The sequence below is a fragment of the Protopterus annectens genome, chromosome 9.part0 (genome assembly GCF_019279795.1).
Source record: "Protopterus annectens isolate FY-2018-M chromosome 9.part0, PAN1.0, whole genome shotgun sequence".
Lineage (NCBI taxonomy): Eukaryota > Metazoa > Chordata > Ceratodontiformes > Protopteridae > Protopterus > Protopterus annectens.
The window spans coordinates 851,833,071-851,905,159 of record NC_056743.1 but is presented as its reverse complement, the minus strand read 5'-3'; the positions used below and the strand labels follow the sequence as shown (position 1 = coordinate 851,905,159).

General features: G+C 43.5%; 1 protein-coding gene across 1 annotated transcript; it reads right to left on the bottom strand.

Moving 5' to 3' along the window:
* Positions 1–56,894: 56,894 nt before the first annotated feature.
* On the bottom strand, positions 56,895–65,368 carry ZBTB22 (zinc finger and BTB domain containing 22). The gene is made up of 2 exons (XM_044083554.1): positions 65,086–65,368; positions 56,895–59,851 (listed from the first exon to the last, which is right to left on the bottom strand). Exon 2 carries the CDS (start codon positions 59,831–59,833, stop codon positions 58,331–58,333), a length of 1,503 nt encoding a protein of 500 aa, XP_043939489.1. The 5' UTR covers positions 59,834–59,851; positions 65,086–65,368; the 3' UTR covers positions 56,895–58,330.
* Between the last annotated feature and the right edge of the window lie 6,721 nt (positions 65,369–72,089).

Sequence of the window (72,089 nt, the reverse complement as noted above, 5' to 3'; positions counted from 1 at the left end):
ATTAAGCCCTGCAAGACAGCACTGACAAAACCAGCTCTGGATTTGGAAAAAATAGGCATGTGGTAATGCTTGGTGAAGGTATGTATAAAGGTCCAGGTAGCAGCTTCTAGGATGTCCCTGGTAGGGACTCCTCTGAGAAAGGCTGTAGCGGTAGATGCAGCCCTGGTGGAATGTGATCTTATCCCCTTGTGGGGTAGGTTTTCCGTGGTGCTTATAGCAGAAATTAATGCAATGGGCTATCCATTTAGAAATGGTTTGCTTTGAAATGCCCCCCCCCTGCCCCTGCAGCAAAGCCAACTAGCAGCTGTTCAGACTTTTTGAGAGGCTTAGTCCTGTCCAAATACAATCTAAGTTGTCTGTGCACATCCAAAGCGTGCAGTATTCATTCTCCTTTGTATTGTGGATTCGGGAAGAAGGTAGGCAAATGAATGGACTGATTTAGGGCCACACTAGACACTACCTTGGGCATAAAGGAAGAGTTGGTCCTGAGGGAAACCCTGTCTGCGTGGAAGATAATGAAGGGCTCCATTGCCATGAGGGCCTGTAATTCAGACACTCTTCTTACTGAAGTGATGGCTAGAAGGAAGGCTGTTTTCCAATAAAGGGATTTCAACTCTGTAGTCGCAGCTGGCTCAAAAGGAGGGAGAGTGAGCTTTTCCAATACAAAGATAAGGTCCCAGGCTGGAGTAGGGGCTCTCCTGGGGGGGGGGGTCCTTAAATTTTTGGCCCCTCTGAAGAATTGCTTTAGCAGGGGGTGAGAGAAGAGGGGTTTGTTCCATATTATAATGTGCAGAAATGGCAGAGGCATGAATTTTAATTGATGAGAAGGATTGGCCCTCGTGGAGCAATTCTGTTAAGTACTGAAGTATATGCGGTAAGCTGGGCACCGTTGTGCCCATCAACTGAGTCTGGCTCCAGCAACAGTAAATTTTCCATTTGTCAGCATAGGATTTTCTACTATTGGGCCTCCTTGCCTCCAGAATGACATTGTCACCTGCTTACTGAGGGATACTATTGGAGAGCTCAAGGAATTAGCCAGGCTGCAAGGTTCAGGGTATGAAGCTGAGGGTGCAGAATCTGGCCCTCCTGCTGGGACAGGAGGGAAGGGGTCTGAGGCAGGTGCCATTGTTCTTGCAGTGTCATACTGCCCAAGAGGGGGTACCAGTGCTGGCATGGCCAGTCTGATGCAATCAGTATTGTCCTTGGCTTGTCCTGTTTGATCTTTAGCAGAACCTTCGAGAGGAGAGACAGAGGGGGAAAGGCATAAACCAAGAGGCTTTCCCAGGTAAAGGACAGGGCATCTACTTTCCAAGCTTGACTGTGGGAAATCCTTGTGCAGAATTTGTCCAATTGGTAGTTCTGAGGGGAGGTAAACAGGTCTATCTCTGGAGTCCCCCATTTGTTCCTCAAGAGGTTGAATATTTTTGGTTCCAGTTTCCATTCGTGTGGGTCCATGAGATTTCTGCTTAGGTCTGCCAGAGAATTTAGCTTGCCTGGCAGGAATTGAGCCTGTAAGTGCACTTGGTAGCTCAAGGCTGTGTTCCACACAGCCATGGCTAGTCTGCAGAGAGGGTACGAGTGGGTTCCCCCTGCTTATGTACCACATAACTGTGGTGTTGTCTGTCTAACAATAATTACCCTGGACGAATGTGGTCTTTGAAGGCTGTCAGGGAATTCTGTACAGCTAACATTTCTTTTTGGTTAATATCAGGTGCATCTGTCTCAGGTTCTATTTGCTCTGAATGTACTGGCCTGCCATGTGAGCCCCCCATAAAGTCTAATGCGTCTGTTGTTAGGGTTTGGGCAGAAGGGGGTAAAGTGAAAGGGAGCCCTTTGTTGTGGTAGCAGCCCTCTGCCCACCAATGGAACTCTGTCTTTATACAAGGAATGATAGGAAGCATCGATTCCAGGTCCTGAGAATGTTGAAACCATAGGCTTTTTAGATACCATTGTAGTTTCCTCATATGCAGTCTTGCATATGGAATTAGTAGAATGCAAGAGGCCATGAACTCCAGGGCTTGCAGAATTTTCCTTGTAGATAGCTGGGTCTTTGTGGCCAGTAGTTTGAAGTAGGTTGTCAAACTTGTTTCTCTGGAGTGAGGAAAGCCATCTGGGAAGTTGTGTTTAAGCTTGCTCCCAGGAATATAATCTGTTGGCAGGGTATTAGATGAGATTTCTTTTTGTTTATGGTGTAACCCAGTGAGGTTAGCAGTTTCTTTACAAATGCCAGATGTTTTATTAGCAAGTCCTGGCTTTCTGTCTTAATCAGACAATCGTCCAAGTATGGGTATATCTGAATATTTCTCTGCTTGCAAAATGCAATAGCTGGAGCTAGGTACTTTGTGAATACCCTGGGCGCAAGTAGGTAAGCCAAAGGGAAGTGCAGAGAACTGACAGTCATGGAGCCTGCTCTGAAGCATAGGTATTTCCTGCAAGATTCCCTTATTGGAATGTGCAGGTAAGCTTCCTTTAAGTCTAAGGTTGCCAACCAGGCATCTTTGCCTAGCATAGGAAGCAGCTGTTGGAAGTGTTAGAATTTTGGGATTACCAAAAAGGTGTTTATAGAGTAGAGATCTCCAGGATAGGACACCAGAAGCTGTCTTTTCTGGGCACCAAGAAAAGTCTTGAATAAAAACTTTGTCCCCTTTTCTTCTGCTGGGACAGGTTGAATGACCCTGACACTTAGAAGAGAGAGAACCTGCTGTAGAGCCTCAGCCCATTGAATTGGGGGTAGGTCTGGCCAACCATTTGGGGTTGGTAGGGCGTGGAAGTGGAATCTGTATCCTTGGGAAACTATATTTAAAACCCATTTGTCCTGGGTGATGAGTTCCCAGTTTTTTGCATGCAGGGCGAGCTTTCCTCCTAAGGGAGCAGTCAGTTGAGCAGGGCTTGGAAGGGTTAAGGTTAAGTCATTGTGCCATTTTTCCACAGGGGGTGTCTTATTACTCCCTGCTTTGGAAGTGGGAGCCCCCCACTGCTTAGGCCTGTGCGTAGCCTGACACTGTAACCTAGATGGTCTGCTGTTCCTGGGTTTGGACTGAGAAGGCCTGGAAGAGGCTGGAAAAGACCAATTCTTTGAAGGCCAATGCCTACTATATCTGAGAGGCTGTACTTGCAGGAAATCTTTAACAGTTTGCATAAATTTAGCTTTTTCCTCCATCATTTTGAGGACGACTTCTGCTTTGTTGCCAAACAGGCAGTCTTGGTTTACAGGAGCATCCAGTAACTTAGCTTTAACATGATCTGGCAAGTTTTGCTCCTTAAGCCAAGCATGCCTTCTAAGTACAGACCCAGTGACAGCAGCCCTGCAAGATGCTTCTAAAGAATCAAAACCGCATTGCAAAGTATGTTTACCAACTTGTTCTGCAGAATGCATTACATCCTGTAATTCTTTGTGTTTAGCATTGTCAGGAATAAAAATCATTTTCTGTTTAAGCAGCCTCATAATATGCTACTGGTACTTTAACATATGAAACTGGCAATTTAAAGCCCTAATGGCCAAAGTAGCAGAAGTATATACCTTCTTACCCCATCTGTCCAAGGCTCTAGCATCTCTATCAGAAGGGGTAGGATTTGTGGCAGTAGTAGCCTTAATGCCCTTATGTCCTTGGGAAATCATCTCTGGATCCGCAGTAGGGGTCTTGAAGACGAATTTGTGAGATTCAGGTACTCCAATACCGGTCAGGTTTTCTGAAAGCTGGAAGTAAAGTGCCTGGAGGAATGCTAGATTCCAACAAAGCATCATCTACAATGTCCAGAACAGGAGGGATAGCTAAAAGCCTGTGTCGAGAGAGCAGTAAGAATTCCCTAAGCCTCTTTTTGGAGTCAGAGTAATCCTGGCTTTCCCAACGGAAATGCTCCCTAAGAGTGTGCAAGGTTTCACCAAAAGAAAAATCTTCTGGAGGGGAAGCAGAGGGAATGGAATCCTCTGCATCAGAATTCTCATAGGTAGATGAGGGCAAATCCTGGTAATCAGAAGAAACAGAAATATCAGATTCCTGATCAGAAGAATCAGAAGGAAAATCAGTTCTAGGTCTCTTAGAGCAGGAAAGCTGGCTTCCCCAATTGAGGTAATAAGGCCTTCAGCCATTCTAAGCACTTGTTTTTTAGGCATATGGGCCTGACCAAGCGGTTTGGACATCAGTTTTCTAGAGGTGGGTCGAGTTTTAGGCCTGGATGAAGAAGATGGCTTTGGTTTAAAATGCAAGTCTGTAGGCCTGAATACACCCTCAGAAGCAGATGCCTGCACAGTGGCTCCGGACCCATCCAAGGTAGAGACATCCACAAGTTCCATAGTCGAAGAAGCATCTCACAGCATACTGGACTCCGAATGGGTCTCAGTAGAGGCCTGTGAATATGAGGTAGCAGGTATCAAGGGCTGCGAAAGCACCTGAGTACCGATGAATTTGCGACTAGCTTAGCAGAAGCGTCATCGGCAGTTTTGGAACTATGTGGTCTGTCTCTGTCTTTATCCTTACGTTTTTTTCTGAATATTGGTAGTCGGCTGGCTTACCGAAGCCATTTCTGGATAGTTATACAGAGTACCAAAATAATTTTCTGCAAATATAGCCCGACGGCAAATAGTTTGAGGGTTGAACAAGGCACAAAACCAACAGCGAGGGACGTCATGGTCTGGACCTAAGCAAGGAATGCAGTACAAATGAAAATTTTTATGAGGTATTTGCTTTCCACAGATAAGACAACTGTTAACTTTTACTGACATCGGTTAAGAGCAAGAAAAAGGATCCCCAACGGGGTACTTAGCTTTTTTGAAGACTTCGGTTCTGAAACGGGGGTCGGCCGACTGGCACTTGAACTGCTTCTGCTTCGGGCATGGCGCGGCAAGAAAGACTGATGTAATGGCATCTTTACATGTTTTATACCCCTGAAGACCTGACGTCATGGAAGAAGAGACAGCATCCGAGGCAGGAATCCAAGACTCTGGTATTCAGGCCAGCTGAGGGCTACCTGCAGGCAGATAACCCAAATGTGATGACTGCAACAGTGAAACATGAAGAACATCCACTGTTGCCAAGACCAAAATGGAGTCACTACCACAACTTTTTGAGAGTCCTTCTGGATCTTCAGAAGATCCCTGGATATCGGTGAAAGAGGTGAAAAGGCATATAGGAACATTCCTATCCATGGGAATGAGAAGGCTTGTCTTCCAGATCCGTTGGCAAGGATCCAGGGGCAAAATTTCATTAGTTGACCATCCCGAGAGGAGGCCAACAGATCTACCTGAGGGATCCTCCAAAAGTTGGATCAATTGTTGTAGAGAGCCCAGGATATCTTCTATTTGAGATGGTCTGTTCTTGTCCTGCTTGGCTGTCTGCAGCCATGTGTTACTCTGATGCAATAGAAGCCTGGAGAGTCAAACTTTGCACAGTTTCCATTTCCCAGGCTATCAAAGCAAATCTGCAGGGAAGGCATGACCTGGTACCCCCCCCCCCCCAATTTATGTACCACATCACTGTGGCATCTGTTCTGTGTAAACCTTCAAAGGTCTTGAGGATCAGAGATTATTTCAGGCTTTCACAACACTGATCACTGTCAACAAATATTGACATTTATGTGCTTTGTCTTGAGGGTTCCATAGACCTATCACTGTTACCCCTTTGAAAACCACTTTCCATACCAGGTCTGATGCATTTGTAATGACACACTGACAGGTCAGATGGGAGAATAGGAGACTTGTATTGCAAGATATCTGGTCTACCAGACAATTACAAATACCAAAACAGGACAGAACGCATTAAGATGCTGAGTTATCAATTGATTTCTCATGTGGAGTCTGATCAGTGGAAGCTTGAGAATTATCAATACCATGTACCTCAAAATCCTAAGAAATTCCCTTGCAGATACATGGCTTTGAATGGAGAAATTCAGGAAGAACTGGTAAAACATCTCTACTTTGAAGCAAGAAAGGCTCTTTCAACAGCATAATCTAACAGATACCCCATGAACACAATTCTGTGAGAAGGGATGACAGAAGATTTTGTAAGTTAATTTGAAAACCCAGACCATGGAGATTCTGAACAGCTGATGAAGGCTCAGAAAGATAGAACAGTTGCCCAAATAGGAAAAGCTGAGAATGCCTGACATCTGCAATAAGCAATTACTGGAGCTACATACTTTGTGAATATCCGTAATGCAAAGGAATGTCCAAGGATAAGACAGAGAATTGACAATGTAAGCTAGAAACAAACAGATAACTGCAAGAAAAAATGTGCACTGCTTGGCAATGGCTATGTGATAATGGAGATGAATGGAAAGCATTTTGAAATGTGGAATGTTGATAAAAAAATTAGAAAGGAGAGGTCCAAAAACAGGCCTCCAGGATCCTCCCTTCTTTTCTACCTGAAAAATCCCTGAATAAAACTATTTGCCCATCTGGCAGGTAGGCACTGGTTCTATTACTCCCTGAACAAGCATTAGATACAAAATGGGAGGAAACTTGGTTCACAAGGCAAGGGGGAATTCCTTGGGATGAAGGAAGGGATTCCCATTACCAAGTCTATCCCTGCTGAATTACCTCTAAATCCCATTTGCCTGCCAAAATCTGGCACCATTAAGGGTGACGAAGCCTCAGAGATATGGAGAGGTTGCAAGGGTAAGAAGAGGAGTGTTTGAACAGTCATGCTGACCGGATGGACTGTCTTTAATTTTTAGAGGCTTTTCTTTGGCATCGCCATGCCATTATTTTTTAAACTCCTATTTGACAGCCCCTTGTTGCTTTTAATTTGCTTACTGAAAAATGCAGCTAAAGAAAAAGGGAATTTTCTATTTACTTTAAAACAAGAGAGTTGGAAAATTCTGAGTCACTGTCTAAATCATCTTACCCCTTTCATAACAGTTCTTGAGGAATTCAGCTGCAGAAGGGCTAAATAGAGCTAATTTGTCTGAGGAAGAATTTAAAATTTCAGTTTTACCACTTTCAAGAAGGTGTTGAGAATAAAGCAAAGCCAATCTTCTCATTAAACATCCAGAAGCAGTATGTCTGGAAAAAGAATCAGCAGCATTATAAGCATAATTTAAAACATGCTTAATATTATATGAAATAGATACTAAAGAGGCTGTTTTTTTAAATCTCAGAAAGAAGGGTAGAATTACATTTTCACGTTATCTGAAGATAAAAATAAAAACTAGCATATGAACAGGACAGTTTTATACCCCAAAAAGTTAGAAGTAGCAGAAGAATATATTTTATTCTACAACTTGTCAAAAGCTTAACCCAACTCCCTCTGATGAGAATGAGAATCATAATCAGTAGTAATCTGTTTAGCATCAGTAGTTTTGGGTAGAGAAACTACTGCTGGATCTGCTACAGGGTTAGAAAACAAATACAAGTCCGAGGAACCCTGCATAATCTGGCAAGACTTCCTGGGCCAGGAGGCTGACTGTCAGGCAAACTAGAAGCGGCGAGAAAAACATCCCTACAGTACGCAAAATGGAAGAAAAAGCTGCAGTTAGGCATATACAACCACAACTACTTATATTACCTTTTCTGTACAACAGGAATTTCATTCTGCTCCCTCTGAAAAACCTCTCGTCTTAGATGAAGACTAGGAAAAAAAAATTCAACAGGGAAATCTGAACCATACCTTCATCAGAATCAGAATGTAGAGAATGAGAAGAAATTCCTGAAGTTCAACCATCTCCCTGCAATGCTTGTTCTTTAGACTGAAAGTGGCATGCAAGGAAAAAGGGCAATGAGCCCCTTAGCAAATCTTCCTTGACCATAAAAATACAAAAATGAGAGGGCCAGATTTTCTCACTTTGTTCAATTTTTCTCACTATGCTCACTTTTCTTGGAAACTCTGTGGAAAAAAAGACCAATGACTAGCAGACATACTCATCAGAGATTCAGATTCCCTATCCTGGCTGAGTGAAGTACCTTTACCTGCCCCCTTCCCCTGAGACAGACAAAAATGCCCCCCCCACAGGCATCCCTACAGCCACAGAGAACAAGACTTTCCCCCCTAGTCCTTGGTGGCTGTAGATGCAACATCAGGAGATAAAAAGATGAAATATATGAGAAACCAAGAGTGAACACAGCAGTCTCCCACAAGTGGCTGAAGCACACGAGCAGCCTGCCTGATACCAAAAAAGACTCACTAGCAACTTTCTTCTTGAAGACAGGTGAGAAGAAAACCCCAAAGACAGGTAGCTGCTCCATACGTTAGCAGAGGCTGCCTGGATGAGTCAGTAAAAGGTAAAGTAGATAACAGTTGATGTTGAGGTAAGCAAACCACTGACAAAGTCACCCACAAGCACAATATCCTTGCCCCAAATATGTGCCTATAAAACCTGCAAGAAAATTGTGCAAATTTTTTTGTTGTTTTTAACACACAAAAAGTTTAAACATTTTATATAAAAACTCCAGTAAGAAAATGCAAGGAGTTTCATAAAATACACTGCTTCCTAGCAAGTACAACATTATAGTCAGAAAAAACACCAGTTTTCCTCAAAATAATAAGTAAACTAGATGGTTTCCCCACAGGGGACTTACCTGCCCAGCCTTTACTGACCTCTAGTCAAGAGTTTCATGGGGCCCACAGAAGGAGTGATCTTCGGCAGCAAGAAAAGCTTCAACTAATCTGGCACTTGGTCTTTGTACTGGAGTTCACCCTTGAGCTCCTGACACAGCACATGGACGGTGCCCATCAGCTTTGAAAGCTGATAGATCGCAGGGGCAATACCCAAATAGCTTAGGCTAATATAACACTGATCTAAATGACAGAACATGTCAAGGCTATGCAAAAGGGTTCAAGAAAAAAAATGCATTACACTGAAATGTGTGCGGCCAGCAATTAGGACGAAAGGAAGGAGATAAGAGGTGGATGAGGCACTGTACAGCAAAGGAGCAGAGTGCAGCAAGGGCACAAAAATAGGTAAACAAGGTCAGACAGGGGAACAAAAACTTTTTCTAGGTATAAAGAATTCAGAAGGGAGGAATACATAACCATATGAATAAGGACAGATGGAAATAAAGGAAGAGACAGAAATATACTGTGCCTTGGTCATTACAGTGGAAAGGGAAGGTGCTATTACTGGTGGCACACACAAGCAGACTTGTGATAGCAATGGACACAGTGAGATACAGAGAGAGTAGATAAAGGGAGATATGACTGGTCTGCGGGAGGATTAATAAATAGGGACCAGGCAGACCCTCCCAGGGCCTCAGGAAGCCAGTGTGATGGGTGACCTTTGACTGACATCTTTAACAGATCACTAACATGAGCTGAAATGGTCAAAGAGCAGAATATGGTCAAGAATGGTACCTTGTATGAGAGCGGTGATGCATCAGGTACACTAAACATTGGTGGCAGGGAAAGTAATAGAAACCCGAGGAAAAAATAGTCTGCTTTCCAAGACTACATCAACCAAAATGGGCTCATGGTCAGAAGCACCTGTCAGCTGAACCTGATCCAGCTTTGTGTATGACAAAAGAACTCTGAAAGACATAATCATAGAAGATAATCCATTATTATTAAACCTGGATATACAGTAAATTGTCAATAGTTTGCTTGGGAAGCAACTAAGAACAAAACAAGTTAGCCAGTGAAACCACTGAAAAAACTCCTCTCAATCCTCAAGGAAGGGGGAAGGAGGGAGGGACGCAAGAAGGAAGGCGATATGAAGGACAACTAACATAGAAAGTTATGGTAAGTACATAACTTCTTTATGTTAAGTTGTCCAATCTCGCCTTCATTCTTGCTGGATGGGACAGCGCCCCTAGCACCTCAATCCTGGGTGGCTCATTGGAACAGACTCTTCAGAACAATGGAACCAAAGTAAGTCCTGCCCTGGGAGACCACATCTACTTTGTAATGAGAAATATATATATGAGGATCTTCCCAAGTAGCTGCTGCACAAACTGAATCTATGAGCAATCTAGATTGAAAAGGTACAGAAGTAGCTACTGACCTGGTTGAATGACCTTTGGGTCTTACTGGAAGATATTTTTGTCGTAAATGGTAAGTATAGGCAATGGTGTCTGATAACCACTTTGACAAGGTTACTTTAGAAACTGGAAGGCCTTGTTTGTTGTTCGCAAATGAAAGGAACAACTGATCTGATTTTCTCAGCTCTTTAGTTCTATGGAGACAGAAACATAGTTGTCTATGCACATCCAGTTGGTGCAATCTGTATTCTGCCTTGTTGGAAATGATTAGGGAAAAAGACAGAAGTTCAATGGACTGACTCAAATTGTGGTCTGAACAAACTTTAGGTAGAAAAGATGGGCTGGTTCTCAGAGAAACTCTGCCTTTGTGAAAAAAACAGGTACAGAGGGCGAACACATAGGGCATGGAGTTCTGAAACACGTCTGGCAGAAGTAATAGCAACTAGGAAGAGAGTTTTCCAAGACAGAAATTTCAAAGAACACGATGCTGCTGGTTCAAAGGGTGGCAGTATCAAGGAGGACCGAACCAAACTGAGATCCCAAGGTGGAAGGGGCTCTTTCACTGGGGGTCTAAGTAGAGATGTACCTCTCATGAAGATCTTACAGAGTTTGTGAGACATTAAGCTTGAGTTAAAAACTCTGATGTGAAAATTTGAAATGGCAGCTAGTTGTACTCTGATGGTAGCAGCAGCTGCAACAGATCGAAACAGTTCTGCTAAGAAATCCAAAATTTCGTGTACAGGAGCTGTAAAAGGATCTAAATTCCTGGATTCTGCCAGTAAGAGAATCTTTTCCATTTGCTAGCATAAACTTTCCTTGTAGTTGTCTTATGGGAGGAAACAATATCACGTACTGCTGGGGAAATATTGGGGAGCCTGGCTAAGACTGGAAGTGGAGTAACCAAGCTGTAAGCTTGAGAGATTGGAGAGACTGGTGTAACTCGCCTGACTGATGAATCAAGAGGTACGGCGCTGGGTCCAGAACCCAAGGTTGGGCTAGAAGGTGAGGGTGAAGGAACGGAAACCAAATCTGTCGAGGCCAATAGGGGGCAATGAGGATCATCTTGCAACCCAACGATTTTGCTTTCTGAATGACTTTTGGAATTAGGAGGAAGGGGGAAATGCATAAAGGAGTCCCTGAGGCCAATCGTGGACTAGAGGGTCCCTGGGTGTCTGATCTGGAGGAGGAACAAGGGAGAAGTAGCTGCTGCATTTGTTGGTGAGGGCAGAGGCAAAGAGATCGCGGCAAGGCTGGCCCCATCTGCGGAAAATAAGATCCACAATTTCCTGTTTCAGAGACCACTTGTGCAGCATGAGGATAGCCCTGCTGAGCCTGTCCACTATTACGTTGGATTTCCCATGGATATGTATTGCTGTCAGAAAACATTGGGAGGAAATCGCCCATTGCCACAGTCTGAGGGCCTCTCGGCACAAGGGATAAGATCTGGTTCCGCCCTGTTTGTTGATGTACCAAACCACTGACATGTTGTCCGTCTGTACTGCAATAGTTCTGGCAGGGAGAGAGTCTTGAAGAGCTTGCAATGCTAGGAGCACCGCTCATCTCCAGGACGTTGATGTGCAAGTGGTACACACGTGAGGTTGCCACGTGCCTTGGACTGTCTTCCCTAGATAATGCCCCCCCACCCTATCAGGGAAGCATCCGTGGTCACTGTGGCATCCGGATGGGATTCCATGAAAGGTCTGCCCTGAGTCACTAGAGGGGAGATCATCCACCAGGAAAGGTGTCTTTTGCAGGATTCCGTAATTAGCATCATGTGAGACAAGGGTAATTCCTGGAAGGATCACTGTGTGAAAAGAAGCCAATGAAGGATTCTCATGTAAAAGCGTGCTAAGGAAACTAGAAGAATGGCTGCTGCCATGGACCCTAGAGATTGAAGGACATATTTGACTTGAATGCTTTCACATAATGGAAACTCTTTCCTGAAGTAATTTTACAATCATTTTTCTTGTGTCTAGCTCTGCTCCTATGTATGTAATAGATTGACAGGGCACCAAGGCAGATTTTTCAAAGTTTACTGTGATGCCTAGTTGAGCATAGAATGTTATGGTGTAATCTCGTGCCTCTATAAGTTGTTGCCTGGTGGTAGCAGTGACGAGCCAGTCGTCTAGATAAGAAAACACCTGAAATCCTAGACGTCTCAGGTGAGCCGTAACTACTGCCATGCATTTGGTGAACACCCTGGGGGCTGTGGTGAGACCAAAGGGCAGAGCTCTGAATTGGTAATGACTGGCCCCTAGCCGGAAGCGTAGCAATCTCCTGGACCGCATGTCTATTTTTATATGATAGTACACGTCCTGAAGATCTATGGAGCATATCCAATTGTCCTGATCCAGAAGGGGGAGAATGGACTGCAGTGTTACCATCCGGAACTTTTCTTTTTGTACAGATTTGTTTAATCTGGTGAGATCCAGAATTGGTCTCCAGTCCCCTGTCTTTTTGGGCACTAAAAAGAATCTTGAATAAGTTCCGGATCCTGCTTGGTCTGCGGGGACTTACTGGATGGCTCTTTTTTCTAGCAGTCTTGAAACTTCTGTGACTGCCTGATCCCTTAGATTGGGTGGAACATCTGGGACAGATTTTTTTGAAATAAGAGGGGGTTGATGGAATTGAACTTTGTAACCTCCAGATACAATGGATAGTACCCATTTGTCTTTTGTAATATTTTGCCAGGCGATTGGGTACAATGAAAGTCTTCTCCCGATTGCCTCCAGAGTTGAGCAGGCGGGCATCCCTTCAGGGATGTTGATAGGATTTGGAAAAGAACGTATCTCTGTCACTCTGATTTTGTGGACCCCCCCCCCCACTGCCATGAGGGTGGCGTCTGCCATTGTTACTGTTTCCCCCTCTGCCCTTGGGGGAAAAAATCACCACGTGCGTCAGGCAAGGGTCCCTGGGATTTTCGAAACCGCATCTTTCCACTCTTCTGACCCTTTGGGTATGGTCTGGTAGGAGCGGAAAAACAGACTCCCACATCAGAGAGCATCTTGCCTTCCTGCTGGCACCTGGTAAGCGTGTCTTTCACCTGAGGCCCAAAGAGAGAGGGGCCATCAAAGGGGGTATTGGTGAAGGACGCTCTGAAATGTTCTGCAAACTGACACAGCCGCAGCCAAGCTCCATCGGCTGCGTATGAAATGAGCCTAATGGAGGAGTTGACTACTGAATTTACAGTCGCCAGCTGGGTAGCTACCTTGGCTGAAGCTCCCTCAGCTGTGGGATCTTGTAGGGTATCTCCAAGCTCTTTTAGGAGATCCCTCTGAAGTCTAGTAAAATGGGAAAGAGAGTTCAGGGACCTAAGGGAGAAGGTCGCTGATGAAAACATTTGCTTCCGATATCTGCCTATCATATGAGACTCTGTTCGGTGGATGGACAGATGGGGAGGTTTCAGCTAACTCTCTTTGCGGCTGATGCTACCACCATGGCATCAACTGGGATGCCTTTAGTCCATGAATTGTTTGTCTTGAGGAGCTGTGATAAATATATTAGGTCTCCTCAGGACAGGTTCCATGGAATATGGAGCTGACCAAGCCTTTCGAAACACTACAGACATGAGTGGCTCAAAAGGCGGAGACACTCAGGAGGTGGAAGGTCAGGAACCAAATGCGTCCAGGTATACAGACTCATCTTCAGAGGAGGCTACTAAAGTCCAGCTACACCTCTGCCTAAGAATCTCGAGGATGTCCGAAAAGGAAACAACTTCAGAGGGGGACCTTGGGGACCCCTCCAATTCATCCACGTCTATATCTGAGGTGACAGACTCAGGGGAGTGTTGGTGCTTCCTCTTGCACTTTTTCTTCTGGGAAGCCTGCTCGGAATGCTCTGGGGAGGTTTTGAAGGAAGAAGGTTCACCCAATGGGGTGTCCTGGGGCATAGGTTTCCTACGCTTTGGGGCTGGAGGAGGAGCAGAGGTTGGCACAGGCACCAAAGGGGACAGAGCCGATAGGACCGATAGTGGGGCCAGCACTTTCTGCATGACCTCAAAGGCGTCACAGTCTCGACACAAAGATGGCTCCGGCTCCAGGGATCCCACTTCACACTGAGGGCGACGGCTCCGAGGCCGATGTGGGACCCGAGCTCAACTGAACGACTCTCCGAGAGGGAGAGTGGGGTCGGACAAGGGTCCAATGCCACTTCCCTCCTTGGAGCCGACGAGAGAGCTTCAGCTCCCAGATACCTCAATGGAAGGAAGAACCGAGGTAGTCAAGAGCCAACATCTGAGCCGAAGGAACCACTATCGGAATGTCCATGGACTCTGGCTCCAAACTAAGCATAGTCGGAGGAGGAATCGATATCGAAGCGGATGGATCAGAGGCCTGTTGAGGCGTGCTCAAAAGCATTTTTGCAAGGGCCTGTGACTTCAGCAACCTACTGACCACTCTCTCATCTTCCCACTCCTCTCGTTCCTCAAGTTTATTGGATCAGGATGTGGCAGTAGGGTAAAACTAACCTGTCGTGAGACAGGTTAGTTTTACCCTACTGCCACATCCTGATCCAATAAACTTGAGGATCGAGAGGAGTGGGAAGATGAGCGATGACTGGCTGTGCTCTGAAGTAAGAGTGATTGTGGTACCAAGTGAACCGGCTCCAATGAAGGAGACCTAGCTCATTTGTGGCTTTGAGACGACTCCGAGGCAACGGTTGGAGCAGACAGAGTAGTCTTGTCTGTGCTAGAGGGTACCGACACACTTGGTTTGTCAAGCTCACAGGATGGTTCGAAACATGGAGCTAACGGCTTGACTGATTTCAAAGATTTCACTGGCTGAGATGCTTTAGCCGGAGAATCCTGTTTCAACAATCCACAGAGGATTAGCTTGTTTTTCCGCTCCTGCAGGACCCTTGGACTAAAGGCATGACAAACAGAGCAAGAGTTCTGCAGGTGCAGAGCCCCCAAGCAGTACACACAACTAGTTTGCCCATCTGTCAGAGACATCTTCTGACAACATGAGTCACTTTTTAAACCCTGAGGTTTTAACTTCCTTGGACATTTTGAGAAAAAAGGAAGTACCACAAAAGGACACTACAATAATCAAAAATTATATTAATAAAACCCTCAAAGGAGAGCCTCTAACTTAAATGGCTGTCCTTAAGGGGGAGGAAGAATGTACAGTTGTGTACACTTAACATAAATGTAGATGTTAGAGTGTATTCACTTTTGTAGTCCTTACATTTCGGTAATCCTGCTGGCAGGTTGCCCTCAGTCGGCCTGAATCCCAAAGTCTTGGGTCCTGCGTCAGTTGCTGTCACCCCTTCCCTGACGTCAGGTCGTCAGGTATAAAAGATGCAGCCGATGCCATTTTCTTCAGTTTTTCTTGCCACAGATGTCAGGTGCCCCCTAAAGGGTAGCCAAAATTATATATATTTATATATAAAAACACATGCACCAATATAAACTTTACCTCCATCTACAAGCAAATACACAACATAGGTTGTATAAATCAGAGAAGGAAAGATAAGTTCCAGCAGAAATAAGGGGGGTGGTGGGTAACCTGGCCTGCAACAGTGAATACACTCGAACATCTACATTTAGGGTAAGTGTACACAACTGTACTATGTTCTTCATGTTTCACTGTTGCAGTCATTACATTTGGGTAGAGTCCCAAAGCTAAAGTTGGGAGGCTGGAGCTAAACAGCATTAGGAGCGGCTATGAGGCCCTGCAGAACTGCAGTGGCAAAGCCTGCCCTGGATTTAGAGTAGAGTGGCAGATGATAATGCTTTGTAAAAGTGTGCACTGAACTCAAAGTAGCAGCTTCTAAATGTCTTTGGTTGGTACTCCCCTGAGAAAGGCTGCTGAAGTGGCTGCAGCTCTGGCTGAATGTGGCTTAATGCCCTTAGGCACTGGCTTGCCATGCTATAAATAGCAGCAGCGAATGCAGTGGCTTATCCACTTTGAAACAGTCTGCTTGGAGATAGCCTTTCCTTGTGATCCTGCAGCATATGCCACTAATAATTGCTCTGTCTTCCTGCAAACTTTGGTTCTGTCCAAACAGAATCTAAGCTGTCTGTGTATGTCCAAAGAATGCAGAATTCTCTCCCCCTTGTTCTGTGGATTTGGATATAAAGTTGGCAAATGAATAGTTTGGTTAAGGGCCACACTGGACACCACCTTTGGCATAAATGTTGGGTTTGTCCTCAGAGACACCCTGCCTGGATAAAAAAATGATAAAAGGTTCCACAGCCATGAGTGTCTGTAGCTCTGATACTCGTCTTGCAGAAGTTATTGCTAGGAGCAGAGCTGTTTTCCAAGATAAAAAATTTATATCAGCAGTAGCAGCTGGCTCAAAAGGAGGCAGGGTGAGTTTTTCCAAGACATAGTTGAGGTCCCATGCAGGTATTGGTGATCTCCTTGGAGGCCTTAAGTTTTTGGCTCCTCTGAGGTACTGCCGTAATAAAGGATGAGAAAAAATTGGTGGCTCTGTATTGTAATGAGCCGAAGTGGCAGAGGCATGAATTTTAATTGATGAAAAAGATAGGCCTTTGTCCAGCATCTCAGTTAAGTATTGCAAAATCTGAGGAATATTTGGTATAGCTGTATCAGTTCCTTGTGTCTAGTTCCAAGCACAAAATCTCTTCCATTTTCCAGCATAAGATTTTCTAGTACTAGGCCTTCTGGCTTCCAAAATTACATCCATCACAGCTTTACTGAGAGGTGTGCTTTGTATGCCTACATTATCCGCCATGCTGCCAGGTTTAGAGTCCTGAGTTGGTTGTGCAGGATCTGTTTTGTTGGGACAGTAGATACGGTATTTGAGGTAAGGTCCAGGCTGAGCATTGAGACAAGTTCCTTAGGATAGGATACCAGTAATGGCAGGGCCAGTCTGGGGCAATCAGTATCATCTTTGGCTTCTCCTGTCTGACCTTTAAGAGTACCTTGGGGAGGAGAGCCAGTGGAGGAAAGGCATATATACTGATAGGTTTTTCCAGCTGAAAGATAGGGCGTCCACTTTCCATGTCTGTCTGTGAGAAGTCCTTGTGCAGAATCTTTTTAGTTGGTAGTTGTGAGGGAAGGCAAATCGATCTACGTCTGGGCATCCCAATTTCCATGTTGTTATGCTGAAGACATGTGGATCCAGCTGCCACTTGTGGGGATCCATGAGGTTTCTGCTTAGTTCGTCTGCCAAAGTATTTTCCTTTCCTGGCAGGAATTGTGCCTGCAGATGAACTTGGTAAGTCAATGCTGTGTCCCACAAGGCCATGGCTAATCTGCAAAGGGGGTAAGAATGTATGCCTCACTGCTTGTTTATATACCACATGACCGTGGTGTTGTCTGTCTTTATCAGTAGTTGGCCCGGATGAAGTAGGTCCTTGAAGGCTGTCAGGGCATGTGGGCCCCCCAGGCATAATCTGATGCAGCCGTTGTTAGGTTTTACCTGGCTGGGGATAATGCAAATGGCTGTCCCTTGTTCTGGTGACAAGCCTTCGCCCACCATCGAAACTCCTGTTGCAGGCAGGAAATGAGAGTAATAAGAAGTTATGTACTCACCATAACGTTCCATCTGAGTAGGTGGCTTCATTTGTCTGCAACCTGTGGGTCTTGGATCCAATATCGGATCCGAACCGGCAACTTGTAGCATAGCTATGGATCCGAGTCCCTAGCTCCTCCACTCACCCATAATCCCCTGCCAACCTCCTATGACCTCGGATCAAGTTTGCCCCTCTATGGATACCTGAAAAGGTGTTCCAACAAGCATAATAGCTAGAAAAATATAACAGGACCAAGTTCTGAAGGCCAGGGGGAAGGAGGGGGGATGGTTGCAGACAAATGAAGCCACCTACTCAGATGGAACGTTATGGTGAGTACATAACTTCTTAATCTGGAGTAGGGACTTCATTTGTCAGCAACCTTTGGGACAGAGTCCCCAGCTACCTGAATCTTGGGCGGCCATCATGGAAGGATGTTCCAGAGCACTGCGGAGCCAAAGGATGCTCTCCCTCTAGAAATTACGTCCAGTTTGTAGTGGTTAATAAAGGTATGAGATGAGGCCCAAGTAGCTGCCGAACATATATCGTCCAATGGCACTCTAGATTTAAAAGCAGCAGAAGTAGAGATGGAGCGAGTGGAATGTGCACGGACTCCCTCAGGTGTGGGCCTCCCGGAAGCTTGGTAGGCCAAAAGAATACATTGAGAAATCCAACGTGACAAGGTGACCTTTGAAACGGCTTTACCCAAACTGAATTTAGCAAAGGAGACAAACAGCTGATCAGATTGTCTGTGACTAGCTGTCCTATGAATATAGAAACACAGCTACCTGTGTACATCTAATGAATGCAGCTTGTACTCTCCTTTATTTTGATACTTAGGGAAGAAAACCGGTAAGTTGATGGACTGATTGATATTTACTTCCGATGCCACCTTGGGAAGAAAGGAGGGATTGGTCCTGAGGTACACTCTGTCCGGATGGAAGACCAAGTAAGGAGGCTTTACGGAAAGGGCTTGGAGTTCCGAAACTCTCTTGGCTGAAGTGATGGCTACCAGGAATGCTGTTTTCCAGGACAAATATTTGAGATCGACCGATGCAGATGGTTCAAAGGGAGAAGCGGTCAAGGCTTGAAGGACTAGAGAAAGATCCCAAGGGGGTACGGCTTCTTTGACAGGAGGTCTGAGTAGAAAGGTGCCCTTGAGAAATGTTTTGCACAATTTAGCTGACATCAAAGGACCTGTCTCATGTCCCACATGGTAATGGGAGATGGCTGCCAACTGTACCTTGACCGTCAAACAACTAGCTCCTTGCTGAAAGAGTCCGGTTATAAAATCCAGTACGGACGGTAGAGGGGCAGTGAAGGGATCCAGATTATGATGTTCCGCCCAGACGGAAAAACGTCTCCTTTTACTGCGGTATATTTTTCTGGTGGAAGGCTTATGTGCTGCCACCAGGATGGCTTTGACTGGTGAAGAGATGCCGGGAGTCCTGACTAAGAGTGGAACTGGAGCAACCAAGCTGTCAGCTTCAGGTTGACCAGATTCGGGGTCTGTAATTCCGATGAATGGGAGATTAGATCCGGAGTGGGATCCAGAATCCAAGGAGGATTCACTAGATGAGACCACAGGTAAGGGAACCAAGTTTGCCGAGGCCAGAATGGGGCAATGAGGATCATTCTGCTCCCCAACCACGAGGCTTTCTGTAAGAGCTTTAGCATCAGGGGTAAAGGAGGGTAGGCATAGAGTAGACCGGGCGGCCAAGCATGCACCAGAGTGTCTCTCGGGGCTTCCCCTGGTGGGGGAATCAGAGCGAAGAAGCTGTTGCATTTCGTATTTAAGGGAGAGGCAAAGAGATTGCAGCAGGGTTGCCCCCATTTTGCGAATATCTGCTTTGCTACTAGTGGGTTGAGAGACCACTCGTAAGGGGAAAGAATGGTGCGGCTGTGTTTGTCCACCAGAATGTTGGCCAGCCCCGGAATGTGCGTTGCGATCAGAAAGCGGTTGGTGGGAATCGCCCATTCCCACACTCTCATGGCTTCTCGGCATAAGGGGTAGGATCTGGTTCCCCCCTGTTTGCGGATGTACCAAACAACAGACATGTTGTCTGCCTGAATTGCAATAGTTCCTACAGGGAGGAGATTCTGAAGTGCCTGCAACGCCAACAGCACCGCTCTCATCTCCAGAACGTTGATATGCAAGGAGGGCTCTATCGTTCCACGTGCCTTGGACTGTCCTGCCCGTGTAATGCCCCCCCCCACCCAAGGCGAGAGGCATCCGTGGTCACCGTGGCGAGAGGGGGAGGAATGCAGAAGGGCCGGCCTATATGGAGGTCCGGGGATTGGAGCCACCATAACAGGGCCCTCCTGCAAACCTTGCTGATAGAGATAGGGTGGCAGAGAGGAAGAGATTGGAAGGACCATCGCACTTGAAGGGTCCACTGCAGTACCCTCATATTTAGGCGAGCACATGGAAGAAGCGATATTGCAGCCGCCATGGAGCCCAGCGTCCTCAGGACCAATTCCGCTGGTGGAGCTTCCGATTGTAGGATGGCCCGCACATGCAATCTCAGATTCTGCAGTCGTTCCGAAGTCAGGAAGACTCATAGATCCCTGGTATCTATGAACTCTATTACTTGTGTCGGAGCAAGGGAAGATTTGTCCGCATTGATTGTGATGCCTAACTGGGGGGCTAGGTGGAGTAAGTAATCTCTGGCTGAGCAGAGTAGATGCCTTGTTGGGGCGGTTAGAAGCCAGTCATCCAGGAACGGAAAGACCAGCATTCCCTGGAGTCTCAGGTGGGCCGCTATCACTGCTAAAACTTTGGTGAACACCCTGGGGGCTGTGGTGAGGCCAAAGGGAAGGACCCTGAACTGATAATGACTGGCTCCCCAGCCGGAAGTGGAGAAACCTCCTGGATCGTCTGTCCATTAGAATATGGTAGTACACATCCTTGAGGTCTATAGAGCACATCCAATCGCTCTCCCGTAAGAGGGGGAGAATGGACTGAAGAGTGACCATTCGGAATTTCTCCTTGGTTACCGACAGGTTCAAGAGGGAAAGATCTAGAATTGGTCTCAAGTCCCCCGTCTTTTTTGGCACCAGAAAGAACCTGGAGTAGAACCCTAATCCGAGCTGGTCTTGGGGGACGGGTTGGATGGCTCTTTTTTTTAACAGCTGCTGGATTTCTGTGGCTGCAGCCCCCCTCTGATCGGGTGGAACATTGGGGAGGCTCCTGAGTTTGGGGACATGACACATTGGAATTTTGTAGCCTCTGGATATGATACGAAGCACCCAGCGGTCTGATGAGATGGACTCCCATGCCGCCAAATGCCTCGAGACACGCCCCCCGACTGCCTCCAGAGCAGTCGGGCAACCCTTCAGGGCTGCTGCGTGGGCCGGTCAGAGAAAGATTCTCTGGACCCAAAGTTCTTCGGGGCCCCTCTGCCCCTAGGGCGGCGTCCTCCCTGTCCTCCTCTGCCACGGAAGGACTGGTTGTCCGGAGCAGGTTGGGAATGTTGCGATTACCGGAACCACATCTTCTTCTGTCCCTTTTGGTTCTTTGAGAATGACCTCTGGGGAGCAGAGAAGCAGACTCCGACGGCAGACAACGTCTTCCCGTCCTTCTCGCTCTGGACCAGTGTTTTGCGAATGGTCTTGCCAAACAAGGCAGAACCATCAAGAGGGGCGTTCACAAAGGACGCCTTAAAGGGCTCCACGAAGTCACAGTGCCGGAGCCAGGCCTGACGTCTCATGACTAGGCCCACTCCGCTAGCTCTAGCGGCTCCCTCAGTAGCATGGGACAAAAGCCGCATAGAGGTATTGGAGATAGACATTAGAGTGGCCATTCGAGTGGAGTACAACTGCTTGTCCTCCGCCGACATGGACTCAGGGGGGGAAGCAGCATATTCTTTGATAAGATCCCGCTGCATCCTGATGACATGTGCCATATAGTTCAGAGACCTTACCGAGAAGGTCGCTGAACTAAAAACCCGCTTCCCAAGGCGATCCATCGAGCGGGCCTCCTTGCTCGGTGGATGGACAGAGGGGCTCTCCTGAGCTAGTTCCCTCTTCGTGGCTGCCGCCGTCAACATGGCATCTACGGGGGGACCCTTGCTCCAGTGGGACCGGTCTGTGGGGGGCTCAGTATCCTGTCCGGGCATTTAGGAACTGGCTCCACAGTGTCCGGCTCCTTCCACGCCCTGGTGGTAATAAGGTCCACCAGGGGGTCGGCCGGAGGGGACACCCAAGAGGTAGATGGGCCTGCTTCGAATGCCTCCAGGAACACGGACTCGTCAGAGGAAGCCTTGGGGGCAAACCACCCACCTCTGATCCTAAGCATTTCCATGATGTCTCCAAAGGAGACATCCTCCGGGGGTGACCCTGGGGAGCCTTCCCCTTCATCCAAGTCCGTGTCCTCTGTTAAGGACTTGGGGGAGTCCACGTGCCTCCTCTTAAACTTGTGCTTGCGAGGCACTTCCTCGGGGGGGTTGTCAGAGGAAGTCTCGCCAGCAATGTCTTGTTCCAATGGAACAACCTGGGACATCGAAGCAGGCTGTCCCTGTGGACAGGTGATGGAAGCCTGACCCAGCTGAGAGGGAGTGCAGGGTGGAGCCGAGGCAAGGGCCGGGGTTCTGGATGCTCTCGACACAGCCCTCTCAACTGCATCGAAGGCAGAGGGGGAGCCGCTCTCCCTGGGCTCCGAAAGTCGACTCCCACTCGGATCTGATGAAGGGATCGGAACCGGCACCGAGACCGTCAGATCCAAGGGACCAGTGTGCTCCGACCTGGACGGAGCCGAGGGCACACTGAAACCCTCGGATCAGAAGCTCAGCCCACAGATCCGAGGCCAGATCCGACGATGGAACCGACAAACTCGAGGGCAGGGTTGGATCCAAAGTACCCAGTACTGTCGGCGCCGACCCACCCACGGCTCCGACGCTTCCTGGCTCAGAACCCTCCGAACCCGGAAAGCGGGTTGGAGAAGGAGCAATCGGAGCAAAGAAAGGGGTTGAGCCCCCCCCAAAGGGGGGGGAGGCAAGAGCACTCCCATCTGCAGCTGGGCCTAGATGAACCTTCGCATCATCCGGTCCAAGTCTGCATCTGAAAGGCTGTAAGTAGATCTCAAAGAGGCCACCAAGGCAGGCCTGGAGTGCCGCCTCGACGACCTCAACGGAGACGGGGGTCTCCTCCTCCTCGGGTCCCGGGGAGAAGCAAGGAGATCGGAGTCGAGGAGGAGGAGACCTGGAAGCCGTGGAGGGAGAAGACCGCTTAGCCGGGGGGGCCGAAGCGGAGGCCTCGGCCCGCCGCTTGTGTTACTTCTCCCTCCGTTTCTCCCCGTCCTCCGGCGCTTTAGTGGGAGTTTGAATCCTGGCCGGAAGGGGGGCAGGAGTGGCTACCACCACAAGCTGAGGAGGTGCCATGGGAGGAGCGGAGGCCAAAACCGAATCCGGAGGCAAAAGACCCGCCAGGACAAGCTTTGACCTCCGCTCTTTCAGTGCCCTGGGGTTGAACGCTGCACAAATTGTACATCCTGAAGAGAGATGTTCAACCCCAAGGGACCGAACACACCGAGTGTGGCCATCAGCCGGAGATAGCTTATGGCCACACTCTGTGCATTTAGAAAAAATAGGTGTTGGGGCCTCTGCCATACCCAAAACTAAAGTACACTACACAAGCACACAGGCCCCAAACACACACAGACACACTCTAATGACCAGCAAGGGGAGGGTGAAAACCAAAAAAAAATTAAACTAAATAGGAACTTAACCACTCACACAAATTACAATTACAAAGTTTGACAAGAAAGATGAAGAAATTCACTTATCTGTTGATAAACACTAGGAGCTCTAAAATCTAGCTACACACTCAAGCGTGGCAAACTAGATCTGAGATCATAGGAGGTTGGCAGGGGATTATGGGTGAAGGGAGGAGCTCGGATCCATAGCTATGCTACAAGTTGCCAGCTCGGATCCGATATCGGATCCAAGACCCACAGGTTGCTGACAAATGAAGTCCCTACTCCAGATTCACTGTTTCCAGGCTGTGGCAATGTTGAGTCCAAACACTTTTTAGGTACCATTGAAGTTTCCTCATATGCAGTCTTACATATGGAATTAGTAGGATGCAGGATGCCATGAAGCCCAACGCCTGCAGAATTTTTCTTGTAGATAACTGGGCCTTTGTTGCAAATATTTTGAAATAGGTAGTCAGTTGCCTTTGTTTGTCTGGCGTGAGATAAGCCATCTGGGCAGTTGTATTTAAGCTTGCACCCAGGAATATTATTTCTTGAGAGGGTACTACCTTTGATTTCTTTTCGTTGACTGTGTACCCTAGGCATGTTAGAAGCCTTTTCACAAACGCCAGATGCTGTAGAAGAATGTCCTTGTGCTCTGCTTGAATTAGGCAGTCGTCCAAGTAAGGATATATTTGTATTCCTCTTTGTCTGCAGAATGCAATTACTGGTGCCAGGCACTTTGTAAAGACCCTGGGCGCAGTAGATAAGCCAAAGGGCAGTGCAGAGAATTGGTAATGCATTGAGCCAGCCTTGAATCTGAGGTATCTTCTGCATGATTGCCTGATTGGGACATGCAGGTATGCCTCTTTTAGGTCTAAAGTCACAAGCCAAACCTTCGTGCCCAGCATGGGCAGAAGCTGCTGCAAGGTCAACATTTTGAATTTTGGTATATCTAGGAATGTGTTTAGAATAGATAGGTCAAGTATTGGTCTCCAGGCTTTCTCCTTTCTGGGTACCAAGAACAGTCTTGAGTAAAATCCTTGTCCCTGCTCTTGCTCTGGTACTTGTTGAATGGCCCCCATGTCCATGAGGGATGAGACTTGTTTTTGTGCCTCTGCCCATTGATTTTTTGGCAGATCTGGCCAACCATTTGCCTTTGGCAGGGTATGGAAGTGGAACTTGTAGCCTTGTGACTATGTTTAGAACCCACTTGTCATGGGTTATAATGTGCCAATTTTGAGAAAAAAGTGCTATTTTTCCCCCTAAGGGTGCTGCCAGGAGATAAGTGCTTGGTGCAGGCAGGGGGAAGTCATTGGGACTGTTTCCTGTAGGATTGCGATTTGTCTTCTCCACTTTTGGAGGTAGAAACTTTTAGTTATGTACTCACCATAACTTCAGATGTTTGGGATCCATCTCGCCTACATTCTGACTGATGGGTTCGGAGCCGATCCTCGGCTCCGACTGCACGCTATGCCAAAGAGCAAAGTCTCTTATTGGCTGAGCTTACTATATCCCAGGATGCACCACTACCAGTCCCCCAGATCTAGTTTGTCCGCATACATGCACACACGCATGCACTGCTTATATAACATTGACAGATGATACAAGATAAAAACAGTAGAACTCAAACTGTTCAATCTCTTCTGATCTCCAAGGCAGGGGGAAGGAGGGTGGGTATTAGGAATGTAGGCGAGATGGATCCCAAACATCTGAAGTTATGGTGAGTACATAACTAAAAGATGTTATGTGATCCTATCTCGCCTACATTCTGACTGATGGGACAGCGTCCTAGCACCTAAATCCTGGGTGGCTCACTGGAAAACACTCCTGAGTACCGTGGAACCAAATGATGCTCGTCCTTTAGATGCCACATCCAATTTATAGTGGGAAATGAAAGTGCGGGTTGGACCAAGTAGCCGCAGCACAAATCTCAGAAATAGCGAGCTTGGAATGGAATGCAATAGAGGTAGCCATAGCTCTAGTAGAGTGAGCTTTGACAGATGTTGTAAGTTGTTTATTTGAAGAGGAATAAGCTGGAGTTATGCAATCTCTGATCCATTTGGCAATAGTAGCTTTAGTGATGGTTTTACCCAGTTTATTATCTGAAAAGGACACAAACAATTGATCTGTTTTCCGAATTTGTTGAGTCCTATCTAGATAGAAGCGCAATTGCCTGTGAACATCCAATGTATGGAAGGTGTATTCCGCTTTGTTTGAAAATTTTGGAAAGAAAACTGGTAGCTCTAAAGATTGTTGGAGACAGAGATTAGAGCAAACTTTTGGGACAAAAGATGGATTAGGTCTAAGTGATACTCTATCCTTGTGAAAAATCAAGTACGGTGGTTTGACAGATAGGGCTTGAAGTTCTGAAACTCTTCTTGAGAGGCAATTGCAATTAAGAAGGCAGTTTTCCAAGACAGATATTTCAACTCACACGTAGCAGCCGGTTCAAAGGGCGAAGATGTTAAGGCACGAAGTACCAAATCAAGATCCCACGGAGGCGCAGGATGAAAAACTGGGGGTCTTAAAAGCACAGCACCTTTCATGAAAGTTTTACATAATCTGCTGCTCATCAACGGTGGATCTATGGAATCGTGAAATTTGGAGATAGCTGCTAGTTGGACTTTAATAGTAGAGACTGAAGATCCTTGATTAAACAAGGATGTTAAAAATTTCAAGACCTCTGGTATCGGGGCAGTAATAGGGTCTAAGCCTCCGAGTTGAGCCCAGATAGCAAACCTCTTCCACTTACTGTGATACAATTTCTTAGTGGTGGGTTTGTGGGCTGAAGATAAAATGTGAATAACTTCCGGGTCCAAGGTGTGATTTTTGACTAAAGTCGGAAGTGGAGGAGCCAAGCTGTTAATTTCAAAGTGTGAAGGGACTGGTGCTGTTGTCCCGACTGATGAACCAGAAGGTCCGGAATTAGATCCAAGAACCAAGGACCGTCCAGAGTATATTTCTGTAGGTAGGGTAACCATACCTGACGAGGCCAGTATGGAGCAATTAGAATCATTGTGGACCCCAATTGGGAAGCTTTCTGGATGACTTTGGGAAGGAGTGGAATCGGAGGGAAAGCATAAAGCAGTCCTGTTGGCCAAGGTTGGACTAGAGCATCCGTAGCTGCCTCCCTTGACGGGGTCAAGGAAAAGAACCTTTGCACTTGTGTTTCGTGGTGTTGCAAACAGGTCGCAGTACGGAATCCCCATCTTTGAAAATCTGAGCTGCTACTGTCTCGTTCAGAGACCACTCGTGAGGAGAGAGAATAGTCCTGCTCAGTCTGTCTGCCAATACATTGGATTTGCCTGGAATGTGGGTCGCTACCAGGAAGCGCTTGGTAGCCACTGCCCATTCCCACACCCTCATGGCCTCTCTGCAAAGGGGTAAGATCTGGTCCCTCCTTGTTTGTTTAGATACCAGACCACCGACATGTTGTCTGTGTGGATGGCGATAATGCCTTGAGGGAGAAACTTGTGGAGGGCTTGTAGGGACAGAAGTACAGCCCTCATTTCCAACACATTGATATGGAGAAATGTTTCGGAAGCCAAGAACCCTGAACTGACCTGCCCAGACAATGCCCCCCCCCGTCTGGGAGGCATCCGTTGTCAAGGTGGCCACCGGAGGGGGTATAACAAAGGGTCTTCCCTGATTCAGATTGGATGGCAGAAGCCACCAGCGGAGGTCCCGTTTGCGTTTCTGTAATCAGTATGTGATGATTGAGGGGGAGATCCTGAAAAGACCATTGTGTCGATAACAGCCACTGGAGAATCCTCATGTGCAACCTTGCCAGAGGAACTAGGAGAACCGTGGCAGACATTGAACCTAAAAGTTGCAGGACCATCCTGGCTGGGGCTTTGGATCTTAGAAGCAGGGCTCGGACTTGATCTTGTAATGTTTGTATCCTTTCGTAGGAAGGAAGATTCATTAATTTTGAGTCTATCTCTGCTCCTATGAATCTTATGCGCTGAGAAGGCAGCAAGACAGACTTTGACCAGTTGAATGTAATTCCCAGGGAAGCACCCTGGGAGATGGTGGCTTGTAGGTTCTCTAGTAGTAGATGCCTGGTGGTGGCAGTCAGGAGCCAGTCGTCCAGATAGGGAAACACTTGGAATCCGAGACTCCTCAGGTGAGCAGTCACTACTGCCAAACACTTGGTGAACACCCTGGGGGCTGTGGTGAGACCAAAGGGCAGTGCACAAAATTGGAAATGACTGTCTCCCAGGCTGAAGCGCAGATACCTCCTGGACGCCTGATGTATCGGTATGTGATAATAGGCGTCCTTGAGATCTATGGAGCACATCCAAACATCTTTCTCCAACAATGGGAGACTGGATTGTAAAGTGACCATTCGGAATTTGGACTTCATGACGGACTGGTTTAGTTTGCTGAGATCCAAAATGGGTCTCAGATCACCTGTCTTTTTTGGCACTAAAAAGAACCTTGAGTAATTTCCGGATCCGATCTGGTCTGTGGGGACCGGTTGGATGACTCCTTTTTCTAGCAGCTTTGAAGCTTCTACGGCTGCAATTTCCCTTTGACTGGGTGGTGGGTCCGGGATTTTTTTGGACGGTGGGGGTGGGCGTGTGAAGGGAATGGTGTAACCTCCGGCAATAATCCGAAGCACCCATCTGTCCTGAGTAATAGACTCCCAGGCTTTTAGGTGCTTGGCAAAACAGCACCCGACTGGCTCCGGAGCAGCACAGCCGGGCAATCCCTCATGGAGTGTGGGAGGCTGAAGAGCCACGAAAGGACTCGCGGTCTCCAGTGTTGCGGGGCCTCTGCCGCCTCTGGGACGGCGTCTCCCAGAAAAATTTCCCGTCCTCTGCCTCTGGAAGGGAATCTTCCTGCTGTTGAGGAAAGAATTTCTGTGATTTGGAACCACATCTTCCCTCCTCTTTAGCCTTGGGATAAGGCCGAAGGGAGTGGAAAATCGTGCTCCACGGCAGATAAAGTCTTTCCCTCCTGCTCACAGCGGTAAGAGTGTCTTTACCTTGGGTCCAAACAAGGAGGACCCATCAAAGGGAGCGTCGGCAAAGGAAGACTTGAAGGCCTCCGAAATGACACAAACGGAGCCAGGCTTGTCTTCGAGAGCCACGCCTGTGCCTGCCGCTCTGCCCGCCCCTTCGGCCGCATATGAAATGAGCCTCATGGACGAGTTAGAAATCGAGGTAAGGATAGCCAACTGAGAGCTAACCGACTGGGCTAGCTGCTCAGGTAGGTTACCCTGAGAGGGAGTCTGAGAGCTCCTTGACCAGATCCCTCTGTAGTCTGGTGAAATGTGCCAAATAATTCAGGGACCTCAGAGTAAAGGCCGCTGAAGTCAGGGTGCGCTTCCGTGCAGTCCATGCTCCTAGACTCCTTATTAGGAGGATGGACGGACGTTGAAGCCTCTGCCACGTCCTGCTGGGTAGCAGATGCCACCACCATGGCATCTACAGCCACGCCTTTCGTTAAGAACTCCTTCTCGGGTGGGGCAGACAAAAATTTGTTAGGGCGAGAAGGCACTGGTTCCACAGTATCTGGATGTTCCCACGCCCTCCGACAAACCAAATCCAGGAGCTCGTCAAGGGCGGAGACACCCAGGAGGCGGAGGGCTGAGCCCAAGAGGCCTTGAGGAACACCGACTCATCAGCGGAGGGGGGTTTGGAATTCCAGCCGCCTCGTTGCTTGAGGATCTCTAGAATGTCTGCAAATGAGACATCATCCGAGGACGACTTTGGGGACCCCTCCGCATCATCAAGATCAGTGTCCGATGTAAGAGACTCATCGGGGGAGTCCACGTGCTTCCTCTTGCACGATCTCTTCCTTGGGGTTCCTCCAAGACAACTCCGAAGACCCTCAGGAGGAGGGAACCCCAGTGGGGTAACCTCAGGCCCGGGGCTCCGCTGCCTAGAGACAGGGAACTGCCAAAGACCCAGTCTCCATGACCAGGAAGGTGCCGGTAAAGCCGTAGAGATGGCGAAGAAGATTTGGCCAAGGCACTCCTCATAGCTCTGAAGGCCGGACCCCAGAATCCTGGGAGGGTCCAGTCTCCGAGCCATGATAGCAGACGGAAGTCCCATGCCGAAGCACCGAGAGGGAGGCTTGGAACCGACAGCATTGGTCCCAACGTCACCCGGCCCGGCCGAAGAAGTCCGTGTGCTAAACTCGGACCCGAAGGCGGGGTTGGAGTAAGGGTCGAGCCGACCCTAGGATCTCCACTGGCTCCATCAGCACCTGCTCCCGGAGCCGAAGCGGTCGGAGGAGGAATGGCAATGGAATGGGCTATCAGCTCCGAAGCCAATTGGGTCGGAGCCGAAACAAATTTCTGAAAGACTGGGGACTGGAAAAGTCTTTGGAGTACCCTGTCTATGTCCGAATCTGACATCCTTGATGACCTGGAAGAGACCGAACGGGTCCGAGTAGGCCTCTCCAACGGCTTCAAGGGACTAGGGAACCGGCTCCGAATCGACTCGATAATTATCGGCGCCGAAGGAATGTCCAAACCAATTTCCATCGGTGCCGAAGAGGGCTTCGGCGCCGAGGAGGAAGTGTCTGAGCGGACAACCTTCATCGGCTCCAAGATCAGTGGAGCCGATGAAGATGACCCGCCTCTCGAGGCCCCAGCCGTCGGCTCCGAACCCAGAGGAGTCGAGGCTGGAGGCATCGAGGCAGACCGTTCCGCCCTCGGCTCCGAAGTCCGTGGAGCCGAAGGAGAAGCCTGCCTATGTCTTTTGGCGATCGGATCCGACGGGCTGGTCGGAGCCGACGCCCTTTTCTTCTTTGCAGGAGAAGGAGAGGAAGCTAATGCCTCTTCAAATGAGGGTTTAATAAGGCCTTTTAAAATAAGTTTATTTTTCCTCTCTTGGAGGACCCTCGAGGAAAACGCGTGGCACACGCTACAGGACTCCTGCAAATGTTTGGCGCCCAAACAGTACACACAGAGAGAATGGTCATCTGTAATTGACATCTTGAAACTACACTTAGTGCACTTCTTAAACCCTGAAGGCCTAGGAGCCTGTGACATTATGGCAACCAAACTGGTGAACAGCAAACACACTATCACAGAAAAAATTCTTCTTTTTCTTTTCCTTTTCTTTAAACAAGACTGACACAATAGAAAAACAACTAAAGGTATCCAAAAGGTATCCAAAAATAAAACAGGACTTGAAAGACAACGGACTGACAGGGGAAGGCCCTTCGACTCAAATGGGACCTCTAGTCAGACAATACACAATCACCACACAAATATTTTACCACAAAAAATATTCACTCATACACAAAAAACACGAGATAGCTGTTAAAACAGCTTTTTGTTGAATTTTAGGAAATCCCTGACAGGAAAGTAAGTGAAAAAACACTACTTAGCTCAGGCAAGCTCGAGACCATGTCTTTGCTTGTTAGCGGCAAACGAGATCTGGGGGACTGGTAGTGGTGCATCCTGGGATATAGTAAGCACAGCCAATAAGAGACTTCGCTCTTTGGCATAAGCGTGTCGAGTCGGAGCCGAGGATCGGCTCCGAACCCATCAGTCAGAATGTAGGCGAGATAGGATCACATAACATCACCCCATTGCGTTGACCTGTATGAACCTTGCGCCTGGGATCTGCCTCTAGGGCGTCTGGATCTGCCTCTGAGGTCTGTGACACAGGAAAGGACCAATTCTTCATAGGCCAGTGTCTACTAAACCTAGGTGGCTGTACTTGCAAAAATCTTTGACAGTTTGCATAGATTTAGCTTTGTCCTCCATTTTCTTTAACATCTCTTCTGCCTTAACTCCAAACAAAGTATCTTGCTGTAAAGGTGCATCTAATAATTTAACTTTGACATGATCAGGCAGATTTTGTTCCTTTAACCAAGCATGTCTCCTAATTACAGAACCCGTAACTGCGCCCCTGCAGGAGGCCTCCAGAGAATTAAAACCACAATGCAAAGTATGCTTTCCAGCTTGTTCAGCTGCATGCAATAAATCCTGCATTTCCTTGTTTTCTGCACATTCAGAGTTTAACATTTTCTGTTTAAGCAATGCCATGACATGTTGCTGATATTTGAGCATATGAAACTGACAGTTTAAGGCCCTTATAGCCAAGGTAGCAGACGTGTAAACCTTTTTTCCCCATCTGTCCAGTGCCCTAGAATCTCTGTCAGAGGGGGTAGGGTTTTTTGCAGCAGAAGCCTTAACCCCTTTGGGACCCTGTGAAATAGTTTCTTGGTCTGCAGCAGGGTTTTTGAAAAGGAATTTATGAGAGTCAGGAACCCTGTAATATCTGTCAGGCTTAATAGGAGCTGGGGGTAAGGAGTCAGGGGTCAGACTAGACTCTGAAAACACATCATCTACAATGTCTAACACAGGTGGAATGGCTAGAGGCCTGTGTTGAGGTAGAAAAGGAAAGTAAAAGGAAGTTCCTGAGCCTCGACTCTCCCAGTGGAAGTACTCCCTCATGGTATGCAAGGTTTCCCCAAAAGAATAGTCCTCAGGAGGAGAAGCTGAAGGAATAGATTCTTCAGCATCAGAATCCTCATAGGGGGGAAGAGAATATTCCTGATCAGAAGAGGAATCAGAAGAAATAGAAACCTGATCTGAAGATTCACAGTCTGTCTCTTGCCTAGGCCTCTTATCAGGAGGGGGATGGGAACCCCTGATCAAGGTAATCAAGTCTTCGGCCAGTTTGAGCATCTGTTTTTTGGGCAAGGAGGCCTGTCCACGTGGCTCTTGAGTTTGTTTCTTTGTCTTTGAAGGTGCTTTAGTCTTTGCCTTTGAAGCTGAAGTCGGTTTAATGTATAAATGTTTAAGTCTGAATACACCTTCAGAAGCCGGTGCCTGCTCAGCGGCTCCGGACCCATCTGAAGGAATAGTGTCCGAGGCTCAAATACCTTGAGTTTCCAGCAGCATAGCCGACTCCACGTGGGAGTCGGTAGCGGCTTGCGACTCTAAAGTAGCGGGCGTCAGGAGCTGCGAAAGCGCCTCACTGAGAACCGGCAACTGGCTTAGGAGAAGCATCATCGGTTTTGGGCCTCGGTTGTCTATCTTTTTCTTTTACTTTGCGTTTTTTGTGAACTCCGGTAGTAGGATAGCTATCCGATGACATTTCTGGATAATTAAACCTGTGTCCAAAATAGTTTAATGCAAAATCATACCGACGCTTAATAGTGCGTTGGTTAAATCTAGCACAAAACCGACAACCAGAAACGTTATGGTCAGGGCCTAGGCAAGGAATACAGTAATAATGAAAGTCCTTATGAGGTATTTGCTTTCCACAAGAAATACAATTATTAACTTTTTCTGACATAGGTCTGGAGCAAGAAAAAAATTTCCCCAACGGGGTACTTAGCTTTAATGAAGACTTCGGATCTGAATTTCGAACACGAAAATCTCAGCAGTCGGCCGACCGGCACTTGCGAACTGCTTCTGCTTCGGGCTCCGCTCGGCAAGAAAGACTGAAGAAAATGGCGCTGGCTGCATCTTTTATACACCTGACGACCTGACGTCAGGGAAGGGGTGACAGCAACCGATGCAGGAACCAAGACTTTGGAATTCAGGCCGACTGAGGGCAACCTGCCAGCAGGATTACCCAAATGTAATGACTGCAACAGTAAAACACGAAGAACATCTCTCTAACTTAAACGAGTTCAGGGAACAACAGAAGGCCTAGCGACTAAGGGGTGATGGCCAACACAGCACAAAAACACAACAAAGGACGAGATAAGGGGTTTACAACTAAATAAACTTACAAACTACAATAACAGAGAAAAATATATCAACTTTTCAAGTAAATTATTTCACTTTTAATAGAGAAAAAAGTTGTACTAAGCCTGAGCCAGTATTGACGCAACCTCACAGCTAAAGCGGCAAACGAGATCTGGGTAGCTGATGCTGGGCATTCTGGGATAAGGGGTAGCCTCAAGCCAGTAAAGAGCACTCGAGCTACAGAAAGTGGCCAAGTCCCATCCAGCAAGAACGAAGGTGAGATTGGACAACTTAACATCATATGTTTCAAATATAGCAAAGGGAATTTAGATCAACATCCACCTCTGTTGATAAAAATAAAGTGTAGCCATACAAGCTGGGAAGAGGAGGGAAAAAGTATTAGCAAGGAAATGGAAAAGCTATCCCAAGTGGTTGGGGGACCTAGTTAATATCCTTTATAGGTAAATACAGAGCACTACATCTGGTCTACCACAGTCCTTGTGCAAAGGTGTCAGATGGAGCACTAAACTGACAGTGACAAAGCAGGAAAAGATCCAGGGTACTTATCATACCTAGCAGTTACGAGAATGCTGGGACATATTTTCAAGGTACAAAGCAATGTTACTGCTTTGCTGGACCTGAATCAGGCCAGAGAACACCATTCAGTTCTGGAGGCTTTACAAACAGAAAAACATAAGGCTGTCAATATCGTCCAGATGGCAACTACCAGAAGGAAGGATGAACTGGAATGGACAAAGTATAATCAAAAGAGCAGAGAAGTTATGACTCTTCTCAACAGAACGATGAGACAGGAGACACAAGGATGCACAGATTCATGATGGAAAAACGTGAAGGAGTCACTTTGAAGGATGGAGGAGAGTAGAAGACAGGAGTAGCAGATTATAGGAATCAACTATTCCCTTGGCTATGAAAGTGCTTCTTCAAAGAGGAATCTGTATATTAAAGGGAAAAAAACACTAGAATTAGTGGTGGACAGGGAATCTACAATGGCATCCAAGAGGACGCAGGGGAAGTTAGGGGATGGAGGGGAGGTAAAATGTTAAATGTGCTTAAAGGGCAGATTAAATAAGACTGCTTTACACTTGTCTGACAGCATAACCATCAGAATGAGCTGAAAATCTTCAAGACCTATTAACTACACAGGCCATTACAGAAATAAACATGGGGTGAGGCAGTAGTAAAAAAAGTACACACAAGATCAGAACACACGAAAACTACTGACACTGTCTCCAGCACTGTAGCAGTATCCACTAGTAAAACAGAGTGTAAGGTGCACCAACAGAATAAAATTACAAAAATGAATATACAAGCATATGAAATTTTATTTACTACACATCAGCAATGCTGTAAAATAAATACAGGGCTAGGGAGGTTATAATCTTCAGCTACCTTGTGATCCTCAAATAATACAAAGTAAGAAGGTTTCCAAAACCCTTCCTGTTAGTCACTAACAATCTTCTTAAGTTAACACTAAAGACAAATACATACATTTATATACAGGAGATGTGAGTTTATATAAAAAAAAACAATGTAGACACACTAAAAAGTAAATTAAAACAGTCACAGAAACAAAGGAAACAAAAAGTAGTACCGTTTATGCACAAATGTGATAACGTCAAGTATGGCAAAACATGCAGTAGCCCCCAATCTAACTGGGTATGTCAGCTGATTACATAAATGTGAAACATTCAAAAATGTACACCTTCTATATGCAGCATGGCCAGAAGTTTCACATGCTCTGTCAGGCTCAATTCCAAAATTATTTAGTGTAATTAGACATGATCCTAAAGTAAGACAATTCAAAACTCCTCATGGCACCTGGCCTTCTCTACAGCACAGCAAAACATTTTACCACTACTGCAGTGTTAAAGAAAATTCTGAGAATGTAAAAAAATGTAAATGGGTCAGCCGCTGTGAAAAGGAAACACACACAAAAAGAAAGTGTAAAACTTTCCAGTCTACCATATCAGCACTAGGCACCACTCAGTACATGGGCAGCTCTCTTTTCCCCCCAGTCTGCCACGTACATGTATCTAATTACTATAAGAATGGATATGAACTGCCTCTTCAATCAATGTGAGATGCACACCAACTTACTATTCTGAGATGGCTCTTTCTACCCTCTGTTCTCTAAACCCCACTTCATCCCTATAAGACATTTTAAAACTGTCACTGTGTAGTGTAAACTGCTGCACTGCATTATATGTTGGTCAGCTTGATCATAACCTCTCTGCAACAGTAACAAAAGTGTTCACTTCCCTTTATAAATCTTACTGAAACTCCATCCTACAATTAAAGAACACTTAGCAGAAAAAGACACACCTTCTGGAACCACTGGAAGCTCTAATATGATTCCTGTGACCCAATTTAAAAGCGAGTGCATGCGAGCGAGCACACACATACTTAAAACAGTGTGACCCTTTAGTGGAGCTTCCACCACATCTACAGAAACTACCCAATTAATTACATGGTTACTTACAAAACTGTGCAACTACCTCACTGCAAACTTACAAAACCCTAACATCTAAAGTATTTTATTCTGCAGTTACCAACAAAAACACAAGACACCAACTTGTAGATATTCATTTTACCTACCTAGGCTCTCTTCCAGTGACTGAAGATTTTAGAATCCACTCAAAGAACATGGCAGTACCAAAAAGAATGAGGAAAACAAAAATCACCAATTAAGCATCAAAGCAAAAACTACAACACAAAGGCAGGCACTTAAATAACAGCTACCCTCAGAAAGTGCAATAACCGTTGCCAGTGCTCCAAACATTTTAAACCACGCAACAAAATACATGCAAATCATAGGGATGCACATGGTTTTATGCTTCTATTCAATTAAATATGTAAACAAAAACATTATACAATACAGAAAATTATTTGTGCATTACTGCACAATAGTCAACTGTTAGTAGAGTATACACAAATGGCCAAACTGTAAGAAAGACTGATGCAGCGAGACCTCAGTCCTCCTGAAGTGCAGCAACAGCCACATATGTGTGCGCACACATCTTCTGCATCCGTCCAGCATGGGTGGAAAAGCATGCAAAGAAATGGCACTGCTGAATGCCAACTTACTTAGTGCCTTGCTCCAGCAAGAGTTTTCCCTCCCCTTTGACAGCGTGCTCAAAACTGAGTTTATCTAGCTGAAGTGACACAAAAGGGTCTAAAAAGCTGCCAAGCATTTGGCCTACAAGCAGCAGCTTGGCACAACAATGGGAGAATAAATAAGAACTCTGACTAGCTCATGGAAAACAGAAACTGTACCAAGCCTAACATTACAGTCACTACTGATATGACCCTAAATTTCATTAAAAAGATGCAAACTAAAAATTGCAATAAAGTTTGATGCTTATTTGAACATTCCAGTTTCTGTGCAGGCTCAAACACAAAAAGTGATAAGAACACTTCTGAATAGATGTTTGCATTAGAGGCTGCACCGGTCTATAGCTTGAGATGCCATAACATTTACAGAAATCTAATTTAAGAAGCCTAAGTCACAGTTACAAGTATAATGGTGAACAGAAAGCCCAAAAGTCACAGCTGCTGTCAGTGGTACAAATCCAAACTATCACACCACCATAAACAAGACACCCAACCAAAGATGGCCATCTAAGTCGCTGCTCAGCCCTGGCTACATCTGTACAATCCCACACGCTCCAAACACCTACCCAACCTGGCTAAAGGTGCACACTCCACAACCTTCAACAAGGCCCTACCTAATCCTAGTCACTGGTGCACAATCCCACAAGCTTCTCCAATCCCCTACCCGACCTAGACTATAGCTGCACAATCACACAAGCTTATCCCAGTCCCTACTCTGCCCTGGTTACATGTGCATAATCACAAAAGTAATGCCAGGTTACTACCCCAAAATGGATGTAGGTTCACAGTCAGATCAAGACCATATCAACGATGCAGGTCCTGTCACAGATGCAGACAAAAGACCATCACTCTGCTACAGTAATACTATTTTTGCATGAAAAAAACATCACTCGGCTATAACTGCTATCAGGCCAGTAACCACTCAGGCATGTGGATATACCACATCTGCGAAGGGGAAAGCCAACATACAGCCAAACTAACACTTTAGTAGCAGAGCAGGTCCCACTGGGCCTACAATCTGTTCTCAAAAGGAGACATGAGGTGGTGGTTATAATAACTGAAGTTAATCTGGCCAGGACATTTGCAAAGTCTCATACCTCTTTTAAGAGGTCTCAGACTAGGGCCTTCTACATCTACAATAAGTACTAGATCTCAGGTCTCCAAACTGAAAACATCTATGGTAATCTGGCCAGTACATTGGGGGAAGTCTCAAAAAGGTTCCCGAAGTTAGGTATGGAGATTTACAACATCAATTTGAAGAGAAAGAGGAAATGGCGAATCGTTTAGATTTTACTGACAGAAATTAAGAAGTTGAAAGGTTTGGAGACAAACATTATAAACAGAAGTTGATGGTTTCATACAACAGTGCAAAAATGCAATTTTCAGGAAAATTTACCAAAGAACTATAAGAGAAGTTTTAAAATGTAACGTGAATAAAAAGGAGTAACCCATCATGGGATTTCAGAGATAGGTCAGTACATGGGAAATTGACATTTAAAGGGCAAATCAGAATACAAAGCCTAGGCCAACTTGTGTGTCTGACACCTAGCTATTGGGGGTGGAGCGGAATAATACAAAACTTTGAGTGCAAAATAGTACAGGGTTTTGAAGTCATTAGCAAATAATATATCAGAAGATTTAGGGAAAAATAATCGGTAAATAAAAAAATAATCAGGAAGTGCAATGTATGATTACTTTTGAGGGAAAACTTTGAACAAACAAAACTAGACAAGATTGTAGTGAGGTTTGTTTGGTTAATTGGGAATGGGAAATGTGACATTTAACAAAAACAGGATAAAAGAAAACCTTAAGTTTATGGAGAGGATTACGTTACAATTTGTCAAAGGATTAACTCAAAACTTAACTCTTATGTTCGAGTGTACATTTCAGGATATTGTGTTCAAGTGACAACTTTTGCTGAATAATTTACATTTCAGTACTGTGATTCTGACTGTGAATAAAAAATGACAATCTGTTATGAGAATTGCAATACATCACCTCTACTTCTTATGGGGGAACCTCTGCAGAGGTGTTCTACAAGTGTGTCGGCCACCACTGCATTGCAAATATGATAGGACTTTGCAGCTATGGAGAAGAAATGTGTTTTGATGGAAAGAGAAGAGATGTCTGGTTTACTAATGTAAATTAACCGAAGATGGAAAATGCTTCTGATGAAGAAAGATGCTGCATCAAGAAACTGTAGCTGCAACTACTAGAGTGGAAGAGAGAAGGGAATATGGTCTTGAAGGTGACAGCCCAGTGAAGGTGATCATAAATAGAAATCTACAGTCTAGATGTGGAAAATGTGCAAGGTGGAAGTGGTACACAAGAACAACCTGCACATCAGTATGTTGAAAGTACTAGGGGAACAAAAAGTGGACACAAGCTGTTCATCATTAGCACAAAGAAATAATCCTTTGAGAATACAATGTACTCGGAAACAGGCAATTGTTTCCAAAGAGTGAAAAGTTACAAAAATTATTTTTAAGGAATGATACTGTGCTGCCAAAGGAAATTTGCAGCAGCTGGCTGCCAACTCCGTGAAGATTTAACAAATACTAAACATTGTAATGAGGGCTGGGAAACAACTGCTACTTTTAAATCTGAATAGTAGAAATTGTGCAACTCAGTACTAACATAAGTGACAAAATTAGTTACAGACTATGATGATCAGCTGAAGCCACATTTTTCTGCCACAAAGAAGGGTATTTACAGTTGACGTGTCCAGAAAGACACTGTGGTAAAAGTAGGGGAGGCATGGTTAAGGGAAAATTTACTTTCAAATGGGTACCAACATAAACTACTGGCAAGATTCAGAGACATGGCAGTAAGACACTGAAGTGTGTACTATCAAATTCAACAACACAGCACAGAAATTGCAAACAACATGGCATGGTAACATGCACCAACAGAAAGCTATGTGCTCTGACAGCATATAAATGAGGCAGCAAAATACACATGCCTGTTATGTCCAATACAGAGAAAACTCTCTGCAGTGCGCTAAACCCCAGAGTTTCTGTGACATTACTCTGCACATGGACTACTATAATGACATGCAGCCCTGATTACAGCTTTAACAGAGCTTCAGAAGGATACAAAAAGATCTCAAGTGAAATGACAACACACCCTATTATGACCTCAAAATAGACATGAAACTTTGATGTAAGGTGAAAAAATGTACCAAGAGATATGATGCAACAATGTGCATACATATACATGGAACATCTGATGTGTAACATATGCACTTGTTATACATCTACCTGGGATGTGATACAATGCAAATGTAGCTTTCATCCCAAACAGTCGTAACGGTGACATTTCCCCCATAATGCTGCCCAAAAGACTCCAGCCTTGGTGTTCTTATTCTAAAAGAATCACAGCATGTAGCCTAGCAATGACAGCAACATCACAGCAGTACAAAATAATGAGATGTAAATGAGAAGGGAAATGAGGGAACCATAAATGAGGTATGAAAATCAGCCCCTATCACTGAACTGCATTCTGCAGTATGGGCATGAGTTGGTGCCTCAATGCAGAGTACCACTGCAATCAGTTCAGCACACAGCAACAGCACTAACATGTTGTTTCACCAGCACAACACTGGGGGGGGGTGAAATGGAAACTAAAGTATACAGTAAAAGCAACTGTATACACGGGGTATGTCAGTACTGCACATCACATGAATAAGCTCCATACAAAACATCTCAAAATAAATGGCACAAATGACACTTGCTATATGTACAATTAAGTACGGGGACTGACAAGGGCAAGGCTAACTTGGTATATGTCCACTTGTACTATGCGCCATGTCGTACCAAAGATCACAATAAAGATACAAGTGCTCCACAACACATGCAATCCCATTAGGTCTATGAATCGTACAGAGACAGACCTGTGGACCTAACGGCTTACATTATGGTCATTTATGAATCATGCCCCAAATGTTTAAAATCTGGACATTTTGCTCAAACTGTATAGAAAAAAACACTGCACAGTAATGGAAAACTGAGTAAAGGTATTAAGCAGCACTGTCCAATTTGTCCTCTGCACTTTGTCATAGATGTGATCAGACTGGTGAAAGTAGAGAATGTGGATGAAGAGAAATGATGACATCAGAAGTGGAGAGTTTTTTTTTTGTGTGCATAATGTAGAAGTAACAATAGTGGAGAGGGACAAAGAAACTGTGTATGGATAGTTATGAGTGAGATAGCAACGGGAATAGGAACAAGGGATAACAAGTGCTGTGGCTTTAAAAGGACTCAAAGTCTTGAAGGGATGCCCTTTTTCAAAACAAGGGATTAGAACACTGCTTCTTTTTTTGTGATGGATTGTTTACGGGAGTTTCTTTTTTTGGGGGTGGGGAGGAGTTGTTAACAGAATGGAAGGCTGTACTTAAGGTATATATTTTGGGCTTTTCCAAGGCCTCGTACACCATCAAAGGTCTTAGGAATTACAATTATGAATCCATCTGCCTTCACTTGGATAATAAGATTGCTTGGTCAGCTACAGGACTTCAAAAATTAAAAACAAATGTTCCGATTTAGGTGAGAGGAAATCAAAAATAAATAAAATTCAAGTTCCATATGAAGTTACCAAAAGGTTCATCATTGGGTTGTTTTAATTTAATGGTTTATTCTCCTGTGTACCAAGATCAAATAACGAAGGGTGTACACAGTTCACTAAAGACTGTAAAATCAGAAAAGTTTCATGCAAGATCATAAATGTGTTTAATCCTGAAAGTTACATCAATGTGGTAAAGTCAAAAAGGGATGCCTGGGGGTCTAAACCTGTACAATTCTGCATACAACTCCACTGACAACACTGCACAACCACAAGTACATGTGCATGCATGCACACATACACAGGTGGGATGAAGTCTCAGTGTTCAATGTACGATAACCTGTCAGCGACCAGAGAATTACTGCTCCTCACAGCTGTAAGCAATGGGAAGAATGAATAGACATAGCACAAACTGGCAGAATACAGATCAACTATGTAGACAGAAGTACAACCCAAACACAATGAGCACACGAGTAAAAACAGGAGTCAATACTTTAGTAACTATATTCACAAAATTTATAAATTATGCTATATTAAAGTAACATTAGTTTCACAGACACTAATGGAGACAAATGTGTCCAGAACTACAATTATGAAATTCTAAGTACACGTGCAAACTAGTAAGGCTGACAACTCCTATTCAATACTAGAAATAGGTACAACATAGCTAATGCATGTTAATTTACTGTGAATCACTAAAAAACAAAACGTTACAAGAAAAAGGCAATACAGATGGACAACAACAAAGGGATGATAGAGACTTTTGTAGCAAGTTGGAACTCACACACTTTAAACTACAAAATGCTACTCCACTATGTCAAAAATTGCTACGCACAAATTATACAATTTATTTTTGGTCATGTTTGCTTACTCACAGTCCTAATATTATTTCTAAATAAATGCCAACATGACAAAGCAGCATCATTTTTTACTATGTCAGTCATGAGGATGGCAACAGCCTGCAAACAAAGCAGAAAAATAAAAGATCATGTGTGCAGAGCTCAGATCAGGATGGAACATGTGCAATGCAAGTCTTCACCCAAGCTCTACTTCTTTTCTAACACTCTCCCTGCCTTCTGGTATTTCTGCTCACAGAATATCAGTCTGCCCAAGGCAAAAATATACACTCTGCTTTCCATAGCTGTTAAGGCTAAGACTTCCCAAACAACACAGCCAAATGAGTAATGGTGCAACAGGTTGCACTGCTAAACATTGAATCTAAAACAGGAATGGAAAATTCCAAACTTGGCATACATCAAAATAAGGGGGTAACCCCTGCTCCCTCCTCCTAATGAATTTTCACTTCAGGGTTACACAAAAGAGAAAAAAAAAAGTGTGTGTTTTTGTGCAAAATAAAGCAATTCTTCACACAAGACTAAGCAACCTTGGAATCAAGCAATATAACTCACTGTATAGCAGGGATACCACCTGACCAAATGAGCGAAGTGTGCAGGGACTTGCTCCTAAAAGTGTGCGCCATTTGGTTCATTTATTTATTTATTTATGGGTGCATTAGATCCGCGGTGGTGCAGCGGTTAGTGTTGTCTCCTCACAGCAAGAGGTTCTCCCGTTCGATTCACGTCTGGAGCGCCTTCTGTGTGGAGTCTGCAAATCCTCCTCGCGGTCGAGTGACGTTAAAGACATGCAGGTAGGTGCGAGCGTGAATGGGCGTGCCTTCGTTGAAGGTTGGGCGTCGGGCTGGCAACTCAGCACCGTAAAAATCCATTGCCAATCATGAGCGGACCGGAGTTCAGCTGTGACGACCCCCAACCAGGAAAAGCCGAAAGTCTTTTTATTTTTTGGTGCATTATTTTATGTTTCCTTAGTATGCAAAAGTTGTCTTTCATGAAAGAAATATTCTGACTTTTCTTTCTTTTTTTTTTTTTTTTTTAATGATTCAGCAATAGAGTTCAATCTTTAGAAACAGTTGCATCCACTATCCACCACCACTTCCATCAGATGGTTATACTACTAGCACACCAACAGCTGATGCCTGCAGCTACCCAAAAGCTCCGCCAATTAAGAAATATATTTACAAGAAAAATGTATGGCATAAAACTAACTTAAGTCAAATTTTTATTACACTTGGACTATTGACTGCATATTACTACATAAAAGTTGACAGAAATCATGTTTCAAGGTGTAATTACAAACCAAATTTAATTATTCTTACAAGTCTAAAATATCCCTGATCCAATCAAAGCACCTGACTAAAATCCAACTAACACACATACTAGAATTCTAAAGTTTATCATTCAAAATTCCAGCCTCTTCCTTTCCACCATCATTAACAAAGAGAAGCAGTTCTGTGCAAGCAACACTACAAACCTAAAAGGTGCAAACTTTAGGCAAAGTACAGAATACCATCCTTCCTGACGTTAGATGACAGCCAAGTGGCCTCCTTCTCAAAACAAGCCACCTTAAGAGATCATCCTCACTCTTTTTTCAAATTCTGAAAATCTCCATAAATCCTCCAAAAATGCCTTGGTGGCAACAATGTTGAAGTTCTAACATTTTAACCAAATCAGTTCCAGGCTGTCTAATCTCCCTAGACTAACCAATCAATCTACAACAAACCTAAAATACACACGGTGAGCCTATTCACCACACTGCTCTACCTGAGCACACAAACTCCTAGACCAGCATGGCACCTTACCTAAACAGTATGCCATTCAATTTAATCAGATAAAAACTCAGCAGATATAACCTGCTCCTAATACAACTGCAATCTCAAGGCTTACGAACTCATCTAATTCATCCTATTCTTTACACCCAAAGTATGCTTCACTGAGGTTACAGACATCACACCACTTCTAATCTAAATCTAGTCTTAATCCAATCAACAGATTCTAAGAATGTCTAATATAAGGACAGAGACACCTAACCATGTAATTGCCAGCACATAAAAGTACAGGAAAAGAATTGCATTTTGCTTTGTAAAAGACAGTGGGCCTAGAATTAATCATTAAATATGGGCTTGAACGGATGGAATAAAGGGCAGAACAATGCTGCATACAAGTTTGTTTAGTTTTGTGTATAGTTTCTGTTGTCAATTTGTACAAAAAAACAATAATTATCTCTTACCTGTATTACCACAACTGTTTAGGGTATGGATATTCAAATCTTGTCCAGAACTGCAGGAATGACAAGAAAGCTGATTTACAGGGCAGACAATGGTGGAAAACATCTATCTTGAATGTAAACAGTCTAATTAATATGAATAGGAAAAGAATAATATATTTAAGGAAATCGCATTCCTGGATTGTGGGCACACATCAAGCTTAAGAAAAAAAATCTAAAGGGGGGGGGGGGTTAATCAACAAGAAATGTGCATTACTTTTCTTTGATGCTAAAAGGCACCAAGCGATTTCCATACACTGTACCTATGTGTCATAAAAAGACCCACTGTAACAGATATGAATGGTTATACAGAAATAATCTTGACTGTACCAAGAAATCTAGTTTTTTCCTTTGTTAGTGTATACTTCCAGCTGAGCACCACACGGCAAGAATTTGCAGAGATATAATGAAAGAATTTGTAACTTTTCTGGAAGCTGTAACCAGTACATATAAGAGAAAGAAATATAGGGACAAGTTCGTGAAAGAAGGTCCTATAGCTAAATCAGGTTCCCAGACTGGGGAGATGTGCAAGGGTTAAGATCATGAACTGACAGTTGTCAGTAAAAGAGTATGTCAGACCCCTAATCACACTTCCTACTCAAAAAAAACAATACAGAGCCATGCCTCTCAACCTCTTAGTGTAAGGAATCTGGACAGAGCCTGACATAATGAGGGGACAATGCCCAGAAAATAGGGACAGATTTTAAATATTGCTCTTATAAAATGAGAAAGTTGCTAGAACAACAGGATTTTTGTTGACATGCACTTCCTCAAGGATATGAAGGCTGAAACTCAAATGTATGCCATTATTTTATTGACTTCAGTCCTCAGGTTATCCCTGTGATTTGCCAGAAAACCACAAATTTTATGAGGAGCAGTCCAAAATTATGAGGCAAAAATCTGGACAGTTGAAAGGTATGTCACAGACCTCTAGGAATGAAAAAACATGCACTCCAACAGAGGATGCACGCCTGCAGCAAGAGTACATACATACACTACATGTTCAATCATGTCCCTCTGGAGTGCCATCTGTGGGTCTTTTGTATACCTTACCTCAGGGAGTCACTAGGGATACCGCTATTGAGAGAAAGGCAGCTTCAGAAATGTTAGCAATGTGAATATCACTTTGCTTGAGGGTTGGGAAGTGTTAAAATGGAAAATTACACAATAAAAGGAACACAGTCTCTTTCTGCAGAGCGCATGAACAGGCTTTATGGGAAAAGATAAACTGGAAGCCTTTGAGTACAAGTACCAACAGTACAAGGTGACAAGGCGGAGCTTTTATGGGAAACTGATGGTATTCTTCACAGAGACCCTTACTGCAATTTAGGATGGGGAGCCCTCTAAAAACAAAGATCTTTTGGTGAAAGCAGAGATTTGGAGAGACCATTATTAAATGTACACTACTGAAACTAAGTAAATAACGATATTCAGGATTATGTATGGAAGTGAGGCCTCCAAAGGTGACAGAGGAACAAGCAGATGCTTTGTTGGCCCCCTGAATGTGTTGAGGAAATCTGAGAAGTGATGAAAGACCAGATTCTGCATAACAGTCTGCCTAGAGAAATCTGGAGTAATGACATTGACAAAAGTGGTTCCTTATTGGCAAGTGTGTTTAATTAAGCAGTTGTAGTAGCAGGATTACCAAAAGATTGAAAAGACCAGAGACTGTCTTCTTTCCACAGACCAATATCCATACTTAAATCATAACTGTAAAACATCCAGTTCTATTTTTTCATTTTTTTTTAAACACTTGCTGCCTGGGAGTGTCACTCCTTTGACCAAATGTCCAACCCTTCCCCATCAGCAAGATGGGGGTCAGCCATGATGGGACATTATTCAGGCAACCATCAGGGATGTTTTGGGATTGATGCTTTGTATCTATACACTCAAGTCACATCCTGTACTGCCCCATGGTTTGGCAAGCAATGGGTGTGCCGACAAAGTTGCGGCACTTGCTTACAAGGATGACATAACCCCTTAAGCTGCACCCCCCCTAAAGCCAGCACTGGAGTATTATATCCAAGCTCAATCAGGTATTACATGCGTCACCCCACCCAACAGAAAAAAAGGCAAGCTGGCAAAGCCATATCACTATGATCTTCCCCCACAGCAGCTCCAACAAGCACCAGAGTCGCTCTTCAAAGTCTGACTACCTGGGATCTAGTCAGGGCTTTAATTCTCTACACCAAAGGAACTGGCTAATATTTCAGCCAATTACTGCTGCTCGTTTGGTAATATGTACCCGAACTGCCAGTGAATGATTAATGTGGATATGCAAGAAGGAAAACAACATCTGGTAACATTAAGTGTTACACTATGGGGGAAAGATGCAGAAATTCAGTGCAGAATTCTCTTCTCATTCCTTCTAAGAAGGCAGAGTCCTGCTATAGAGCAGCATTCTACAGTTACCAAAACTGAAGGCTAAACTTGAGGATAAAATAAGTGGCTTCAGTAAGTCACTCTAGGGGGATCCAGTGAGTCTCTATGTGTGATGACAATAAACAGACCTGCCCCCTAACTCTGCAAAGAATGGTATGCACCTCTCAACTCCTTAGTTTTTGAATATTTCCTAAAATTGTTGCTACCCCCAGAGTTTATAAGACTAACATCAACATACATTCCAGTTAGGATACTATCAAGATAGTAATGCCAAATCCAAGAAGCCTGGCCAACAAAATGTCTCAACTTAAGCCCATCAGTATTGGTGCATTTAAGGAAACATGATTCTGCTGTACTTGTTTAAATTTTGTTTATGGGGGTAGTGTACTGATAAAACTTGACCATTTGCATGCTCAGCCTGGGTTACACACAAAGTAACAAGAGTAAAGTAACATTAAAGTGGGGTCTATGGTTAACCATCTAATGGTCAATTCTGTTCCTCGAACACAAGACAGCAAACGTTCACTTCATCGAATCATATACACAGGGAACAGAACCAGATGGCCACCACCAGGAAATTTGCCCTTTTCCCTACTGTAGTGCAATCTCCGAGATGGTGTATATAGTACAGGGGGTGCTGTCCCCCCATCTGGATGGGTTTTACATAGTCCAGTGTGTGTCATGACCAACATTTGATCATCACACAGCTGAATATGTCGAATGCCCCCCCCCCCAGGTGGGGGTCTATGCCCCCCACACCCTTCCTTACTACATACAGCAACTCCAAGATTGCACTACAGTGGGGAAAAAGGCCAATTACTTGGTGGTGGTCACTTGGTTCCATTCCCTATGTAAACCATTTGCTGATGTGCACGTTCAACGTTTTTGGTTCAAGGAACAGAGGTTCGCAGAGTTGACCATCCGATGGTTAACCACAGACCCCCATTAAATGTATAACTCACAGGACTACATGAAGAGTGACATGGTCGAACTCTCTGAAAACGTGTCCCAAGCAGGTTATGTCCCAAGCCCTGAGCAGCATACTACCCTAACCTAGAATATGCCACAGTATAAATAAAAAATTATTGAGTTCAATAAATTTGCTCAGTTTTTGATGTCATTCAAAGGGGATCCAGTTCCTATCAGCCTTGGAAGCCATGGTCAACAAACTTCGCTGCTTTGCCTGAGACGGTTTGCACCTGCCACTAGTCCTTCAGCTGCTGGAAAAGGCTCTTGCCTTCCCCATAGTGCCTTTTTTAGGCAAGGTCTCGAAAACAACATTACCAACATGAAATTAACCAATCAGAACAAAATAAGGGTCTTGCTGCTAAATGCTAGAACCTTAAACCAACTGTACTCCCTGGAAGCACTTCTATCACTAGAGATGTAAATATCTGTGCAGTCACAGAGACCTGGTTCAGGGCCTCAGAAAGTACTCTGGCGTTGCAAGATTACAATGCCTTACACACCTTTAGACCGCAAAATGAATGTGTGAAAACCAAAGAAGGTGGTGTTTCAATCTATATTAGAGATAAATTCACCTCACGTCTAGTTAGACTGAACAACTACATGGAGTTGCTCCAGATCCAGGTTACGTTGGGTAAGGCCCCCATTCAAGTCATAAACTGTTACAAATCACCCTCCATGGGTTACAATGCCCACAAAGTCTACTTGACTAAACTGGAAAAGATCCAAATTTTACTGAACACACTGGTTATGGGGGATTTCAATTATCCCACCATCAACTGGGAAACCTACACTAGCCCTAACTTGCTAGTGCAAAAGCTTGACTTTGTTAATTCAAATGCCCTGGAACAAATTGTCCATACCCAGACAAGAGAACAAACATTCTAGATTCTGTCCTTGCCAATATGTCAAACAGGTGCACTGCGGCAACTGTCAGACCCTCATTAGTTAAGACAGACCACAAATCAGTCACCTTCGAGCTGGCACTAACAGCAGCACTCACAAAAGGTGAAATCAGACTAAAAAACTTCAAAGCAAACGTCATCCTCTTAGATGAAGGTACAAATGCATTCCAAGCCCCATCCCCAGCTAGAAGTGGTAACTACGCTGAAGCTTACATTAAAACCCAGTACAAATCGCTTGCATAAGTGTATAAACTTGGCTGTACCAAAAAGAATCAAAGCTAGGTCCCAAGTAAAAACAAGCTACCATGGTGGACATTCAGCATCAACAAACTTTACAACAAATGCAAAAAGCTGTTGTCCAAGAAAGCAAAGGCAAAGCCATAACAATGGAAAAGCACCCTCCGTAGCCTCAACAGGCAAATAAGACAACTTGACAAATCTTCCAAGGGCTCCTTTGAAAGAAACTTAGCAAGGACAGCCACGGATGACCTTTTACAGCTATGTACGTAATCTAAAGGGTGGGACCCCAGCACGTGCAGAACTAGTGACCAATGGTATCACACACACTGACCCACAGAGCTAGCAAATCTGGTAAAGGATAGGTTTGGCGAAAACTTCACTCCCTTATCTCCTTCTAACCAACAATCTGTAGAGCAGGTCCTCAAAGCCCTGTCCAAAGCAAAAAGCATAGCCTCTATGGGACCAGACAACATCCCAGGCTGTTCTAAATAGGCTAAAACATGAACTAGCATCACCACTAAGTACCCTTTTCAACCACAGGCTTTGTTCCTGCGGAATGGAGAACAGCAACAGTTACTCCCCACCACAAAGGTGGCCTAGCAACAGACCTGGGGAATTACACACCCATAAGCCTGACCAGCCTCATCTGTAAGGCCATGTAAAGACACGGGTGACCTCCAAACCCTGGATTCTACCCAATTCAGCTTTGTGAAGGGCAGATCATGCCTGTTAAACCTGGTGGATTTCTTTGAAAGTGTGACCAAGGCCACTGATTATGGCAAATCTGTGCACACAGCATACCTCAACTTGGCAATGGCTTTCAACACAATCCTACATTCAGACATTACTGACAAACTTACCAAACTGAATGTAAACCCCTTCCTTGTAAGATGGGTTGCCAACTGGCTCACAAACCGGACACACAATCAAAGTGGGTGACTCCACATCAACCAGCAGAACTGTTACCAGTAGTGTACCACAGGGGTCAGTGCCGGGCCCCCTACTGTTTGGTATACAATTCTCAGAAGTTCAGATCAAAACTAAGGGGCTGCGGCTAACTAAGTTTGCAGACAACTGCAAACTAGATGCAATCACTGAATCCCCAAATGATATCAGTATACTCCAGGAGGGTCTCACACAGACCAATGACTGATGTATTAGTCAGGGCCCCAAACTAAATACAAAGAAATACATCATCATTCCCTTCGGCACAAACAATGTCCCTTCACACTACCAAAACAACAACAATATTCTAAGTACCCATGAAGTAGTAAGGGACCTGGGATCACAAGTTGACTGTGACCTTAACTTCGATCACCATGCATCTACTGTAGCAAGGAAAGCTTTGTACATAGGACACTTCATTAGCAAAGGCATTGCCTGAAGAGCAAAAGAAGTTATAACCCTCCTATACTCTGCACTTATCTGGCCGATAATTGAATACAATGCCCAGTTTGGCATGTACCATACTAAGCACCTGCAGCAATTAGAGAGACCTCAGAGGTTTCTAACACAGAAAATCAAGGGGCTCCAGCATATGACTTACATAGACCGACTAAAATCCCTGTAAACTTATGCCTGGCCTATACAGCAATCCAAGACCCAAACCTAATGAACTCATTGCATATCCATAAATGAAACAGGACCAAGGCTACCCGTTTCCGGGACCTAAATATGGCCTGCAACTGAATTAAACGGGACTAGGGCTACCTGTTCCAGGTACCTAAATATGGCCTACAACTTAAAGAGAACATGCTGGAGGGACAGATTTACCTCCCAGCAACTGCCGCTTCTTTGGAACAGGCTACCACCTCATGTGAAACAGAGCACTTCTATGACACTGTTCAACAGGAACCTGGATGAGTGGATAGGGCACCATAAATTCTTACAGGGGATAGCAGCCACATCCCTCCTGGACATGGGCAGTCATCATTAAATGCAATCTTGGGTACTGTCTAGCATTTCTATGCATTACATTGGGATGAAACGGCTAGGCTTAAAATGACCTCCGGTAATGATATAGTACAGTAATATGACAGACGTAACAAAAGATATCTTATCTGCAATAAGAATTAGTAGTATACAGTGCATAATGTACAATACAGGTCAGAATAGGTGAAGTAAATGTAGTCCACCCAAAAGAACGGACACAGCAGAAATTGTAAAATACTGTCTTCACTGCTACAATTTCCCCTCTATAGCTGTATACACCAAGAGCTGCAACGGAAAAGCTAATAACAGGAGATGTGGACATTACATATACAGTAGAAAATGGATACGGCAGACAGACAGGAAAGCAGCAGGCACGAATTTATAGAAGTTGGAAAGGTTACGACACTACAACATTCTTCTCAGAAAACCTTGGCTGTTTAACTTAACAGGAGTTAGGTGCCAAGACCTGTGCACTTAAACGTTCAGTTAGTTATTGTTTGAATTGACATCTGAAATGTTTGCAGTCTCTGACTTTAGTAAGATTATGTGGCAAAGATTGTCACAGTTCAGCAGCAAAATCAGAGCAGCTGTTATCTGTCGAATGAAGTTTAGTAAATGCAGTTGAGAGTAGAGGCATTTGTTGATGTAGTGTAGGAGCAGCACTTTTATTCCAGGTATAAAGACTATCATGTTCAAATCCACCAACTGTTGGGGAAGCTATCTGTATTTACTCATGGAAAAGCTATCTGTATTTACTCAAAACTCCACTATGTCTCACTAGACTCCAAAGATGCAAGGACTTCACCCAGTTCCAAATTTTACAACAATCGAAACCAATTACTGCCTTATACCAGCCTCTCTATGGTCCTACACAGCAACTAAAATGCCTTATCCAATCAGAAAAGGTTAATCATCAAACCAAAAACCTTTCTAGACTTCATAAATACAAGCACAATTGGCTTTACTCTTCCTGCCCACCAGAAGTGTCAGTCTTCTAGATCTTGTTTTCACTAATGTATGCCCCTACTGCAACACCTTGTTTATCACTAAACAACTATGAACATCTCACTGCAACCTTCTCATTGAAAACCTGATTCACAACCCGTAATAACTCATCTACAATCAATTACTACAAAACCACTTACTACCTCTGAACTTCACAGATAGTACAAGCTCTCCAGTAAGCCTTGTACCAGGGGCAACTGCCTACTCCTCTGAAGTTTACTCCATTTTAGATAGACATATGTATCGAGACAGTTAACTATTTGTCACAAGCATAATGCCAAGTTTTAAACTAAACACATACAGTGGAACTCCCACATCAACAAACGTTTACAACAAAAAGAAAAGGCTGCTGACCATTTATTAAAAAAAGTCTACTTAATCACTTTAAAAGATGTAAAAGGTATTTAAAACTGGGAAATGTTCTCCAGGTTAAAATTAGGAAAACTGCTGACCACAGCTGAGGATTACAGTAAATTCAGAAGCATAAGGCCTTCAAGTTTATTAGGAAGCTTAGAGGTAACCAAAAATTCTGAGCTCAAGGACACTGTTAGTATTCTGGCAGCAGATCATTTTCTGGCCTCACCCACCCTTGTCATTCCACCTCTACTTCCCCTACCAAAACCACCCTGAAAGTGTCCTTTTAGCATTTTTCAAAGATTAAAAATACTAGCTCTGTCTGTCCTAGCAATATTTCCATCTGCTACAAAACGAGTCCTACCTTGCACAACCCCTGCAACACCACTTTGCACAGAGTCCCTCTTACACCACCAAGGTACGGAGAATAGCTACCACGGTAAGCGTAGACAAAGGTGGTCCCTTCCACTGACCCTGGGAATTGCAGCCCTAATGGTCCCATCAGTATCATTTGAAAGGTTACTGAATGTACTACAGCCAAGATAATAATTATAATCAGGTGACCTTATATCCGTGAATACACACCAGTCTGACTTTGTAAAAGGCGGATCGTAACGGCTCAACCTAGTCAAGTTCCATGAAAGAGTTAAATAATTCATGAATATAGGGCATACAGTGCATACTGCACACCTGGACCTTGCCAGGGTTTTCAATACTATCCCCATGCTGCACTTACTGACACCCTTCCAACTCAACATTAAACCATTTATAGTTCACTGGATTACTGACGGAGTTAACCCATACTGTTAGTCTGGGGGTATTTGCTCTAGACAGAAAAACTTTTACTAGGGTTGTCCCCAAAAGGCCTCTGTCCTCCACCACTCCTCTGACGTGAAGGTTGACTTCAAGGGACTATGTCTAACCAAGATGCTGAAAACTGCAAACTGGAGCAGTTAAATCCCATTCTGACACTCAAATTCCCCCACAATGGCTGGATTAAAACTTAGTGTTTTAATAAGGACTTTGCCTTCAATACCAAGAAATGCATCATGGATTCCTTTGGTAAATCTAGGATCACCAACATTTATCAAACGGATAACACTCTCCTTAAGTTTGACTCACTCATCAGTGACTTGTGTACCTATGTTGATAAATTATCCCTTTTCCATTACATCTCTCTGCAGTAGTTAAAAATTCCTTCAACATTGCACAACTTATCCTTTGCAATATTTTCTCAAGGTCCAAAGAGATTACAATCCCTACTACTTCATTCCTGCCTTATTAGGCCTATCAATCAATATAATGTCTCCTTCAGCATGTACCTCACACCAAGCACAACCTAGAAAGACCTTCGTGCCCTCACCAAAATGGTCTGGTAATCATCCACTGATAAGGACTGCAACAGTGAATAGTACATGAACACAGTACCACTGTCTTACTTCCCTAAGATACTCTGACACACTAAAAGCCTTCGCTCTATCTCTACTCAGTCTCATATACGCTACTAAGGGATATATGCTCTGCCTTTTGTGCTCTATACAACTCTGAAATCTCACACCTAAACAGAGCCATCAGTAAAGAACACACAAATTTTAGACACCTAAATCGAAATGTCACATTAAAAATACCAGCTGGTACAAGAAATGCCTAGCCCAATGTGCCATCCACCCTTTCAGGAACAGGCTTCACTTGCACATCAAGCAGAGTACTTCTGTGGCAACCTTTAATTTTTTTCTGGATGACTGATGGGTGAATGCAAATTTTCACCTGGGATATGTGTGGAAAATCTATTTGATAAAAGATAGACCTCTCACTGACACTAGGTAACACGGCTATGCTTCTCAATGGTACCACTGGCCATAATCTAAGAACCTATGAAGATAGAATAAATTTAGTAATTGTTAAGATGCAGAAAGAGACATCTTAAAGGGTGGTTTTGATTCGTGCTTGAAAGGGAATTTAGTTATACTTTCAGGCTGAACAGGTTATATTCAGAGAGACAAGGATCTTTTGTTACTTTTTTGACTAATAGGAATGACCTGTCATGAGTGTCCATTGTAACTCACTCTCTCCACTTTATATCTGGAGCCAGTGGCTGCAATTATGCATACATCTAATGAGTACTAGGCTGGATGATGTTTGATATACTTAAGACAAGAGTAAATTAAGAGAGTAGACTTTTTACATGTGGAGAGATGTGGGTCCTTCAATGGATATGAAATTAATAATAAAACTACAGCAATGGCTATAAATTACAAACCCGCAAGAAAAATGAGGCAAGAGTATAGTTTTTTGTTGGACGTTCCTCACAGCTAATATATTGCAGCTTGGTTAGGCAACTTAGCACAAGGCAAAGTTAATAAGACACATCACAAGCTGACGAAGTCTGAAGCCACACATTAGAAGGAAAATGGCAAGACTACACTTGGACCACAAGCACAGATTTTTTTGTGTGTTGCCCTTGATATTCTATACTTCTCAGTCATTTCCAGCAGACTCTCGAGGGTCTTTCTGAAGTCAAAATATGATGCTGTAGTTTATCTGGGAAGGAACTAAACCTAGAATGTCTTGGGATAAACTGGTGCTCAAGAAGGAAGTGGGTGGACTAGCATCCCAAACCTGTGTTTACATTATAATGACGTACAACTAAAATTGTATAATTTAAGCAGATAAGGTCATAATACCAAGTGGAAAGGTTTGTCTATCCTAATACATACAAATTAGGAGTCCAATATCTTTCAGGTTATTCTAATGGAAAAAGGAAAGATACCACCCCCAAACAAAAGGGACAGGGGGGGGATGTTAAAACAAGTATTCTGTATTAAGGAGATGAAACCACTGCAAACCTTTGACCTACTGAATACAGTAAACAGGGGTCCAAGGTGAAAGACGTCAAGGTTCATTTTACTAAGAGCAAACTGTAGGTGTCTCATATTATACAAACAGTTGGTCTGCATAACTCAATATGGGATATAGAGGGGTGGCAAGTACTCTTGAGGTATGGGTTTTAATGAACTTTTGCAAAGACTGTCCCCTGCCTTGATTTCGTTGTAAAGAAAACACAAAATAACTACCATAGACTAAACGGATGAACTGGATAATCTGAGTACTGAGGAATTAAGAAGTAAGGCTGTGACACACCACAATGAGGCAAAGCTGCACTAGTGACATATAGGAGGAATTAAGATGTCAAAACTTGAGAGGCTGGTGTTAATATTTGTGAACTGCTTACATATGCTACAAATTCCAGGAAGCTTATAATCTTTGCTTGGAAATGACTGCACAATTTTATTTTGTATCTTATCTCAGCTGTGATGGATGCTGTCGTCAGCAGATCCTATCTGCTGGGGGTACTGACTCATGCGGGACATGGGAAAACATTCTGACCCTGCTAAAGGCTGAATGCACATTTACTAGAATTATGACTACCTGGAGAAGTTCTTGGAAAGGAAATGACACTTACCAAGTCACTTATGCTTTTAGATTTAGACAAATTATTTGAGCTGCAGAAGTATATGAAATATAAACTATAGCTTAAAAAGCAATAACGAGGAAAATAAACAGCTACTAGGGATGTAACAGATACAGATGCTGGAAAAAAAATAAAAAGTAGAGCTGTAAAAATATTCGTGGCATAATTATATTTTTAGACGTTTGTCAAGATTCTTCCATAAAGAGGCATAACCTGATGTAATAGTAATAAATCATATTTAGTATGTTAAAATGTATACAGTGATTTAATAAGGAATGAAAATTATCTCAGAAGATGTTCACAGAATGAGGTCCCTAACCCGGAGAGGCCAACAAATTTTGATAAGTACTGCATTTCAATATTAATGCAACAAAACTTTTATTTTAGATGGAAACTATAGGCTTTATATAAATACAAAATGGTACTTGCATCTTTATTGTGTTACTTATTAACGGTCAATAGTCTTTAATTTTTTTTTTAACCGAGAATGTTTATATTTAAGAGAAAGCACCTAAAAATGACATCCACACTATGTAAGAATGTCAATATGGATATTACCATCTTGAAAGTTTCACTATATATATTACCAAATCGAAAAACCCTTTACGCAACTACCTAAACGTCGACACCTATAACGTGAACCGCGAAAATCCCGAATGCACTAAACAGCAAAAAATAACGTACTGTCATAGTTGGCCAACCTCACCACCCACTACATACTACCTACCCAAACAAAATAAATAAACCACATACATACACTAACTAAACCCTACTTCTAACCTAAAGTAAAGCATCAAAACCCTACTTCTAACCCTACACTAAACCCCACATACACAACTAACTATGCACTAACCTTAACCCCTCTCTAACCCTAAGTCTGTAACTACCGCACACATTCCCTACAGACATATACCCAAAAAAATAAATACACATACATACATTTAACAAAACCCTACTTCCAACACTACACTAAACCCCACATACACAACTATCTATGCACTATCCTTAACCCCTCCCTAACCCTACGGTCCATAACTACCGCACACTTCCCCTACAGACATACTCCCCAAAAAAATAAATAATAAACATACATACAGTTAAATAAATCCCTACTTCTAACACTACACTAAATCTTACATACATTACCCATCTATTCCATTACCTTAACCCACATCCTAACCAGAAAGTCCTAGCTATCGCACACTTACCTTACGGAGCTATACCGCAGATGGGCCAACCATTACATTTCGACATTTAAATTTTCGCTGTTTTGGATGTTTGATGGTTCAGTCTTTCACGCAATATGTGCCGCTCTTTTCATATTTGCAATTACGGTCTTTCGATCTGGTAATAGGAACCCTATATATGTATGGGCGTGCAGGTCCGCTATGAGACTGCACCAAGCAACAGCTCTGATGTATGTTAAGATATGAAAACACCAAGACTAGACTGCATACAGTTTTTCATTTAAGACATAAATAAATGAGGACACATGAAAAAATGTTTCCACAATGTAAGAGCAACACCAGCAGTTGACACAATAATTAGGACCTTGGATTTCAACCACTAACAGTATTTGCCACAGCTAGAATTGTAAACCAGCCTACAAAAAAAAATGAAATCTTTGTACACCAAGCAGCACCTAGATGTACTGTGACCGTGAATGGCTGCAGTGCAAAAAAAAGGCAAGACAGTATACAGACACTACCAAAAACAATTTAAATACAGTTAAGTTATCTAACATCAGAATTCAGCAAACATACAACAGTAAAAAAAAAAAAAAAAAAAAAAAAAAATCTAATGCGGCCAACACTGCCAAACTGAAAGCCAGGATGCCCAATTAAAAGGCAACACAAATCTGCGGCACACACTTGTAATAATGGGACATGCTGTCGATTTCAACCACTTAAGTGAAATCAGCCAACAGATAAGACTTATTGAAACCGTCTGTACAAGAATCTATGAAGTGAAAGAGCATCAGAATGCCAAAACAATCACAACATATTCTGGCTTGACAACCAAACTGTGACCAGATCACCAAATTTAAGTGAAAATGAAAAGAAAAAGATGGTGAAAAATATGCTGTGGTAAAATGCCATTTAATAACATAAATCCCATCCTTTCCAATATTTTCACCCATTTTATAAAACTGCTCCAATTCGCATTTAGGTTACTAAGAGAATTAATTTCAGACCGGTTAAACATACTATGCACTTGAAATAACAGAAGTAGTGGCCACATTAAGAGCACTTTTTGAAAGCTAATATGGGTAACTCCAACCAAATTCTGCATTAAAAGTACCATTAATTACCTGGAAATAAACATTTTAAACATATGACTTTAATGCTTTAAGTACAAATCACCGTTCTTATCTCTATAACCCTTCAGAACCTGCACACCTACATCCTTCTCAGACATAACAGGGCTCAAAGACCAATGATGCCAAAATAAGACATCTGTTGTCTCATCAAACTGTGCAGTACACAAGCCCAATGCAAATCCTTCCAGCTTGCATTGCATGGGAGACTTCAGAATGGTCAATGAAGCTCTTTAGGTAAGTTTTTATCTTCGGTAAGGGGCCTGCCATCTGTGTCAAGGACAAACAGGATGCATCATGAAGTGGTATTTCAAAATGCTCAGAGCATATTCAACTCTATCCGATAGAGAACTAGAAAAATCTTCCTTAAGCTGTCAAATTATAAAAAAAAAAAAAAAAATTCTAGAATCGGAATTTGTTTCTGCACTAAGTCTAGAGATAAAAGGATAGGCACAAAATAAGCTTCAGTGGTGCGACAATGTAGCGGCACTCCACAGGAGGCACACAGCAACATCTGAATACCAACACCTGGTATTAAGCTGTATACTATAAATTAATAAGATGCATTAATCTGAAACAACCTCATAGTTTTAAATGTGTCAATACGGCATACAAACTCCTGAAATTAACTGCAGTCCCATTCTCTCACTAAGATATGTCCCTTATTCAATCTGGCTTTTACTGGTGGCTGAAAGTGCTTTTCTGTGCTGCAAAATCATACTAAACTACAGCACCTCACATAAGGCAGTCACTGTGTCTATGGGGTAACATTCTCTTATGCCCAAAACATATGCATCATAATTATTTTAAATTCAAAACTAAAACTTTTAATACCGCAATTTAAATGGAATGTTTGGCATGTCATTTCTTTCGTAAACCACATTTTGGAAGAAAAACTGTGAGGGGCTAACTACTACATTTAATTCTGCTCATCTTCCAGCTTTTTTTCTCTCTCATTTCTTTCAGAAAACAGTAACAAGCAATTTTGTTAAAAAATACTCAAATGTCTGTGGTGAGGCCAGATTAAGCTATTTAAGCTGTCATGGGGAAACAATGATGTAAGGACTTCTGCTTTACTGCTAAACCCTTTTGGAAGCTGTGCACAGGGATGGGTCCTGATGCAATACTGTACACAACACACACACACTGCCCCCCAAACTCTATGACCCTTTGCTAATATACAGAAGGTTGCCTAATGATCATCATGCAGGTGCTGTGTTAGTTCCTTCAACTGTAATGCCTGACTGTTGGCCAGGGAAGTCTTCCATAACTTCAACTTCATCTTGTATAAAAGATGAACGGTACTGCTGTGCATGATAGTCTTCCAGTGCCACAATGTCATCCTGTTTTGACGCTGTACGGTGTCGTCTTTCACAGTGTCCCTTGTGCCGCATGAAGCTATCTCTCCACATAAATTTCTTTCCACAGACCTCACACTCATATGGTTTGAGCCCTGTGTGTGTCTTCATGTGTTCTGTTAGATGATGCTTCATTTTAAATTTCTTATTGCAAACTGGGCAGTCAAATGGACGAAGATTAAGGTGCATATTAACATGACGGTCCCGCATGCTCTTGTGAGTGAATGTTTTTCCACAGTGACACAAGAAAATTTTGGTACTGTCCACGGAATTTGCTGTTAGAGACACAGCACCATGTTCAGAGGAAGAGCGTGGCGGATACACCATAATCTGGTTCCCTTGCATATCCATAGGCAGTAAAGTTCTCTGGGAGAACTGGCTAGGGACTTCATCAATCTGTTCATATGAGAAGTCATCTGAAGACTCACAGAAGTTGACTTGTTCTTCAAGCTTCTGAGTCTCGTGAATATCAGACTTGTCCTGCACACTTCCTGCAGACAGAGTACGCACATTACTAATGCTCAGTGGTTGCTCTGAACCATCTTTTGACCTTGTTAATGGGGTATGCTCAACAGGATCTTCATCCTCTTCACAGGTCAACACAAGGTCTTCCTGAGACCTCTCCTTTTTGATAAAAACCCACTTTTTCTGTGGCATAATGCTGGGCTGAACATAAACTGGCCACTTGCTAGACCCACTAGCACTGTCACTTATGTCTTCATCTGTTTCAACCACAAGTTTCTCACTGTTGGTCACAGAGTCACTACCACGCACAGGTTTGTCAGCTGCACCTGGTGGCTGAAAAGTCACAAAGTCATCACTGGCATCCAAGCCATCCCTGTCTACTCTGTTGTACTTGCCTTGCTCACTCACTGCAGGCTCTGTTGTATCTCGTGGACTAAAGTAATTGCTGCTGCTTGGAGACTGGTTCTCACTGGTCCGACTTGAATGAGTCCTTGCTGTGCTTTTGTTTTCTTTTAGAAGCTCAGTGCATTTGTCAACAATGTGCCACATCTGCAGAACACTACCTACTGTTAGGTAATTTACAATATCCTCTGACTGCATACTCAGCTTTCCAGTGTACGCAGAACCCAAGACATGTTCAAATGCCACAGGGTCCATTACACTAGGAAGCACTACTGAAGTCATGTTTTTCAGAAGAACCTGGTCATGAAAGTAAGGCGAGGAGGCTGCCAACACTGCTCTATGGGCTTTGAAGACATGTCCTTGAACAATTATGGTGATGTCACAAAGCTTATCATCAATCCTTTGCTGGTTCAAGTTCTCCAAGAGAGAGTTAGTAACTTCAGGGAAGTCCAAATGAACGACAGCACAGCCTGGATCCATTATATCTTAATGTGTGACCTGCAAACAAGCAAACAAACTAGTTACAATACAACATTACACAAATTGACATTTGTTTACTCTGAGTATGTCAAAGTTCCATCACTAATCAAAAAGCAAGAACTCAGTTCCAAAACTTATATTTTCAATTCTGAATGCTTTTAAGCCTGCTGAGCACTTTTGTTTTCCTTATATTAAGCAAACAAAGCATGCAGAGTTAAAGATTTTAATGAAAGGAAGAACACTTGGTCCTCCTAATCCATACATATCTCAACCTCTTTCATTAATTGCAGCTCTTAACAGCTTACTTTTTTCTCCAAACTTAAGAGAGATACCTTAACACATCTGTCCTTTACATTCTTCATTCACCATTTTAGAACAGGTTTACAACAATAAAACCTAAACTAAGCAATGCAATGAAAAAATGGAACAGTGTTATCACCCATCACTTTCTTTCGTCTTTCTCTTCTCCAAGAAATGTAATTCAGAATACCACTGTACAATGCTTATCAGAGCAGATTAGTTCCCAACAACTTATCGGGCATTTAATGCTCCATTTCCTCAACTAGAATTATACCAAAGACAAGATAGTCTAAACCTTTCCCAGCCTATTATCTTTCACCAAAATCTTAACCAGTTCTTTCATGTAAACTAATCATAAAAGTGCTCTGCATTATAGGTTCAACTTCATAGAGAACTTCTAAATTAGCTCAGCTTTACCACAGGAATCTATACTACATTTAGCCTATTCTCTTCCTTTATGGATCCAATGCAAGGAAATAAATGTTTTAAAAACTACAAGCAGGTTTCTAGTAAATACACAATCCTGGAACCATACTGTAGGGAGAAAAGAAACCTAACGATTGAGTTAAACTGTATGAAAGGGTGGAGTTTTCCTTTAAGAGCTAAAACTGTTTATGGCTCATAGCTATTCCTGCAATGGGGGCTTCACTTACCCCTGCATATGCTAATTTTACTATGGCTCTGTTGGATTAAGAATATATTAATAATACAAAGGTTTACAAGAAATTTGCGGTGACAATTTTTGTGTGCGTTATCCTATGCACTGGTCCCCTCATACTATCTACGCTATGATCCCAATTATTCTCATTTGGGACAATATATAATTATCGACCATGGGATGGGTGAGGCCACATCTATAACCAAATTGGATATGTTATTTCAAGCACAAAAAGGGAAATTGGCTAGGTTTAAAATGGCTTGCAAGGGCAGCTAGCCTAGTACTTACTAATGAACCTATTTGCTGCCACCAGAACACCCGAAGCTAGCTACATTAAGGCTCTTACCAAGGTACCCAATTACACTTTTTAAAATTAATACTTACACAAATGGTAGTGTTAACTAAGCAGCAAGGCCTTCAGGAATGTAGAGCCACAATGCTACTAAATAAATGCAAATACTCGCAAAGGTTCAATATTTTCTAAAAGGCCAGCCACAATGAAAAATACAGATATATTTAATAATAAAAAGAAAATGTGAAAATACTGAATATCTATTTACAATAAACACCAGTTTCAATCACAGGAAATATAAAAAAAAACAGATGGAAAGACCTAGATACAGAAAAAAAACTACTTTTAGCTAGTCTCACTATATATTTTTTTAACTGACTGAAGAATTACTGTTCCCTAGTTACTTACTAAAGCAAAGCAAGATGAAAGTGGAGGAGTGTCAGGGCCAAAAACAGAGTGCACTTCTGACATCTCTCTAGTATTCAAACACAAGTTCAATAATGGATACAGAATTACATTACATCTGGTCACCTGAATCTGTGGTTCCCACACTACCCTCTCACTAGAAACTGAGCCAGGATCTTGCATTGACGTGTCACAATAAACACACAGAACTTTAGCTAAAGTTTATTACAGTATCTGGATGCTGTAAAAATTCCAACACTTCTACCCTTCCTGCAGAAACTAAAAAGCCACCCTCTGGCACCCTAGGGTAGTAATTAGTTCACCACTAAGGACCAACAGAGCAGGATCCTAGCCCAGGCTTTTCACAGACATTGTGTCTCTGGCTGCATTCAGACCTGTGACATAAAATCTTTATGGCTTAAACCAAGTCATTTAATTTCAGGCTATTTTTCATAGGATTAGCTGGGCTAAGCTTAACCCCTTAACTTCCAGTATCCCGTTAAAATATACACATTTCATCAATTAAAAAAATACAGTATGACAAATGTACATTCTGTCCAGCAGGACCCATTGTTGATACATTTTTAACATAAGCAACTTGATAAAATATATTTTAACACAAACATCTGTACAAATCAGTTTGATATTCAAATGACATAACTCTTTACAAAACTCCAGCTAGCTATGCTGGCACATGTTACACGTGCACCGCCCTACTACCCTGGCACAGATGGCACTCACAACTACATAAAGAGAAAACAAAACACTGACACTCATTCATCTTGAAAGTAGAACTGATCATCAATGTATCACACTAAATCAATACAAACAGCTTTCCATCACAGTAAGAATATTAATATTCATAAACACACTTACATTTAAATTACTTCCCATCTCTACAATATAAACAGGTTCTTAAAAACAATCACACACTGTGAGGCTCTGTAGGAATTTCATTAAATAGGCCGCCTTTTAAACTTTCCATTAATCAAAAACTTGAGCAGATCTGCAACACCCTAGCAATGTAATTCAATTCAGGAAGACAAAGAGATCAAAATGCTCAAGGAGAATACATGTACTTGTTTTACAGATCCTGGCTACATTAACACAAATTGTTGTACTTCAGGTTTGCTTGTACCTGCAACCATGAATGATAGCTAATCCTGCCAAGACTATCCTTTGTTGCAAACTGCCGACACTGTCTCTACTCATAGGTTCATAGGTTTATACTAGGCTATCTGCCCTAAGGCATTTATAAGCCTAGCCCAAAGTTTTGTGGCTTACGCCACCCCTTATATGAAAAAATTCTGTGCCCATTAGTTTGTTGTGCCTCTGTCCAACAGTGACATTCAGAGCTTTTTGGGAAAAATGTAAGTTGCATTTATATTTTGTAAATATTTGGGAAAAATGTAAGTTGCATTTATATTTTGTAAATAATGTCCATTATACTCCCCTTTCCCTGTATTATTTTAATAGTTATAAAACTATATGTGACATATTATCGCAATGCTCAGGTTGTGTTACACATTCTACGTGCATTTTTATTATGACAATTTATGATTTGTTGAAAATTCAACCTTTATTTTTTGTCATGACTGTTTTTATCTCTGCCTTCATGGCTGAATAGGGTTTACAGACATGTTCACTTATCCAGTTAACAAATGTAAGAAATAAAGTCTCCTATTAGCTCTAGTTGTTATAAATGACTTCCTCAAGGGTGCACGATATGTAAGAGAAAAAACATGTAATGGAATCAAACTGAAGAGATAAACTGCCTTAACCACCCCACTTACCTTTCCTCTATACTGAGCTGCAAAAGCATATGGCATTGCAAAGCCCACACGTTACAGCTGTCCCAGCAGAACTGCAAATTAGGAATTGCTATACTGTAAGCATTAAACAAGGAGTTCAAAATATGGGCAATCATTGGGATTCAAATGAGACATGTGTTTTCCTTGTCTTACAGACAACTTGTCCAAAACTCTGTTAAACACAACAACTGGACATATAGGAGTGGCACTACAAAACACAGCTTAAAGGGAGTGGAGCTGCTGCTAGGAATCCATCTATAAAAGTTAAGCAAGTACAGCACTACTGTTTTGAGACTGTATGATTAGAAGAAATATAATAAAGGTAACACAGCTTAGAATTACCACACAAAACAACAGCCACAATCTTCCAAACTAGTCAAATGTGGAAGGTGTGCTGGGGAAAAGCATCATAACTTACTTCTAAGCTTGTGAAAATATTACTTGTAGGGACTACGGGGGTGGCCTGTATAAACAGTACAGTTATTAAATACACTATCTGAAGCATCAAGATCAAGCATCAAGAGTCTTCTAACCTATCTCCCATCCTCCAGGACCCCAGCCACTTGTGAGGAAGGCTTATGGGTGAGCCACTCGGAAAGACCAAGAGTTCAAACCAGTTATACCCGTTCTTTACACGTAATCAATGCAAAGTCATCAATACCTGCTGTTTAATATGCATCTGAAACATTTTAATCAAATTTTTATTAGAACTTTTCCTTGAGACTACAGTACCCACTACCCAGGCAAACATACATACACACAATCCATCCACTTCAAACTCATCAAGGCGCCCCCCCCAATACTAACGAGTCTTCAACTTTCTTACAATCTATACTACTGTTAATTCACCCCCTAGAATAATTACTATTTAGATTCAAATTACACTGACACCGTTCAAAAAATAACGGTCAAGAGAGTTTCTGACAAGTAGGCGATGCATGTAAACTACTAAGCTGTCATGCCGCATTCGTATCCATCATGTGTGTTTTAACCCAAACGCCAATGCTACGGCTTCAGTGACAACCAATAAGTTGCTCCAGTCCCAAAGTATTGATAAATACTTGCTATTTCATTATAAAACTACACCCGACTATATGCACTGCCACTTTATACCACGGCTAGAAAGACCACTTCGAGGTACACATTCCCTATAATAATGATCACTACCGGCACAATATAAGAAAGTAACGCGCTTCACATAACTGCCCTGTAGTACGGCTTACAGTTACTACTACTCTATAGAAATGGACGTGTGCACTGAACTACCCTGCTGTGGCCCCTGTAACACTCTCAACACGACTGTTGTACCCAAATATGTAAATGTACGTCTCTTCCTATAGACACCACTACGCATAAGCGAACAATCTGTAATGCTGAGACGTATTCCCCCAGCAGAAAGGGCTGTTCAAATTAGCACGCCCCTAGCTTTCTAGCGCTGTATTAGAACGCCGTAACAAACGTGAGAATTACCGCAACACTAAAGAAGATGATTTGCATAATGGCTTCCTCCCATTAGTCACAATCACTGTACAACATACAAACGGGTCAAAATTATGCTGTATGACAGGACAGGACAGGTTATCGGTCCCGAATAACTATACCGTACTCGGACATAAAGAACATTCCTGTCCCCATCCACTATCCCATCTCTCCAACCACCCACACGCCAAGTCACTAATCAAGTGCCCGGACGTGCTTCGTCTAGCCAAGGCCCAGACAAGACTCCCTCCAACACTTTCTCATGTTGCACTGTTTACTGCATCCGTAAATGACTACAAGAACTTACACAGAGTGGAAACTGAATTACTGTAACGGCACTGTCGCTCCCGATCTGCAAAGCAGGACAACAATGCCAATAAAAACTAAAACAAACCAAGCGCCCATAGTCCCACTTTCCTCGTTTCGGCCATTGTTCTCCCAACAAACCCTTAAAGCTACACTACATACTAGGGAGAAACAGCCCTCTAACAGAGCGACTCTAAGCCCAACACCTTTAAGAACCATGTTAAAGGCACAGTTTACTCAGGATGCTTTTCAGCTTCAGTAAAGCTCTCTGCCGACACTTTACCATTTGCTTTAACATGTTAGCTGATTTAGAAAAAAAAAGCACAACTGTAATTGGCTTATGGTAATCATGCCTCCTTAAAATGATTTCGTTTTAGTGGACATTTTGGCAGCCTTGTGGCCTATAAACCAATAGGTAGAAACCTGATGATACAAAGGGGCGTGCTGCTACTTAAATTGTTTTAAGTCTTGCCTGAGCAGATCCAAGCATTATATTCGTAGGCAGAAAGATAGTAAAACCATTTGGAATTGGAAGTAGTGTTACGGTCCCTTGATGAGCATTTTTTTGTGAAGGTGTGCGAAAAATGGCGAGGGTCCTACAGTTTTAGAGCAATAGTGTCACTTTCCTAACATACTTCTCAGATGCCACTATGTAAACTTAGCGGTGTGATTCTGACCCTCAGATTTTGCCGTGCTCTTCCTACATCTTCTGATATTATAATAAAGCCAGACGCTATGGTAACATTAATAAATAAAACGAGCCCATGCAAACATTTCATATAATTTCCTATGTAACATTTATTGTAAGAAGAACTTCTAATGTGAAAAATAAAGTGCATCTCTTTTAAACTCTCTGCTATGATTTTTAATGCTCAAAGGGTGAGAGGTATGCATCTAAATATTGGACAAAACAATGATTCAGTATCTGAATCACCTTAATATGATACGAATATCTGAAATAGTAGGACAATCTAGATTTTATTTTGTAATAAACTAAAATCCAGTCGTATACAGTGATCTTGAATAAGTTGTATCCAGCAGCACTATCAAGAATATTCCACTTTGGGCATATGGAGAGGTGGCAAGGCTGTAGAGGAACGGGTTTTGGGTGGGGGTGGGTGAAGCGAGTTTTTGCCCTCTCCAGGAGGGATTTTTTTAAACACCTTTACTGAATTATCACTTGTGACATAGGTAGATTTATACAAAAGTAATCAAAAGTACTGTTTTGTACCTACCATAAATGTAGATGTTCGAGTGTACACCCTGCTGCAGTTATCACACTTGGGTTATCCTGTTGTCAGGCGGTCCCGCAGTCGGCCAGAATTCCAAAGTCTTGGTCCGGCGTCGGTTGCTGTCGCTTCTTCCCTGACGTCAGTGCGCCAGGGGTATATATAATGCATCCGATGCCATTTTCTTCAGTTTTTCTTGCCCCAGATGTCAGGTGCCCCCAAAAAGGTGGCCAGTAATTAGTACCAATTTAAGAAATTTTTGCACAAACACAAAATCCCTCCAGCTATAAGCAAATACATCAGGAAGGTATTGTAGAGATTTAGCCAGTTAGATCAAAGGGGATGGAGGGAGGGTAACCTGGACTGCAGCAGGGTGTACACTCGAACATCTACATTTATGGTAGGTACAAAACTGTACTATGTTCATCGTGTTACCCTGCTGCACTCATCACACTTGGGTAGAATCCCAAAGCTAAGGATCGGTGGAGGAGTCATAGCGGGTTATAGGTGGCTAGAAGGCCCTGTAGAACTGCAGTGGTGAAGCCAGCTCTAGTCTTAGAGTAAAGCGGTAAGTGATAGTGTTTGGTAAAGGTGTGTACTGAACTCCAAGTTGCAGCTTCCAAAATCTCCTTGGTTGGAACCCCCCTGAGGAAGGCTGTAGATGTAGCTGTTGCCCTGGTAGAGTGGGGCCTAATGGTAACATGAACTGGTTTTCCATGATGAGTATAGCAAAAACGAATGCAATGTCCTATCCATTTGGAAATGGTTTGTTTTGATATAGCCTTCCCTTGTGAAGCTGTAGCATAGAATACTAAGAGCTGGTCAGATTTTCTGAAAACCTTAGTTTTATCCAGGTAGTAACAAAGTTGCCTGTGAATGTCCAAGGAATGCAGGAGTCTTTCTCCTTTGTTCTGTGGATTTGGGAAGAAGGTGGGTAAGTGGATGGTTTGATTTAAAGCCACACTGGAAACCACCTTAGGCATGAAGGAAGGATTAGTTTGTAGAGAAACTCTGTCTTGATGGAAAACGAGGAAAGGTTCCACTGCCATTAGTGTCTGCAGCTCTGAGACTCTTCTGGCTGAAGTTATTGCTAGCAGCAGGGCAGTCTTCCATGATATAAACTGTAGATCTGCAGAGAAAGTTGGTTCAAAGGGAGGTAGCGTAAGTTTTTCCAGAACAAATTTGAGGTCCCATGTTGGTGTAGGTGCTCTCCTGGGGGGCCTAATGTTGTTTGCCCCTCTGAGGAACTGCCTTAGAAGTGGATGTGAAAATAAGGGTGGATCCGTGTTGTAGTGGGCTGAAATAGCTGATGCATGGATTTTAATGGAAGAAAAAGAAAGTCCTTTGTGCAGCATCTCAGTTAAATACTGTAGAATGTGAGGCTGAAGTGTATTTTGGCCTTTAGCTTGGTTCTAGGTGCAAAACCTTTTCCATTTGTCCGAGTAGGCCTTTCTGGTGCTGGGCCTCCTAGCTTCCAGAATAACATCCATAACTGCTTGGGAAAGAGGAGCTGGCTGGATGCTTAGGTGATTTGCCATGCAGCCAGATTTAAGGTTTTGAGCTGGCTGTGTAGAATCTGATTGTTTTGCTGTGTGAGCAAATGGGCAATTTGTGGTAAAATCCAAGGTGGGCCCTGGGCCATATTCCTTAATAGTGGGTACCAGTGCTGGCGTGGCCAGTCTGGGGCTATGAGTATCAGTCGTGTTCTCTCCTTTCTGACTTTCAGAAGCACCTTTGTGAGGAGAGGCAATGGAGGGAAGGCATATACTGTCAGGTTTTTCCAACTGAATGAGAGTGCGTCCACTTTCCAAGCTTGATGGTGAAGTGTCCTTGTACAAAATTTTGTTAGCTGATAGTTTTGGGGCTGGCAAACAGGTCTATGTCTGGAAGGCCCCATTTTTGAGTTATCATTGCAAATACTTGTGGATCCAGTTTCCACTCGTGGGGATCCATGATGTTTCTGCTGAGGTCGTCTGCCAATGTGTTCTTTTTTCCTGGCAGGAATTGAGCTTGTAACTGAACTTGGTAAGCCAGTGCTGTGTTCCACAAGGTCATTGCTTGCCTGCATAGAGGGTAGGAGTGTGTACCCCCTTCTTTGTTTATGTACCACATTAATGTGGTGTTGTCCATCCTTATTGTAAGTTGTCCTGGATGTAATAGGTTCTTGAAGGCTGTCAGAGCATTCTGTACAGCTAGCATCTCTTTTTGACTGATGTGCAGACTCCTTTGATCTGCAGTCCATATGCCTTGAATGCACTGTCCTGCCATGTGTGCCCCCCAGGCGTAGTCCGATGCATCTGTTGTCATAGTTTGCCTGGCTGGGGGCAAAGTGAAAGGCTGACACTTGTTGAGGTGACATGCCTGCGACCAACATAGAAACTCCTGTTGTAGGCAGGGAATGAGATATATCATTGTGCCCAAGCTGTGACTGTGTTGAGACCATACGCTTTTTAGGTACCACTGTAATTTCCTCATATGCAGCTTTGCAAATGGTATTAGTAGTATGCAAGATGCCATGAAGCCCAAGGCCTGCAGAATTTTTCTTGCAGGGAGTTGGGTCTTTGTTGCCATTGTTTTGAAATATTGAGTCAGTTGTAGTTGTTTGTCTGGCATCAGATAAGCCTTCTGGGCCACTGTATTCAAGCTGGCACCCAGGAATGTGATATTTTGTAAGGGTACTAGTTTTGATTTCTTTTCGTTTACTGTGTACCCCAGGCAACTTAGAAGATGTTTTACAAAAGCCAGATGTTGTAAGAGGATGTCCTTGCTTTCTGCTTGGATGAGGCAGTCGTCCAGGTATGGGTATATTTGAATTCCTCTTTGTCTGCAGTATGCAATTACTGGTGCCAGGCATTTTGTGAAGACCCTGGGTGCAGTGGATAAGCCAAAGGGCAGTGCAGAGAATTGGTAATGGGTTGAACCTGCAATGAAACGGAGGTATCTTCTGCAACTTTGTCTGATAGGGACATGCAGGTATGCCTCCTTGAGGTCCAACGTTACTAGCCATGCTTTCTTGACCAACATGGGAAGAAGCTGCTGTAGTGTTAGCATCTTGAATTTGGGTACTTGTAAGAAGGTGTTTAAAATTGAAAGGTCCAGAATTGGTCTCCAGGCATTGTCCTTTCTGGGGACTAGAAAGAGTCTTGAGTAAAATCCTTGGCCTTGCTCCCGTGTAGGTACCAGTTGAATGGTTCTCATGTCCATGAGAGCTGTAATTTGTTTTTGTGTCTCTGCCCATTGATTTTGTGGCAGGTTTGGCATTCCTCTTTTCATTGGCAAGGTGTGGAAATGGAATCTGTATCCTAGGAAATTATGTCTAGGACCCATTTGTCCTTTGTGACAATGTGCCAGTTGTCTGAAAAAAGTGCGAGTTTTCCTCCCAAGGGAGCTGCCAAGAGAGTGTTGCTTGGCCAGATGAGGTGTAAGTCATTGAGTTTGCCTTCTAGTAGTTTGGGGCCTGTCTTCTCCTCCCTTCTGTGTTGCAGTGCCCCATTGTCGAGGTTTGTATTGGGCTTGTGGTTGTCCTCTGCCTCTTGGACGTCTGTATTTATCCCTCTGTGGTCTGTCAGTAGCTGGAAAGGACCAATTTTTTGTTGGCCAATTTCTGCTGAAGCGAGGGGGCTGTACCTGTAGAAAATCTTTGACTGTCTGCCCAGATTTTGCCTTATCCTCCATTTTCTTTAAGACTTCTTCTGCTTTAACTCCAAATAGAACATCCTGCTGTAAGGGAGCATCTAGAAGCTTTGCTTTAACATGATCAGGCAGAGTTTGTTCTTTTAACCAAGCATGCCTACATATAACAGGCCCAGTGACAGCTGCTTTGCAGGAAGCCTCTAAAGAATCAAACCCACATTGTAAAGTATGTTTGCCCACCTGTTCAGTTGCATGCAACAGATCCTGCATTTCTTTCAATTCAGACTGTTGAGGGAGTGTGCTAATTTTTTGTCTTAACTGAGACATTAGAAATTGCTGATATTTTAGCATGTGAAATTGGCAATTTAGTGCTCTTGTAGCTAGAGTGGCTGAGGTGTAAACCTTTTTCCCCCACCTGTCTAGTGCTCTGGAGTCCCTTTCAGAGGGTACAGGATTTTTTGCCATAGAAGCCTTAGCCCCTTTGGGACCCTGGGAGATAGTCTCTGGATCAGCAACAGGGCTTTTATAAAGGAATTTGTGGGAGTCAGGCACTCTATAGTATCTGTCTGGTTTGGCTGGAGCAGGAGGCAGAGAATCTGGGTTCAAACTAGATTCTAAGTAAACATCATCCACAATGTCTAAAACTGGGGGGATGGCAAGTGGTCTGTGCTGGGGGAGTAAAAGAAACTCTCTAAGCCTTTTCTTTGAGTCAGAGTAGTCCTGACCTTCCCAGTGAAAATGTTCCCTCATAGTGTGTAAAGTTTCCCCAAAGGAGTAGTCTTCAGGAGGAGAAGCTGAGGGAATAGAATCCTCAGCATCAGAATCTTCATAAGGGGAAAAGGAGTAATCTTGGTCCTCAGAGGAGCCTGAGGAAATAAACACTTGATCAGAGGAGGCATAATCTTCCTCTTGTCTAGGCCTTTTGTTGGGTAGGGGTTGGGAACCCCTGATTAAAGAGATCAAATCTTCAGCCATTTTAAGCATCTGTTTCTTAGGCATGGGGCCTTGAACTGGAGACTGAAGTGCAGTCTTTTTTGGTTTAATAGGAGTCTTAAGCTTAGGATATGTTTTTATGGTGAGCGTCGTCGGTCTGAAGACGCCTTCAGAAACCGAAGGTGTTTCTGCAGCACCATCTCTTTCTACAGTGTCATCAGTAGGGGCTAAACAATATGGCTGTGTCATTCTAGCACTTTCCACCAAAGGCTCCGAAGCGGTCTTGGGTTCCAAATCTGCGGTAGTCAGGGGCTGCGTCGGAGCCTCACTGAAGACCGGTGAACCGGACACCTGTCCAGCCGAGGCCTCAGAGTCTGGCTTGGGTCTAGGCTGCCTGTCCTTATCCTTGCGTTTTTTTGTGCACGCCGGTAGTCAGTTGCTCCGACGGCATTGTGTAGTTAAATTTTCTATCAAAGTAGTGTCATGCGAAATCAAAGTGTCTTTTCATAGTATGCTTATTAAACCTAGCACAAAAACGACAACCAGTGATGTCGTGGTCTGGGCCTAGGCAAGGTATGCAGTAAGAATGAAAATCCTTATGAGGTATTTGCTTCCCACAAGAAATACAATTGTTAACTTTTTCTGACATCGGTCTGAGACAAGAAAAGTTTCCCCAATGGGGTACTTAGCTTTATTGAAGACTTCGGATCTGAAATTTGACTTCGAAAATCTCAGGAGTTGGCTGACCGGCACTTGCGAACTGCTTCTGCTTCGGGCACCGCACAGCAAGAAAGACTGAAGAAAATGGCGTCGGATGCATTATATATACCCCTGGCGCACTGACGTCAGGGAAGAAGTGACAGCAACCGACGCCGGACCAAGACTTTGGAATTTCGGCCGACTGCGGGACCGCCTGACGACAGGATAACCCAAGTGTGATGACTGCAGCAGGGTAACACGATGAACATCTGCATTAACAAACATTATAGTTCACATATATTGCTATACATCATATAACCTCCTCAAAAAAAAAAAAATAGTCAGAAAGCACAAGGATTAAACTGCTTTTCTTTATTTCATTACTTCTGGTACCTCAGCTACACAAGCCTTCAATGGAATAAAACAGTGTAATCTAAGCAGCCTTTTACATCCCATCAATTCAATGCATTAATACCTTTCAATTGATATATATATATTTATCAATTAGAAG

Bases quoted from the DNA above. Each gene is read 5' to 3' on its own strand.
- ZBTB22 (XM_044083554.1), bottom strand. From the start codon at position 59,833: ATGGATCCAGGCTGTGCTGTCGTTCATTTGGACTTCCCTGAAGTTACT.